Source organism: Tamandua tetradactyla, chromosome 15 (assembly GCF_023851605.1).
Source record: "Tamandua tetradactyla isolate mTamTet1 chromosome 15, mTamTet1.pri, whole genome shotgun sequence".
Taxonomy (NCBI): domain Eukaryota; kingdom Metazoa; phylum Chordata; class Mammalia; order Pilosa; family Myrmecophagidae; genus Tamandua; species Tamandua tetradactyla.
The window spans coordinates 19672567-19744655 of NC_135341.1; the positions used below are offsets into that span (position 1 = coordinate 19672567).

At 41.2% G+C, this 72089-nt stretch overlaps 1 long non-coding RNA gene across 2 annotated transcripts; it reads left to right on the forward strand.

The window, feature by feature from the left end:
* Positions 1 to 11772: 11772 nt before the first annotated feature.
* Positions 11773 to 16746, forward strand: LOC143656962 (uncharacterized). Of its 2 annotated transcripts, XR_013162655.1 has the most exons (3): positions 11773 to 12439; positions 15242 to 15955; positions 16607 to 16746. It is a non-coding gene; the product is annotated as an uncharacterized LOC143656962 (long non-coding RNA). The 2 variants fall into 2 exon arrangements; XR_013162654.1 differs by lacking the exon at positions 16607 to 16746 and having other exon boundaries at positions 15242 to 15998.
* Positions 16747 to 72089: the final 55343 nt, after the last annotated feature.

Below are 72089 nucleotides of genomic sequence, written 5' to 3' on the forward strand. Positions count from 1 at the left end.
ATGTCTGTTCAGGACCTTAAATATGTTCCTCTCCTTAGGGTCCCTGCTTTGCATACATCAGTCCAGTTTGAGTATAAATCTGAAAAGATTCCCTGGCAAGGGGGCGAACATATGCATGTAAAGATTACCGCATTGTCTACACTGTAAAAATGACTTGCTTGGTTCTAATATAGAAACTGACACACGAACTGGATTGGACTTTTCCTCCCCTTGTGCCAGAAGTGTCTGCGGATGTCAAACTTTCCTGTTGTGAATGGGTACAAGCTGTGATATTGCCATTCAAGGAATTTCAGTAGCGGTTGGGGGAAATTACGAATCGACTCCCCTCAGAGAGGAAGTGTCTTTTCAAACGGGTGGTGGTGAGTGGGATAGCTGCCTCCTTCCTACCAGGAATGGTCCCTTTTCTTAAACTGCTGACTCGCCCATCACAGGATGTGTGAATTTGCATCACAGGAGGAGGCTTGGCAGACACAGGATTTGGCGTATTCACACTTAACCCATGGGCACGTTGGGAGAGAATTAGCTGCATGCATTTTCCCAGAAGACAGACTTTCCCTTGTTCATTGATTGCATCTTTAATTTATAATTAATGCCTTAAACATTTGTGATACTGGAAGCCTTCTACAAATTCTAATAGGAAATGGCCCAAGGCTCTTATTCTGTATTTTTTCATTGCTTCAGAAATTGCTTATTGGAATGGATAAGATAATATAGAGAACCATAAAGCTGGAAGCGTCTTACCTCCCACCTAGCATATCCCTCTCCCATTTTGTAGACAGTAAAACAGAAGCCCAAGGCAGGTGACTTGCCAAAGATAAGATTTTAAAAATGCGAGTTGGATTTCAGGGTTTTTTTTGGTTTTTGTTTGGTTTTGTTTTAGTTCTTTATAGACTTTTGATGGAAATAGAATATACCCACAGAGGTGGCAGAAATTTTAACTGTACAGCCCAACAAATTTTCATAAACTCACATGATCAGTTCCCAGCTCAAGAAATAAAACATCTCTAATACTGTCTAATGTGGCCACCCCTTCCCCAAAGTTACCATTGTACGGCCTTTTAAGACCCTGTGTGGTTTTTCTTGCCTGTCATTGAACTTCATGTAAACGATGTCTTTGGTGTGCATTCTTGTACTAAGCCTTTTTCATTTAACAATGTGTTGGTGACATCCATCCACATTGCTGCATGTGATTTTATTGCACTGATTTTCATTACTATATAATATTCTTTTGCGTGAATATAGTATGCTATTTGTCTTTTCTTCCATTGACGGGCATTTGGGTAATTTCCAATTTGGGGCTGTTATTATGATAAAGCCACTAAGATAATTCCTGAACATGTCTTTTGGTGAATATATATACTCAGATTGGGTTTTACTTATGCTTTGTGCCTACTGATGCTCCTAGACTATGTTGATAGAAAGAATCATATCTGTATTTGTCAGAATTCTTTAGGGAAACAGAACCAATAGGAGATATCTGTGAATATGCGATTTTATAAATTGTCTCATGCAACTGTGGGAACATATGAGTTCAAATTCCATAGGGCAGGCCACGGGCTGACAGCTCCCATGGAAGTCTTCAATGAATCCCTCAGGAATGGCTGGCTGGCTGAAGTGGAGAGAGACAGATTCTCTGCTCTGATTCTCCTTTAAAGCCTTCAAATGATTAGATTAAATGCCACCAGTTGCAGAAGACACTCCCCTTGGCTATCTGCAGCTGTAATCAGCCATGGATGTGATCAACATGGGATGATTTGATAAGCTAGCCATCTGGTTTATTATCCAGCCACAAAATGTCCTTGCTTAATGGTTAGGCCAGTGCTTGCTTGACCAGACAACTGGGCACCATCACCTGGCCACATCGATACATGAACCTAACCATCACAGTCCAGTCCTACTACTCCATGGAATCATGGTGAGAAATAATTGATAAATAAAAGAAAGATGCAGACCCAGCAGGATCAACAGTTGGTTATGATTTTTATTGCCCTCACAAGAACTCCTCCTTCTAGGTTATGACTCAGGACCTCTACACTTCTGCATTGTGTTAAGGACAGAATAACCAGAGGCTTACTGAGTAGGATGCCCAAGGGGAGTGATTTTAAACCCAACTGACTTCTTTCCCAGCCTCCCCAAAGTTTGTGCTTTTTGGGATCCAGCCTTTCTTGGTTTGGGTGATGGGACTGACTGAATGCAAAGGCATATGCAGAGTACCACTTGAGAAACCCAGAGAAGATCCTTTGTCTGATCATCATTATGGAATTGCCCTACCGTGTTGGACTCCTTCCTCGTGAAAATCCTAACAAGGTTAAGACTCACCATTGATTAGAATTGTCTTTCAAACCTCAAGTATTCCTGAGAGGGATAACATATTAAACTATTGTTATTCCACTGATACTACATTTATTCATTATCCCATTAATTCCTACATATTTGCAAGGGCCTACCCGATACCTGATACTGTACCATGGTCCAGGAGTATAGTAGTGTACATGGCAAAACTCAGACAATTTGGAAGACGTGTTGGATAGACAAACACTTCAAAGTGCGATGAGCATCAGGGGATTACTGAGAAGGGCCTTAAAGAACTGAGGATTTGGCCTCCATTCTGAGCGACCTCAGTCATCTCTCCATCTGTGGGAACCTATACTGTCATGGGACACTGTCTTAGAAGCTGCTCCCAATGAGGATTTTGTCTTCTACAAGGTTCCAGGGCTCCAGTTTTCACTAAGGTCTCATAACAATATTCCTCTTGGGATCCCTGCTGTAGGATATTGTAGATAAGCCCCCAACTTATACTGAGTCTCTTCTGAATATTTCACCCAGGAGTAAATTTAAATCCAAGGAGAAGAGTGGAGAAAGGGAAAGGAAGAGAACACACCAGAGACTCCAAGCTAGACAGACACAGGAAGGGGGGCAGGGGTGGAAGAGCATGAACATATTGTATTTGTTTTGAGTAAATCTGATACTGAGCACCCTTTCCTTGTTGGGGGAAGACATAGGAGTTGACTCAGGACACCTGGGCCTGAGTTGCACACATTGCCATCACTTACCAGGCCTTGGACAAATCATTCTATCCCTGTGGGCTCAGTTTCCTCATTTGCAATTTGGGGAAATCATTCTATCTCTGTGGGCTGTTTCCTCATTTGCAATATAGGGATTTCAATCATAGCATCTTAACTGGATTATTGTGACAGTTGAATGAGATTAAACAAGTTGATGCCTATGAAAAGTGCTTTCAAAACTTAAGAGTTTTGAAATTCAACAAATACAAGCTATTGTTATATGTAAATAATAAATATATTTACATGTAGTGTGTGCAAGGGAATGTCATCTTTTGGGGCTGGCTTTGGGTCAAAGGAAAGACCAAAATTTTGAAACTCTGGTCTGTCCAGAAGATTCTGGCATCCCTCTCCCTCTCCTCTTCCACATTATCTCCAAAATGCATTTCTGTGGTACACCTAACTTTTCAAAACACACATCAGTCATTTCACTGTCACGCCTCGCTGTCTCGGTAGGTTTGTTTACAAGTGACCATATCTCCCAGGCTGCCAGCGGTCATCTCAAACATCCTATTGAGTCAGCACCCCCTTACACTCTCAAAAATGCCCAATTTGGACAATAAATTATGTGGGTCACATTCATTTGATATTATTATCTCCATTTTGCACATGGGGAAATGGAGGCAGTGTTTCTGGACTATCTGCACAGCCCACAGAAAGACAACAGATGGAACAACCAGCAGGGGTCAAAGTTAGCAGGGCTTCAAGTTAGATGCTGAAAACTTAGGAGAGGGATCTAGAATTGTGCCTGGTACATAGTATGCATGCAAGAAATATTTATTGATTATTTGGGTGAAAATAGATGAGAAGGGCCTCCCAGTCTGTTTGCTAAACTATTAGCCAACTTATGGCCCTCTCTTTGCTCTTGAAGTTCATCCATAAAATGCCCCTTTATCCTGAAAAATCTCCAGATGAGGATAAGTCCTTTCCTTTCCACAGGGCATCCTGACTAGAGATGCTGCAGCCGTGTCTCCTGCAGGCTACGGCTGAGTGAGGTACGCTTCCCGATCATTCTCTGGGGATGTAAGAAACTAGCAGGCAGACTCAATTTTTAATTTCCTACTAATCAAAGACTCATTTGATGAACTCTCAGCTGTTTGCACTGAAAATGAGAATTTTTCTTTAAAAGGGGTTGGCATGTGATTTTACAGACTTCTCCTCAGGAGGACTCATGATCAAGTTGCCGCAAGGATTCTTTTCAAGTTTTAATAGCTAAGAAAAATGGTGGCAGGTAGGTGACTAATATTTCACATTCCCTTAGAAAGGCTGAATACCTTGTTATGTATGAGAAAATAGGAAAACAACTTGGGAAGTAATATTTAGTGCCATTGGCTCAAAACTAATGATTGGCATTTGAAGTGAGAACAAAAACATCTTTCTCTGCTAGCAAGAAGTATCCCTGTAGCTATTGACCTGGGACATGTAAGTGTGTGAACATCATTCTCTGATGCTTTGTTTGATGACTCTGTTTCAGTTTTATTTTGACCTTGCTTTTATCCCCAGGGAGCTTATAATTATCAAGGCCAAGTCACTCAAGTGACCCAACTCATTCATTTGTAGCTTCCAAATGGATGTCATTTGACAAGAATGCATCACTTCCTTATGAGGCTGGAGGGAGATCTGCATTCTGCAAGTAAAATCCTCTTAGACCATGCAGGTCTTAATTTCCATGGGGAAGGGGGAAGTGAGGTTGTGGGGAATGAGGCCAGACTTGGGGAAGACCACTCAAGAGCGCCCCACTTACCAAGTCAAGAACAAGACTCCACCAAGTTAGTGGATGGTTCCATCAAAAGTACTCCAGAAAGATGCTTAGCCTTTTCCCTCTTCTGCCTGGGGTGCCACTGTTCCTCTGTGAAAGAGCAGCCCTCCTGGGGAGCTGAGGTCAAACAGACTTCCAGAGACCATGTGTTTTCTGACATTGTAAACGGTATAACTGCTTGTCCACATCTGTTTGCTCTAACTATAAAACCTAAAAATGTCAAAGCCATATAAAAAATGAGGACATATGAGGGAGATGGAACATGGAGAGAGTCCCGAGTGTTAGAGACACCACCCGCAGTTGTACACACCCAGCAGCACTAGAAAAAAACCCCAGCCTCGGAGGATCCCACCTTTGAGGGGAGCAATGCAGGGTGACTTCCTTAATCCAGGGCTCTGCTCCATAGTCCCAGCCTCCCCACACTCTTCATCCATCTAAGCATGGTAGTCAAAGAGCAAGGGCTTTGGAGAGAAGGGAGCTTGAGTTTGAGTCCCAGCCCCAGCCCCTGATTAATGGAATATGGACAACATTTTTCCCTTTTTCCTCTCTGTCTCAATTTCCTCCTCTGAAAAATGGGGATGCAATTATTCTCATAGGGCCATGGTGAGGATTCAGTGAGAAATTGTGAGTCAAGTACTTAGCAAAGCCCCTGACATATAGCAGGTGCTTAACTCGTCATGGTTTTTTTTTCCACTCAATCATTTTTAGGGAGGCAGTATGAACACAGCATAATTTATACCTTTTGAAGTCTTTCTGTCCTCAAATGTGACTCATCACTGAGGTCTGTCCTGACTACTGTTGTTTAAAATTGCAAACCCATATCACGGTTTACACATGCGTGCACACACACGCACACACACCCTCACTCCCAACTACCCACCACCTTCCTTAATTGGCATATTGTATTCCACATAGTTTAGGGTTTAGACCTCTTGTCTGGCAACTAGAAAGGACAAGGCACATAGTAGCTGTTCAACAAATACATATATGAGTTGAGGCTCTGGAGTTGTCAGGTCCATTTCAAAGCTGGCATTGCGTCATTTTGGTGTTTGGAAACTTTGGCAAATTATTTGAAGCCTTAATTTCCTCATTTGTAAGATACAATGATATAAATCCTTAGGGTTGAGAAAATTAAATAAGATAATGTCTGTAAAGCACTTGGCATAACATCAAGGGCACAGTAATGGCTAAATAAATGAAAGTTATTGAACTGAAAATTTATAAAGCTCTTTCCTTCCTACATAGTGTAGACAGTCACAAGAGCATTCCAAGTAATTCACAGAAACACCCGCCCCTGGTCTTTTTCTGAGCTTCCTTCCCCAGAGTGTGCATAAGCAGCCAAAATGTGAATTCCACCTTCTCTCTCCACCCCTTCCTGCCACCCATTTCCCCACAGTCACAGTATTGCGGCCAAGGAGGGAGCTGGGGGGTGGGGGGTGGGATTCAGAAATCATCACAGGTGTTTGGCTCCATCGTGTAGATGGTTTGGTTGGTACAGGGATCAAGATAGCGCTGCTGCCCACAGGCCTGTCTATGGCAAGTTGCAGAGTTCCTATGGCTCTGTATCGTGAGGGGGGCCATAGCCATGGGTGCTGTCCTCAAGCAGGTCATGAAACCAAAATTTCTTGAAAGAACTGAGGAGTTCTGTGGCAACAGCATTGTCTTCTGCAAATGTGTGTGTGTGCATGTGCATTATTACCTCCGTGGGTGTGCAAGGGCCGGGTAAGTTTCTAGCTCTTTCTAGTGGGCAAAAGCAGCCTGCTGCTGTTTTCTAGACCTCTCTCCCCGCCTGATGTGAGAACCTTTGGGAACATGGATATTCTGGATTAAAAATGAGGCCACAAGTCCAGAGGAGTGAGTTCAAGTCTGAACTCTGCTCTGTATTCTTACATGAGACATTTGCCCCCTCTAAAAGTAATTATTATACTGCTAACATTTGTTACATGTTTATTATGAGTCAGGTGCTCTATATACATTAGTCATTTAGTCATCCCTTTATTCAGTCATGTGTTTGTTCTAGCAGTATTTATTGTATGCTTGCTTCACACCAGCTAGATACATCACTGACCAAGAAGCCCTAACAGCTTATTCTCACTTAACTAAATACTGGTAGGGCAGACAGAGAGTGAACAAACCATAACACATGTGTATTACTTAATCATTCGTTAATTCAACAAATATGTTAAACCTCATACTCCCTTATAAGGGTATCTTGGTCAGTGTTACAAAGAAATATAGGGTGTTCTCTGGGAGGGCGTATCATGAAAGTGTGGGTAACTGCAGAATCTGAAAGTTAAGCTGAGATCTCCAAGAGAAAATGACATTTGAGTTACAAATTAAGGGATGAGTAAGAGCTGTGTAGCCCCATTTTCTGGAAGAAGAAACTGAGGTTCAGGGAAGTCACATAACATCAAAGGAACCACAGTTAGTATGGGATGGACCCTAAGTTTTTCTCGCTGTAACATTGTTGGTGTTTCTACCAAGCCAATGTTCTTAAACTGGGCTACATATCAAAAGCAACAATGAGAGTTTTCTCACTCTGTATATTGGGATTCCATGCAGTTTCTGATCTAGAAGGTCCCAGTGCAGCCAGGGGAATGAGTGTATGTGTAAAATAGTTCCCCAAGCCATTTGCATGTACAGCTCTGGTAATACCATAGTCTGCTGCTCTACCCCAAAATTCCGTGACAGCATGAAGGCGTGGAAGAAACCGTGACGGGGAGTGAGGGCTCTGCTGTAGCACAGACTCCCTGCGTGAACCACAGGGGCTCTCACATCCTCTGATCCTCTGTTGCTTCATGAGGACGTGACTCCATCAGTGCTTCCCAGCCCTGACTGCACATTAGAATCACCTGGAAAGAGTTCAGAAAATTTCATGTGCCTTATCTCCAACCAACTCAGAACCTCTGAGGGTGGGACTCAGGCATGGGTGTTTACTAGAAGTTTCCATTAGTTTTGGTACTAGGTGATCTCAAAAGGGCCGTCTGAATCCTTCATCAACTCCTTCCAGGCAAATGAATGAGAAAGCTGTATTACAGAAGGCATAGCTTAGGGGGGTGTGCTGAAGCGGAGGGGTGATAGGTTGCCAAGACCCGCTGCTCAGCTCTGGCAGTGTCTTTGTGAAAATAGTAACTTTTTTTTTCCTGACTGATTTATGTGACAGTTGGAAAGCAACCCCCAGAACAGCCTGTGCCTCCCCTCAGTACTATTAACATAAATATGTGCACGGGGCCTGCAGCTCCTGCTTCTCTCTGTGTACAAGAGGCTTAAGGGGCCGTGAAAGCCTGAGGCTGAAGAGAAACCAGAGAGGAAGTGTTATTAGAGGCACAAGAATGAAAAGGGGAAAAGGACAGGACGTTGCTAAGAGACAATGTCAAGCTGGGCCATGGGATTAACAGCCAGTATCAAAGCGAGTACTTAATGGTATGTTCTTCCAGAAGGGCCTTTTCCAAGTGCTAGCAAAGGGTGAGATTATCAAAGCAATTCCATTCCAAATCGGACGTAAAAAAAAAACTCTTTTCCTTCTTGGTAGGACCAAAATATTAAGTGAAAGTTAATTGTTAAGTAATTTTTTTTTTTTAAGTTCTATCTTGTAGCTTGGGGTAAAGTGAAACAGGATTCTTTACTGTGGAACTTCTCTGAGTCTTTAAAATGCTTGTGAACACTGGGACACGCTAAGAAGAAGCTGCAGTTTGTAGCACATGCTGAAGTTATTGGTGACCTTTTTATTTAGAGGGAAGGTATGGTTTTGAAACATATCTGGGAAACCCTGGTATAAAAAACAACTAGTATAATAATATCCAATACTACTGCACTAAGAGGTGTGCGTAAGTGATTCCATTTAATCCATATCTTATAAATGAGGTGCTTCTGTTTTCTTCTTTACACAAAGAGATTTAAGCACTGCGAAGTTAAATAACTTCCCCAAGATCACAGGGCTAGTGGGGAGTGGAAGGAACTCGGGTTCTGGTGTTAAAATTACCTGGACTCAAATCTTGGTTCTGCCAGTTAATTAACTTCGCTGAGCTTCAGTTTCCTTATGTTCAAAATGGGGAGAATAAAATATAGCTTGTATGTGTATATTAATATATATATATATAATAAAAGTATATAATACCTATCTTTAAAATCTATAAAAGCACACAGTTGGTCTTCCATAAATGGCTATAGATATCATCATTATCATCATTTTCTATTTAATGCTCCAAAGGAACATTAAGTTTATTAAGTGGTATAGGGAAAAGGATATACATTTTGGTTAAATCAAATGAAATAGGCAGTGGGATCTGCCATTGTGATCAGGTTAGTAAATGATAAACCTCTCCAAAGAAATGGAAAACCCTCCTGCCTATTCTTCAGGCCAAGCCTGCTTGTTCTCCGTCACCTGCTGGCAATGGAACAGCCCTCCTTTGGAGTTCATAGATGAGTAAGTGGCAAGCCTGAGACCTTGTGGGGTGAGACGATGCTAGGAAGCAGGGCCTTGAGAGGAAGTGGTGGTGGCACCATCTGTCTTGTCGTCGGAAACCTTGAGGAGCTTGTTGAATCAGATTGCTGAGTCCTGGCTCTGGAGGTTCAGGGTCCACGAGTCCATGGTGGTGCCTGGGAATCTGCATTTTGTGGGGCCCTCCAGCTGATTCTGATTATAAGTCTGCTGTTAAAATATTAGACTTGATGAAGGCTTGGAAAACCTCTTAAGGATGTTCAGTTGCCTCTTAAGTTCAGTTACCTCTTAAGGATGCAGAGACACCCAGAATAGTTATTTTCCAGGTTCAGAGAGTCTGTGGCCTTGAGTAAGTATTCGGCAGCTTTCAAACATCTTTGCATTTTAGAGACAAATTTTTTCCTATGCTTTGCAGTCAGTAAAGTGGACTGGAAGAGATGACACATGGGACTCTGTGGTGTTGGTTGGTGATCATAGCATGGGTTTGGGCAGCAGGCAGGCCTGGGTTCAAATCTCAGTGCTGCCTCTTTCTAGCTGTGTGAGCAGAGGCGATCTTCCGAAACTCCGTGAACCGTGGTTTCTTCATTTCTAATTTAGGGATAATGATAGTACGTACTTCAAAGGTTGCTCGGAGCAGTTAAGTAAGAGAACCACATCAAGTGCTGAAAAAGGGCTTGGTGCATAGTAAACGTTCAGTAATTAGTAGCTGTCACATCATCATTTTGTGCCCATACCCATGTGACTGTAGACAAGTAACAGTGCCTTCCTGAGCCTCATTTTTTCATCAATTAAGTAGGAATAATGATACATACCCACGGTGTTATTTTAAGTATTAAATGAGTGACTGCTACGTGTAAAATACCTAGCAGTGTTCTAGAAACATCATGAGCGTTTAATAAATATTGGCTAAGGTATCGGCAGGACTGATGGGCGTTCTTTGTGCTTGGATCTTCTCAGTTATTCATTCATTCAAAAACACATGACAGAGGCCTCCAGTATAGAAGCACTTGGTACAAATGCTTATTCGTGCACTTTTCAGTATTGGAAATGCAGTTCCAGCAGGGTATGATCTCACCTCTGAAGAAAGGCATCTGAATGGACTAGAACCCAAATGGCAGGTGTTGGGAAGCAAATCTTGCACCCAGCAAGTTCCACAGCCCCTTCGCCTTTAAGGTGACATTGTGGCAAACTGAACTTCTGCTACCATCTTCCATAAGGTATGCTTCACCTGTGTTTATTGGTTGCCACTGTGCACTTTGCTAGATACTAAGGATAGAGTGATGAACAACTGGGCATGAGCTCTGCCCTCATGGAGGCTCTGACTGAAAGAAGGGACCTCACATTTTCTTGGGGTGCAGAAGCTTAGAGTGAAGGGGTATATTTAGCATAAGGCCTGAAGAGGGAAGAGAAATGGCATCTTTAAAGAACAAAAAGTAACTGAAAGTGAAAGGAGGTAAGTATGGTAGAAACATAAGAGGAAAGGGGGAATGGAGAGACATGAGTTGGAGAGGTAAATTGGGATGTGGCATGCAGGGCCTCCAAAGCCATGTTAGAGGGGTAAGGACACTGGGGACTCACTGAAAAGTTTTAAGCAGAAGGTGACATGATCAGATTTGGGTTTTGGAAAGACCACCCTGGCTCCTTTTGCATACAGAATGGGGTGGGGAAGGGATGCTAAATTTCCTGTGTTTAAGGCTGTGATGATTGCTCTATCCTCTCAGAGTGAATCCAAGGCCAGTGGGAGAGGTAGGAGAGCTGGGAGAATTTAATGTTAAGTATCAGGGTCCACCCATCATTTAGTGGGCACCTGGGAATATCAGATAGGGCAATAGGGATGCTTCACTCGTTTTTTATAGTTGGAAGTTTTCTGAGATGGTTCTGATGATCCCCACCTCCTGGTATTCTCGTCCTGTGTGATTCCCTCCCCTTAAAGGTAGATGGGACTTTGTCACTCGCTTCTAACGAATCGAGTGCAGCAAATGTAATGTCACTTTCATGATTGCGTTACCAAAAACTGCGACATCGTCTTGCTGGCACGCGCTTCCTCTCTTGTGCCCTCGGTTGCTCGCTGGCATGATGTTCCTGTGGAAAGGCCCCTGTGGCTGGGAATCAAGGGCAGCCCCTGCAGAACAGCGTGTGGGGAACCAGAGGCTTCAGTCCAACAACCCGCAAGGAGCTGCATCCTGCCAGCAACCACTGAGTGGGTCTGGAAGCAGATCCAGCCCCGCTGGGGACAGCTCCAGCACCAGCCCCCACCTCCATGGCCGCCTGAGAGAGAACCTGAGGCAGAGGGCCCTGTCATGCTGTGCTCGGATTCCTGGCCCAGAGAAACAGAGAGAATGAAAGTGTGTGGTTTGAAGCTCCTAAATTTGTGGTAATTTGTTACACAGCAACACGTAACTAAAACACTATTATGTGATGTCACAGAAGGCAGGAGAGGACACAGTGTTGAAAAGGATGACGCGGTGAGGAGATGCAAAGCACTGAGTGTGACAAAGAGGCAGGTACCAGGGTCTGTGGGGAGGCAGTGTGAGTCCACTGGGGTGGCAAGTGTAGGTTCCCACGGGTGTATGCACAGACCCTATGTGATGCCCCCAAATTCAAACCCCGATGACAGCTGCAGGTAGAAAACATGACCTTTTGAGGAGAAATAACCCGATCTGTTTTTGCTTTTCATTTCTTTTTCAAACTCTTGCCTCAACCTTATGATCCTGTGCTTCTAAAACCTTTCCTGAAGATGTCTATTAATGAATTCAGCATCTGGCTGTGCAGTACTGATCCAAATTCTTCGTTGCCTTTCTCCGGATTCTTTTTCCGGTGATGTACTCCCTGCGCCCTTGAAGCACGTCTTTGTTACGGATCCTCGTTGTCTTTGGAGCAGACATGGGAACAGAATGGAAGATCCATACGTGGTGACCCAGGCATGTGACGTCTGAGTCTAAGTAGATAAAGAATTGAGTTCAAGTTCTCTCTTGCTTGAGCTTCTCACCTATGAAAGACTCATAGATTGCCTCATGACATTCTCTCCATGAATTTCCCCTCTCAGAAGCCCAAACTTTTCCCACTCAGCGCAGAGCAGGGGAACTATCAAAGGGTTTGCAGCCACCACTTAATCGCTGTGTGGCTTCAAGGAAATGACTTAAGCTTTCTGAGCTTCATTGTCCTCTACTGCTAAATGTGAGTAGTAATACCTCCCTGTTGGGGTTGTTTTGAGGACTTTAAAAAGAGTAGTACGGTGCAAAGATGTGAGTAAAGGCACAAACCCTTTTCTGAATCCCTTGTCGCTATGATGGAGCAGCAGATCTCGGGTTCTCTTACCTGCATGGCAAACCCAAAACCACTCTAGCGGCTGCCAGGCCAGCTGCCTGAGACATGTCATAAATAGCCTGAGGAGGCAATTTGCTTTCAAAGAGAAACAGGCAGAGGGAATAAAAACAAGACAGCAAGCAGTGGGCCCAGCCCCGAGCCAGGACAAATTTGGAGCTTGGCAGCAGGCACAGCAAAAGGCGTACCGCCCAGAGAGAGTCTCTCTGCAGGACCTCACAAGTTCAGGACCGCCCCGAAACCCCACGCTCGTTGGGGAGAGCTGTCAGGGTTATTCCATGGCACCTGCACCAGCCTATGCCAAAGCCAGAGGTGCCTGAAATTACCTTATTCTGATATATCCTTAATGCCATCGAGACCACACTTCTTCCTGTGAACAGAGTTCTTCTCTCTCAAGGGGGAGTAGAACAGATGCAGAGCTGCCTGAGAAAGATATGCAGGATGCTAAGCAGCTGCTGCCAGCATTTCATTGCACCAAAACTTACAGAATGACTTGATGCTAGCTGCTGGCATGCGACTTACAAGATAGGAGTCTTCTCTATGGCCTCTTAGGTTTCTTTCTGAAAGTTGGTAAAGACGGTCCTAGGACATAGCTCCTGCATGCCTCCTACCTTGGGTCACAATGTGTCTCCTTTTCCCTCTGGACCTCGCGGGTAGGTCATCACCTCCTCAGAGAGGCGCCCTCCTTGATAATCCTATTGAAACAGCCCCCTTCTGCCCATCACCGCAATGATTACATGTGCTCTCATTAGACTGTTCTATTGTCTTCCTGGACTGAGCACGATGTGAAATTATTCTGTTGGTCTCTTTTTATGCTGGTAAGTTGTCCATTACTGCCCACTAGAGTATAGCTCAGTGGGGGCAGCAATCTCTTCCAACCTGCTCATTTTCAATAGCTTCATTCACCCTATGCAGAAGGAATGATTATTATAGTCCCCATTTTATAGACAAGGAAAGAAAGAAATTAGGTAGTTTTTCTAAAACCAGAGAACTATTCATGGTGGAATCAAGATTAAGACCTGGGAATATGGTTGTGCATGCTCCAATTCGTCAATCACCAGTCGCATGTGGGAATTGAGCCCTTGAACTGTGGCTGGTCCAGGTTGAGATGTGCTGTAAGCGTAAAATATAAAATGGCTTTTGAAGACTTAATATGACCCAAAAATGCTAAAATATCCCATTAATGCTTTTTTTAAACCATTGCATATATTTTGAAAAGATAATTTTTGATATAGTGGGTTAAATAAATCTAAATAAATTTTACCTGTTTCTGTTTACCTTTTAAGAAGGGAGCTACCAGGAAATTTTTGATTATATAGTTATGGTTCAAGTTGTATTCTCTTGCATTGGTCTATTACTTTAATAATTTTACACAGTAAGACCTGAAATGTTAGTAGCCCTGAAATAATATCACAAATAGTGATGATGATAATAAAATTCAGGTAGTCATCCAATATAAAATTCCCCCTTCGGCTTTCAAAGATTTATTTGTCAAAAAAGAAAAGCACAATCATCCTTTGATTTACTCACTTACATTAGGGATCTACTTTGTTTTAAGAATTATACAGTATACTTCTTGATACAGTTAGAATCTGCATTAATCAGTAAAGTGCCAGAAACCCAGCCTAAACTATCAAGAACAAAGGGAACAAAGAGGGTGGGGCAATTAGTTGGAAGAAGCCGGGAGTAACAGTGTATTTGAAGGAGCAGCTGAAGGAACCATGCAGGCGTCAGGACTCAAACCCACCCTCTCCCACTCTAGGTTCTGTCTGAGTGTTGACCCCCACCCCCCCACCCCCCGCCCAGACCATCTTCCTCCCCAAATCCAGGGTCAGTTTGGGGGCAGCTTCCAGGCTCGCTTCTTCATAATTCCATCACCAGCATCGCAAGTGCACCTGGGCCTCAACTCCAATTCAGTCAGGACTCACCTGTACCCCCCCACCCCCCACCCCGAGCATGTGCCATCCCTCAGGCCAGTTACAGATGGGGCACTCCAATTGGCCGAGCTGGGTCACATGCTCATCCCCATGAGCAGGGAGCTGGGTTCAGCTGGTTGGCAACCCCCATGAGCCAAAGGATCGAGCTTCGGGATGAATATTCCCAAATCAGAGAGGATTCTTTTCTGAGGCAGAGTAGGTCTGCTTAGCAGATAGAATGGTCAATTCATAATACTTTTCTAATGCCATTGTCTTCTCAAGTGACTAGGAGACCAAGTCTAAGAAATGTTTGGTGAAAGTAAAGATGGAAGAGCTGGTACTGAAGCTCTAAGATCTTAGAGAAATTCAACTAAAAAATAAAATGAGAATGGAAGTCTTTTTGTGATTGGCACAAAAACATTAGCTAAGCAGTCTCCGGCATGAATGTCTGTTTAAACTGCCTGTCTTTGTCCATCATATTGATCTATGTTCAAGACAGTGACCACCCAGTGCAAGGACACTGAGGCAGTGACTACTTGATTTCTTATCACTGTTAGAATATTGCTGCTCATTGGTGGAATACTGACAGTGCAGACAGAATTGAAAGCAGTTCTGGTCTGCTAGACTAGCAATCTCATCTAAGTGATCTGTTTTTGTCAAATAGCACGGCCCCTGAAATATTCCTTCAAGGGAACTGGAATCTCTTGACTCAGAATCAAAATCTCTCCCTTTTTCTTAGAAAGAGACTTCTTGATTTCAATAGAAGAAAATGTGCCTCCTCTTTGATTGCGGTTCAGATCCCCACTCTTCAGCCTCATGCTGTCAGCCTTGTCATCTCACCACCTCCAAAATCCAAGAGCATATCCTTCCTTTGTCACTTATTCATGGAAGTCACATATGGACCTGTTTCATTAGAGCTGAGAAAACTGGGCTTCAGAACTTGAAACATAATTAGAGCTCAAATTGCAAACACTAAAGAGATCTTGGAGTAATTTATAAACCTATCTATCCTTGTCCTGGGAACCCGGTAACTATTTTGAAATGCATGTATATCTATATTAGCTTCATAGAAAGATATTTCTAAAAGTATGTGTTCCCATTCATTATTCATTCCTTTATTTTGAGAAAACTGTAGTGTGAGTATTTTCTTTCTGTCTACTCAGCTTTGCAAAGACAAAGAGGTGAAACTCTAACTTTTCAGCTCAGATAGAGGGGTCTTGTGTGAACTATAGGGGCAGAAAGAGCTGCTCTTTGTTATGCATGCCTGAAGCATTATGAAAATAAGGGTCAGGTTTCTTGGCTGCATATACCTTGTTTGGGGAAAAGGGCTGGGGAAGACTGGCAATCTTAGGAGGTATACTTGGGGCTGGTCTTCATCATCATCTTGGGAAGTCTCTGAGCTTCTGTTTCCACTTACCTCATCTTCCCTGTGCCCTCTAAAGGCCAAAGATAGGTGGGTACAAGAGACACCCTTTAAATAAATGAGTTCAAATAAGTTTCCTTTCGAGATGTTTCCTGATCAGACAAAATTTCATGCTTTTGTCTGTACCAGTCCTTATTACAGTTTTTCTGACTTGGACAAATTAATGCCTTATAGCAATCATTAAAAATTAGTTTTCTAATGTATGGAGTCTCCTTGGAATAAAGATCTGTAGAGACTTTTTTAAAAATGGGGAGTGGAGGATGGGGAGGCATGTTTCCTCCCTGGAAGCTTTCATGTTTAATTAAACCTGTAAATTAAACATTTTTACCTTTCTCATTGTAAATCCTTGCCAAATGGTACCTTGCCTTTCTGGCACAAGAGGTGAATCTACATGTCTAGCTTTGCAGGTAATGGTGACTCATTGCTGTAACCAAATGGGAGAGGAGAAAAAACACACACACACAAAAGCTCTCCGTCTTAGCTGCAGAACACAGAATGTCATTTCTGGAACATTCCCTAATTTCTAGTTAAACCCTGCCAGCTTTATCTTAAAGGGGCCATTACATGATTTTCTGTTCATTTACGATTTTTATATCTGAGGTTATTACAGAGTATAGTAAGAATGAAGCTGATCATTCCTAGAGATGGCTGAGTCTCCCCATTTTTTTTTATCTCCCACAGATTATTTGCCTGTGTAAATGATGGCCCTGATACCATTGATGGTGAGATTTAAATGCCCTTTTCTCAATGTTTCTTGAATTTTCTGTTTAATTTCAGACATTGAAAGGAGCAGAGATTTTAGCAATAAAATTCTAAGTTAAATTTTCTATTCTAATTCAGATGTTTTTTCCTATTCTGTAAAATGTAAGAAGTTTTCTTCCTGTAAGACATACCCCACGATATTGGGTATCTGGAATGCAGATAATTTGCAGGTCTTAATCCAGAACTGAAAGATAAAAATATAATTTTGTATTAAATGATTAAGATTTCTCTCAGTACTCGAGCACTGGACTGGATGAATCAAAGCTGTACGTAGCTTCCTAAGCGCAGGGCAGTCAGTTCAGGGTTCAGAGCACAGGGCCATCTTCCCACCTCCGAGCCTTTGCACAGGCTGTTCCTTTTCCCCACCACTCCCTCACAGCTCCGTTTCTCCACATGTGCCCCCACTCAGCATTTCTCAGTTAAATATCGCTTCCTTGACACTGCCTGTCCAATTTCAGTCCTTATAGCCCCTTATGATTTTCTAGGAAAAATCATAACTCATTATTCAAGTACGTGTTTATGGTAGTTATCTGGGTGGGTACTGCGAGAAGGGCAGCTCCGGTGCCTAGCATTCTGCCGGACGCATAGTAGGTATTCTATAAATGTTATAAATATTTTGTTGAAGGGATTAGTTGATTTACGTTCCATTGAGTCCTGGGGTAGAGGGTTCTGAGTTGAGGATTAACTGGGAAATAGGTCCAAACATGAGCCCAGGCATACTTTGGAGGTCAAATTGTCCACCCCGCGCTTCAAGACGAGGCTGTACTGGGTTTCGTGATTATTGCCAACTTCCAACCTATCATTCAGGCTTCGCTAACCTCTGTCAAAAATATCTTCTCTGTCTAACATTACCTCCAATATGTACTCTGAAAACTGCCCATATATGTTGGTGCTTATGGTAGCCAGCCTCCAAGGTGGCCCCCGCTGGTCCTCAGCACCTCTCACTCTCACCCTGTGTAGTTCTCTTCCACGTTGAATCAGGGCTAGCCTGTGCTGGCTCTTGAGGCCAGCATGTGACTTTGAGGCCAGCTCTATAAAAGGCATTGCAGCCTCTGCCTTAGTCTTGTGGAGGGCTTGCTTTGGCAAAGCCAGCGAGCATGCTGTGAGGACATAACACGCAGCCATGTGGAGAGGCCAACAAGAAAAGGATCTGAGGCCTCCAGCCGACTCCAACCTGGTAGCCATGTGAGCAGACCACTTTGCACCTGGCCCCTCCAGCTTCAGTCAAGCCTCTAGGAAAGTGTAGCCCCTGCCCACCGCTGAGTGCCATTCCATGAGAGACCCTGGCCAGGGCTGTCCAGCTGAGCCCTTCCCAAATTCCTGACCTAAAGATACCCAAGAAAGAACAGATGATTTTTGTTGTTATAAGCACTAAATTTTGAGCTGATTTTTCATGCAGCATTAGTTAAATTAAATAGTGTCCCAAATAACGTAAAGGTAGGTTATTTTTTTTTATTTATTTAAAGGTTATGCAATTAACCTATCTGGTATTCTAAGGTCTGCATCGAAACTGGTGAAGTGTGAAAGGGAGACAAGGTCAATTAGGAAGCAGGCGAAACAACATTATTCTTTGGTCACCAATCGCTAACAGTTATTAAGCACCTACTATGGTGCCATTCAGAATCGTACCTAATAAAAAATAGTCATTCTTTAAATCACATAGTGATTAATTGAACAATTATTTATTGAACACCGATCCCAGCTCGGCCTTACTGGAAATACAGCAGTAAATAAAGTCCCTGCCTTCATGAAGTGTATAATCTAGAGAAGGCAGGCAATCAACCAAACAGTACGATGTAAGGCAGAAAACCACTCTTAAAAGACCAGAAGAGCAGAGTCAGGCAATAGATGGTTGGAGACATTTTCTTAATAGGCAGTAGCCAGAGAGGGTCCTGCTGAGGGACTGACACCTGTCCAGTGTAGTGAGCAAGGTGAGAGGGAAGCCAGGTGAGTGCTGGGGGAGAGGTGCCTACCTGGTGGGAACAGCACAGGGCAAAGCTGTGCAAAACCCAGAGCATGCTGATCAGTGCCGAAGAGCTTGGCACTGTGTCCAGGGGTGCCAGGGAGCCTGCATAGGGTGCCGAGCGTGAGAGACACGGCTTCTGGGTGACCTCTCTACAGGCCCCTCCTGGCTGCTGGGGGTGAGGGATGCAAAAATGGACATGAAAGGAATTGTTTTTTGGTTGTTTGGATGAGGTAGCGGCGAAGGAGGTTAAAAATGTTGGTTGTGAGACATTTTGATGTCAGAGCTAATAAGAGTGGCTGTGGGATGTGAAGTAAAGCTAGGAAGCAAGGACACTTGCGAGGTTTGTGGACTGATCCAGAAATGTTCACAACAACTTACAATGATGATGATGACGAATTCCCATATTAAAGTTGAGGAAACTGAGAGTTACAAAAATTAAGATGGTGGTTGGACTTGAATCCAGTCTGCCTCATCAGAGTTCATCCTGCTCTCCAGAAAAATAACAGAAACAAACAAGCAAACAGAACCTTCCTGATTGTTTCTGATTCAGCTCCAGAGTTTCCTGGGAACACGAAGCCCTTAGTTTTCTTGACCCAGGCAGAAGCTGAGATACGATGGAGGAGGTTTCAGATGCATCCTCCCTTCTTAATGTCTTGTTCAGAAAATAAAAAGCAAGGAAATCTATTTTCTCTCATCAAATGGTTGAAAAAATCATACTTTGAATATGCCTTGCAATTAGACTGTGCAATAAATCCCTAATTACCTCTCTATTCAGTTATAATCAGCTTCTTGGATTAAATGCAGATTCAAAAACCCCAGTCCAATTAGCAAGCCCATCTTTATATTCTTCATTTATTTGCTGACTCTCAGAAAACTTGAGCCAAAGGCAGCCCTATGAATTCACCTTCACTTGGCAAATGGACTCCAGAATTTCCCCTTCAGAGAAATTTCTACTTTTGTAAACTGCAGCCAATCTGGAGTGCAGGTCAGATAGCCATGGGCAAAGGAATAACCATTACCTTTGTCGAAGACTGCACAGATCACTGGATTCCTAGAAAAAAATGGTAGAAAGTGTGTCACATTTACTCTTAGCAAGAAAATTATTAGGTGTTGTGACGACTAGATGCCGTCTCGCACATTTTGTCCCATTTCCATCCTCCTTTTCATTTTATTTTTCCTTTTTACCCAGTAGCCTCATTTTCCCCTTTCATTTAGGCTTGTCTCGGCGGGGATCTGCTCCTTTGTCAAGGATGTCATGGCCAGCCTCGTCCCCTTTAGACCCCATATTATGCCCAAGCTGCAGGGTCAGAAGTCATTTGATTTGTCCCTTTTATAATTCTGCCTTTATTTTCTTATAAAAAAATGGTACATAGTCATTGTGAAAATAAAAGTCAAACCTACACAAGCTAGATACATATATATCTAAGGTAGAAAAGATAAAATATTATGTTTTTTTTAAATCATTTCTGTTCCCTACGGCTAATAGTTTTTGCCCATGTCTTTCAAGGCTTTTATGTTTATTTTTTCTTTTGTGAGTATATATGTATATATGCATAAAGAAGCTGTTTTCTATAAATGAGATCATTCAATAAATAATATTCTGTAGTTCTTTTGTTTTAATCTCAGCAATATATTGTGGACTTATAGATAATAATAACAATAAGTTACATTTATTTAGTTAGGTGCCAGGCTCCGTGCTAAGCCCTCTACACAAATTGTCTTCACGTAATTCTCACACTCTAAGTCAGGTACTTTTAACAGCCCCATTTTAGAGATGGGGAAATTGAGCGTTAGAGAATTGAAGTGACTTTCCTGAGGTCACACAGCTAGTAGGAGGTGAGCTGGGGTTAGCTTCTGGCTGGAGTGTAAACTCTTAGTTACTCCCTCAGTCAGTGTGTATAAATCCAGCTCTCACTCTTTATGATTGTGCATTGCCACGCTCTTCAAACTCGTCCCATCCCTGCACTAGTCATCTCTGACCTGGACCCTTGACTGGCTTTCCTTTCTGCACCTTTGCACTCCCTTCAGTTTCCCATACCTTTTAACCACCTTCCCAGCCTTTTTTATTTTAATTTTTTTATCTTTAGTAGACCAGTTGTAGGTTTGCAAAATAAATCATGCCGAAAGCGCAGAGGTCCCCTATACCGCACTCTCTCACACCCTGTTTTTCCTGTTTTAACAAATTGCATTAGTGCAATACTTTTGTTACAATTGATGAAATATTATAATTAGCTATAGCCCATAGTTTACATTAGGGTCCTTGTACAGTTCTGTTGTCTTTCTACTTTTCTGGCACCTTTCCAGCCTTTTTACTTTCTCGTTTTATTTGTGGACTCGGAGTAGGATTTCCCTTCCCTCAAGGTATGTTTGTACCATTATCAACTGGTTCTCTGCTAGTTTTGGCAATGCTGAGCAGAGGCTGGGGGCTGTATACAATCTGGGGGTCCTATTGGTCCACAAGTCCTAGTCTATTAAGAATGGGCATATTTAAAGAATAATGTGTTTTCTTATTTTTCCTCCTGCTCTAATTTCAATTCTGCTCATTCCTAACCCAGTTCATGGTCTCCTCCTGAACTTTCACTAACAATGCTTTGGGTGTGTCCATACAGCTCTTAAATCCTTCCCTTAAGAAAGAGAAAAAAGAAAAGCATCATTATTTGTGGTCTGGGGTTGGTGGGAGGTAGATGGGGAACTGGGAGCACAAAGAGGGTAAGCCAACTGGCCCTGGTAACTGCCTGTTCCCCTCCTAAATCTACGCCATGTCATGAGTCGCGGGCGCTCCCAGCCTCCAGCCAGCCACGCTGCCTGGGAAAGGATGCTGCCTGAGCATGAAACTTAACCCTGCAGAGAGGAGATGGGATCTAGGTCTCGCCATGGGCATAGCAGGCAGTTTTCCTCCTGTGGGAAGCACTAGACCATCACAGCAGCATGAAGACTTTGGAAATTATGTCTTTGCAACTGGCTTAGTGGCCGAAAGCCCCAGGCTTTTCACACACCATGCTCTCTCTCTCTAAGTGGCAGTTGGGCTGCAGCCTCTGAACCATCAAATCCCAGATGATTTCCATTTTCTGGGAGCCACCAGAATAGTCCTTGTAAAGTAGCATTAATCACACAGCATGCAGAATTCAGTATTTTTAGTCTGTAGCCATTAAGCTGAAGGTGTTCAGGTGGAAGAGGTAATGTAGGGATAGCTAGTGGGTGTGACATTCAGTGCCAGCTGCAACGGACTAGTAGCAGCTGCCCAGAGTAAAGTGTGCGTATAGAAGGATCCTATGGTCTTTTCCAGGCTCAGTGTCTGCAACAGGCATGGGAGGGGAGCAGGGGGGTATGTGTGTCATGTATTTGTCAGAAGAATAGATTGTGGAAGGACAGAAGGCAATCTCAGCTCTTTCACTTTCTACATAGAAGTAGGATCTTGAGCAATTGACTTAATTTTCAGAGCTTCAATTTTCTCACACATATAATGGGAATTTTACCTCTTGCTAATTTTTGTGGAGTGGTCAAGTGTTTGCCAAAGTGTCTGGAATATTATAAAACGTCTCAATATATGGAAATTATACGAATACATTGTTGAGGTTTGTGGCACCATAGAAATATCAGTGGGGTGAGGGGAGAAGCAAGTAGTAACAATCCTGTTGCTAAATTTAATAGTGATTTTGAGAATATTTTTTCCTTCTGCCTGCTTTTTTGTGTGACTGATCAACTTTTATGCTTTGGGTGACTGTGCCTTGAGTTTCAGAATGTGTCTGCAATTAACACAGATTGGTGCCAGACTCCTTCCTATCTTGACTAATACTTTTCTTCATTATGCAACCAGTTATACAATAATAAGCTGTCATCATCCCCATGGGCAACAGTGGGATGTTCCACTTAGATTCTTTTTTAGTTGTGTGTCCTTGGATAAGTTATTTCATGGCTCTGATACTCAGTTTTCTCATTTACTAAATGAGCATAATAATTCTTTTCAAGGTTGTTGGGAAGTTCCATTTAAATCACCTCTGTAAAATAATTCCAGAAGCTTTGTTATTCTAAGGTGATATTGTTTGTCATAATTAATATCGTGCCCATGCATTTGGCTTGTGAATTTAATTGGGATAGAGGAACAACTGAAGACAGATGCCACAAAAACCTGACATTAACAGTAGTGGTTGGAGTTGCCATTTTCTGAGGATCCACTCAGCATCAGAAACTAGATTAGGTACAAAATAAACTCATATTATCAACAGAATTACCTTGGGTAGGGCTGCGAGATGAAATATAGGACGCTGGTTACATTCAAATTTCAGGTGGACAATGAATCATTTCTTAGAGTAAATATGTCCCAAATATTTCCTGGGACAGATTTAATATAAAAATGTATTCCTTGTTTGTCTGAAAGTCAAATGTAACTGGTATCCTATATTTTTATTCACTAGATCTGGTAACCCCATTCTAGGGTTGCTGAAAGAATTAAGAGTCAATAAATGTAAACCATTTAGAAAAGTGACTTTCATGTAGAAAGTGCTCACTAAACATTAGCTGTTAGCGAGGGCCCAGGGTAGAGGGTAAGAGGGCAGGCTCTGGAGCCAGACTGCCTGGGCCAAACTCTAACTCAGTCTCTTGTTAGTTGTCTGGCCTTGAGCATGGTACTTCCCCCTTCCATGCCTCAGTCTCCTCATCTGGAAAACTGTGAGAACAACAGCCCCTTCCTCATAGACTTGCTGTAAGCTTAACATATATTAATACATGTGAAGTTTCTAGGAGAGTGACAAAGACAGAGAAAATGCTCAAAAATGAGAGCTACTAGATTATTATTGTCGGTGTATTATTCATTTAACAGTCTACAGCTTGAGTATTATTGTTCATTGTAATAAAGGTATTGATATGGCCATCTACTAGAAAGGTTTCAGGTATTGCTAGATAGGTGTTCCCTCATCCCATCGCACAGAGGAGGTAGTCCAGACACCAGCCGATTGCTAACTTTGCCTAAGTCCCTGCAGCCGGAGCTGGGTTCAAATCCCCAACTGTCTAACTCAAAAATAGAAACATTTTCCATTTCCTTGAGCTCTGTGGCACATAGAGTGGGGAAGGTGGCTAGGAGCTACAACACTAATGCCATCTATTAGATGTGTGAGAAATTCCGTCAGTTCTAGAAAGTACTATCTAAATATAAAATATCATAGTTTACATATAGTATTATTTATGTTTATAATAAATTTGAAATATTCCAGAGCATATGATTTCAATTGCTCTTAGTAACCTCTGCGGAGGGCAGAGCAGGTATAAATATCATCCCTGGTCATAGAAGGAAAGTTAGAATCTAGGACTGTAAATCTGTTCAGTCTCCAAGCAGAAAAAGGAGTAGCAAGTATGACCACCACCCTCAGTTTCAAAGACACGTCTTGTTTTCTGACCTGTGACATTGTCTTCATTATAAACAAATTCTTCAGTTAGAATTTCCAACGTGGTCTGTTTTGGTTTTTATTAAATTAAATGTGGCGTCCCCATCCAAAGACAACTTGAGTGCTCTGTCTTATAAAAATTCTCCTGGTGTTGGATTTTTCTTCCTAGCTTAGCTTTAAAATAAAAAAAGCAAATAATTCACAAATCCAGGGGAGAGATTAACAAAACAAACTTTGCTGTTATTTTTTTAACTATAAGCAAAGCAGCACCACAATTTTTAGAAAATAGACTGTAGCCTCTATCATCTCATCCTGCTAATTATAAAAGAAAGGTCACTTCACCTCAGATCTTCTTTGGGAATCACAGGTATCATTCCTACCATGTTATTACAACATTTGAAATTTTCAAGTATACTCCAAAAATTTGTTTGGCATTACAGATGATCTGTGCATTATCTTTTTATTCCTAGAAACTATTGCCCGTGCTGCGTATCTCTAGACCATCATTAATATACAAATGCCCATGCTTGGATTTCTTTCCACTTAGAAAAGAAAAAAAAGTAGAAAGATGTTTATGGAACATGTCAGGCTTGGAGCCTTTAAAGGAAAGTACTTTCAAAGCTAGGCAGGATTCCAAGCTGCCCTCAGGCCAAAGTCTCTATCAAAGCTTCTACTGATGATCAGCAGCCCACTGATGGTGGAAGGAACTGACAATTAGTGGGTGCCTTGGAACAGTCCCTTGCCCTCTCAAATACCTTCCTGTGCGGCCAAAGGGCAGAGGGTGGGGACAGGGAGGTAAAGGCAGCAAAAGTTCCTCTTCCGTCTCTTAAAAAGACTTAGATGTGAATCACAGGCAGAAACATATTGTAACAGGATCAGGAAGGAAAAAAAGGGGTTAACATTTGTAGATTAAGACCCATTTTCATTTCTAAAAACAATGCAGAGAGAATAGGAGGAAAAGAAAAGCCTGGAAAGATATATATCCAAATGGAAATAGTATCTTTCTCTGGATAGTTACCCAAAATTATTTCACTTGCACGTAACCAAATCTCAACTCAAACTAGCTTAAGTGGGGAAATAAAGTAGAATATCGGCACAGATCACTTTTTGGCTCACAGATAGAGGTTACTAGTTCCAGGCACAACTGCATCCCAGGTCCTCAAACTGTCATCAGCATTCTTTCACTCCGCAGCCTTCTTTCTCTTCATCCAGAAAGATGGGCTCTGCTTTCTTCTTTCTTCTTTATCATCCAAAGCCTTATTAATCATGTTTCACGGGGCCCAGGAAACAGAGCATCTTTCAGGAGGCCCAAGCAGAAGGCCCTGGAGAGACTTGGCTGGCCATGTCCACCTGATCCCCTGGCCACACCTGCAGCAGGGTCAGCGCCACCAGACCACATGGGCTGAGCAGGATTGACTGTGCTTGGGGAAAGTTGCTCTCCCAAAGGGAGAGCTGCAGGCAGGTAAAAATCATGTTTTCTGTGTTTCTTTTTTTTCATTTGCTTTTTGCAGGACTGTTATTTTCTGAATAATCTTTAATGAGCCCATATTTTTTATGATACGTTTTTAAAGCTTTACAATTTATTTTGTAATATTTTGCAATGTTAGAAAGGGGTCTAGGAGATTCTATACTTCTAAGACCCACAGCTGCCTTCCAAGAAAATGGACACAGGTTTGCCTTTGGCAAAAATAAGCAGAGTTCCGTCATGAGCGCCTGCTGCCCTGGCCATAGCTAGCTGGTCCTAAGGTAATCATTCGAGCCTAACAGTATAATCAGTCCTGTTCTGCCTGTTCATAGTAACTCATTTTATCCTCACCAAATCTATTTAAGATAGGCAATATTAATACCTACCATTTACAGATGAGGAAACTGAGGCACACAAAGGGGAAGCAGCCTGCCAAGGCACATTTCTATTAGTAAGCGCCACTGTGAGAGTTGGCTTTCCACCCAAACAGAGGATCTATCTAGGTGCATTTTGCAAACAAGATCCTGAGAGAAGGACCCAGAAGTAGAGGAAAGAATAGAAGTGAACAGCGAAGGTACTGAGGATAAGAGAGAAGCTTCTTCTGTGAGGAGACCCTCACTGGCCTCAGCTGCTATTCTATCCCGAGGGACTGGGGCTATTGGGCCAGCTTGTCATGAGCAGTGTTCCTGTCCTGCTCACTTCCCTTTGTTTCTTTATAATAGAGCTCTGTCACCTGACAGTATGAATTTCTCTTCCTACAGCCTGAGAAAGCTGGACTCATGAGGGTGGTGAGGGAGATGTGTGGTCCTACATCTGGCAGGCCCATTGACTGTCTTTGAACCAGAGAAAGCCCTTTGCTCTCCTAATGTTCCCTGTCTGAATGTCTCATTTGATGCTGATTTCATTCTGCTTCATTTCATCGGGAGTAGCCAAGGGTTTCTTAACCTACACGAGACTGCCTCGAGGCAGGACCTGGACTTTACTCCCTTCTGTAGGAGCACAGTGCCTCGCACAGGGTAGGTGCCATTGTCCAGGCTCCCAGCTGATGTCCCGCTGGATGACAGAGCCCTCTGCTGCAATGTCTGTCTCCCCAGAGGCTGAGAGGTGGCCTCTTCTTTCCTCTCTTCTCCTGACTCTGATCTTGCCAGACAGTGAAAAATCAGCCTTCTCTTACAAGGCTCACTGAACTCCCAAGACAGACTCTTTGTCCTCATGGCTGGGCGTGGGAGACGCCTTGTGGTTATACTCCTGGGGATTCTGCGTCTCCAATCACTGACAGTCCAGTAGAGGGCCACCGTGGGGGATGCCACCTGAGGCTGGGTTGAGGCTGCCAGGAAGATCAGGTGGTGTAAACACAGCAGACTTCCCTCTAACGAGAAATGACCTAGGGGCACTGGGTTCTAACTCTTTAATCTGTTGCCTTTAGGGGCTGGGGCACCAGGCTTTCCAGAGCAATCTAACATGTAGCTTCCAGGTGGTGGGAGATGCTGAGGAGCAGGATGAGATCCCTGGGATGGCTACCTGAGACCACCCTCGGTTAGAGTCCTTCTAAAAGTTTCTCAGAAATCTAGGAATGCTGGCTCATCATTAGGTGCTTAGCAAATGTTCTGTGGTGCTTTTGAGGCTATTTCCTTAAGAACAAAAGGATAGAGAGGGAAATAGACCAAATTTCTACCCAACAGGTTCTGTGTGCAGCTCTCCTTGCCAACCTTTTCTAATTGTACTCAGTCTTCAATCATGATATTCCAGGCCCATTTCTCCACTTCTCAAATATTTCATTCTTGTTCCCATCTGAGAGCCTTTGCACTTGCTATTCCATCTTCCTGGCCTGTCCTTCATTCTGCCCTGTCACATCAAGAAAGATGCCTTTATACATCAACTGCACTCTCTCTGAGTTTCTGGAAAATGACTTTTGTGCATCGACATAGACACCAGTGCATTCCATCCAGGTGGATAATCAGGGGCTCTCAGTATCGTCACCCTGCTGTGGATTTAGGACTGTGATCCTTGGTAGAGTGTGAGAAAAAAAAAAAAAAGAAAGATGCCTTTCCAAATCACCCAACCTAAAGTAATTCTCCTCCAGCTGCTCTCTATGCCATTTTCCTCTTTAATGTCTTCATAGCCTTTACCACCATCTCCAGTTATTTCTTTCTTGGCTGCCTGGTATTATATTGCCTGACTTTACTAGAATGTAAGTCCATAAGAGCAGGGGCCTTGTCTATGTCTGTCTGTCTGTCTGTCTGTCTGTCTGTCTGTCTGTCTGTCTCTCTCTCTCTCTCTCTCTCTCTCTCTCTCTCTCTCCCTCTCTCCCCCTCCCTCCCTCCCTCTCTCTCTCTCTGTCTCTGTCTCTCTCTCTCTCTGTCTCTGTCTCTCTCTCTCTCTGTCTCTGTCTCCATATCTAGCTCTGTATCACAGCCTCTAGCCTGTTGTGGACCTGTCATCATCATCCATAGGACTCAGTTATGCCATCCCTTCTGCCCCTGGCTGTGGGAAACATGACTTTTCTCTTTCACAGAAAGACCAAGTTAGAACCTGACTCTAAGTTTAGATGCTCCAAAGACTCTCCGATGTAGCATCCCACAAGTTATGATTTTTCCAAGGCAATTTCTTCTGAGCCTTGAGATTTATGTTTGCTATCTGGTTGCATTTACAGGAATTCTCTATGGAGTCTTACCAGCTATACCATATCTTTGACTCTATGTGTCCATCTAAATTATAGCTTCTCGGGATTCGTGGAACTCTTCAGATGTCTTGTGCATCCTATTTTCCAAATTGTGTTCCTCAAGTACTACTTCCACCAGGTATCATTAGGCATCTGGCATGAAGGATAAAAAAGTAAATGTGGAACACATGTACAGTAGACATTATGTCCCTCCATGTCCCCTCTGTACACACAGTTTCCATGCACGTCCACTCAGCTGTTACTTCAAGCACCTGTTCGTCTTTGCTGATGCAGACCAGGCTGAAAGTGAAAAGGCATTTGTGCCCCTGGGAGCAACCCTTAGTTTATGAGCGAAGAGAGCTTCCTCCCACCCAGCGATCGTCAGCAAGAGGGAGTCCCAGTTGCCCACAGAGGTAAAATCTGCCCATTAATGCCCCTGTATTGGCTGCCTGCCCTTTCCGCTCTCACTTCCTGCCTCCCCTACTGGTGCTTTCTATAAATTCACTTCCCAAATAAAAGTGCTTACACTTAAATCCTTGTCAAGTTCTGCTTCTGCAGTAATCTAATCTAAGCATTCTATGGCTAAAGATGGCCAAATTAGCTTAGGAACTGAACAAAGTTAATTTTTTTTCTTCTTTTTCCCAGAGGACCTCTCAACTTTTCTAATGTGCTTATGCACATTGTGAATTTCCAAGACAGGGTTTGCTGCAGCATTTTCATTATTTATATGGCCATGCAGAACCAATGAGTGGTAGGACAGCATGCTTTAGGGATCACTCTTCCCACTCCTCCCCATGGTAGGAGAAGCTTGGTGGCCATGACCTCACATGTTAAAATTTGTATTTGGTGGCAGTTCTGTGGTCTTGAAGCTTTGTGTCATCAAAGAAGTGGTTTGAACGCAGTAACACTCCCTCAGCAGTCACCTCTGTACTCTCCTGGGAGAAATGGCGTGTGCATCATCTGTTCCAAAAGGAACATGGAATGGACAAGGTTTGCAAAGCCCCTCCTTTCCCAAGTAACTCACTCAAGTCCTGCAATTTACCAGAGCCATTCCATTTCTCTCTTGTTCTTCCTCTTTGTCATGCCAAGAGGCACAGGATCAGAAATGGGCTGATGGGAACTGATTATAGTGATGGTTGTAGAATTGAGAATGCAGTCACTAATGAAGCCATCATTCACATCTTTGGGACGAGGATTTAGACATGAGGTCATGGCGAAGCTGCAGTCTAGCTGCAATTAGACTAGACTAATTCGGGTAAAAACAGCTAATCTCTGTTCTGATGAGTGCCTTGAATGAAAAGTACAGATTGCATAAAAAGAGGGCATAGCAAGAGGTTCCAGGAAGGCTTCCTGAAGCAAGTGGCTTTTCAGGGGAGCTGTGAAGGGTGAGGAGAAGGGACTGAGTATTGGAGATGGTGCTAAGGTTGAAGTAGGGAAGAGCCACGATTTAGGGGGACTGAGCACTGGGATAATTTCCATAGCTGGACAGCAAAGGAGGGAACTCAGTCTGGTAAGGTGGCCAAAGACTAGATGGCCTTCATATACTTGCTGTTTGAGCTTAAGTAAGTTATAAGCATTCCTTAGCCTTCATATCTTCTTCTGCAAAGCAGGAATAATAATAGTACTAGTCCTATGAATTTGCAAGGAACAAGTGATATTAATACATGTAAGGCCTCTAGCAAAGTGCCCAGCAGCTAGTAGGTATTCCATAAAAATTTTCATATTTTAAATGTATGTATTGTTCATGCTAATACAGTTAGTTAGTGGGGGAACCAAAATTCAAGCTATGACAGTCTCTCTACTGGCGCCGTCCCTGTTAACCACCATGATGTATTGTCTAGTCTAATTTTACATAGTATTTCTCAAAGGAAAGTCCATGGAATATTAGGTGACCTTTGAAAATCGAGATTTTGAAAATACTTAGGAATTAAATATGTAGGAAAATGGGAACAAGATTTTTAGTAAGACAATGCATTCTGCAAAATTTTGTTTAACAGAATCCCAATTTTATTTTTTAAAAATATTTATTTGGAATAAGACTAGATTTTCAAAAAATGGTAAAGATATTGTTAGACAATGGAATTATGAGCGACTGGACAAAAATTATTTGAAAACTTCTATAATTGTTTCCCCAATAAGTGAAAGACCTGCTAACGTTCCAGATTTTCACCTGGTCCAATACATAGGAATTACTCATTTCCTTATTTCAGAAAAAAAAGAACAGTTATGTATGTAGAATCCACCTCTTACCAGGAATTGACTCAAAAGGCTATCAATCAAGCTCAAAAAAAAAAAAGAGTTAAAACTGGATGACTCTGCATCCGGGTCCACTTTAAAGAGGAAAGGGATGCTTTCCTGCTCTCAGGAGAAATCACTGCCAAAGTACAGGAGTGGCCTGTTCCCTGTCCAAGTAAGCAACCAGGGCTCACACCATCTATGGATTAATAGGCAAGGACACAAGAAAAAGAGCAGCTGAATTGGCTTCATTGCCTCCCTCAGTGGTTCGGCTCAAATGCTTATGGCATTTTCCAGAGTGTTTTGGACCCAGAACTAGACTTGGACAACACCCTGGAATTATTAAAGGAATCATTATGAGCACCCTTGTTGGTTCGTTTGGTCCCAGAGAGAAACGTAGGCTGCCAAGGTCCTGTTTTCCCCTCACAATATATTGGCCACAAACATGCCACCAGCAGGCTGTTGGATAGACCCAATAAAGCATTCCTTGGGCTTTTCAAGGAGTCCTGTAGCACATGCTTCTTTAAAGATGTGAAGTTCATTTTCAGACATCCATCCAATCTTTTTCTACACACATACATCACCAGATCAAAATGTGCCCCAGGGTTACAAATTATGAGCACTGAAAAGATGTTTGGCAAAGAAACTTCAGTGGTATTCAGTCAGAATATTGATGTAGCACATGCAGCTTTAATTCAGATTAGGTACTCCTGCTAAAAGAAAATCAGGTAATCTTGCCAGATTTCCACCCCTAAAATCCTTCCAGGTTAGCTGTAGTTTCCCAAAAATTTTTCCCCAACAGGTATCTTTTGCAGCACCCTGAAGATAATTCCAATGCGGAGTCATTAAGTGCCCGCTATGTGCCATATATTGCAAAGTCTTGCCTCACAGAGGGGAAACTGGTAATTTTTCCAGCTAGCAGACTCTTGGCAAACATTTCTGAGGTAAATCAGGATTTATTTGAAGCTTAAGACAGAGGATGTGGTTCCAGATGGTACTTGTATGCGTGAAAACTCTTAAGTAAATCAGGGCTGACCTCAGAGTGTAAGGAGCACGTTTTTGCAGATTATTAGATCATTCGTCACTTGAGCACACTTGAATAATGTCTTTCATAGGAAATTGGGAAAGTTATGAGCTCTTTTTGAAGGTCTTGGTTCTGAGAGAATATGCCCGTGAGGCGTTCACTGATTTCAGAAGGTGGACCCTTGGCGTATGTAAAAGGTGTGCTGAAATCCTCAAAAACTCATGATCCCCTTCAACAACCCTGATTAAGCACTGCATTAAAATAATAAATAAATAGAGGAATTTTTCCATATGTTGGTATAGAAAGCACATGTACAGTAGTTAGCTCAATCCCTGTAACTGTGGAGATCCAAGCAGGCCTACTGGAGTTTTATTTGGAAGATCCCAAGGCATTTTGGGGGGTGGGGTGTAAAAGGTACATAGCAAGGACTTTGACATCAACAGTCAGATCCCTGGAATGCCTGGATTTAAACTTGAAAGCACAATGTGAGGCGTATTCCTTCAGCGGAGTGCCCTTCCATCCCTTCCCTCCTGTCTGATTCTTTTCCACAATTCAGGATCACCTTAGGCAAAGTCCTTCCTTATTCACCCAAGCCATCACCTATGTCTGTCTCCCAGTGGCAGTCCCACTGTCATTATCAGGAAACTGTGATTACTCCAATGTTGAGAAGCAAGTCTTACTCATCTTTGTACCCCATAGCACCTATGACAGTGGCCAGCACAGAGAAGACCCTGAAATGGTTCTGGTGAAAAAGAATCAGAAATGGAGAGGAGGACTTCCCCAAGACCTTAACTCATCTTCATCCATTCATTCACAAGTTTGTATTTGATTTGACAAATACCTGCCTTATGGACCCAAAGAGGAGCAGTGAGAGATACTTGATGATTACCTGGGAAAGTTTTGGAGAACTCAGGAATCACCTGGAAAGGTTCTTGATGGATAGTAATGGACAGTAGTACAGTTATAGCAAAGTACTGTGAGATGAGAAAGTACTAATTTTACATTTTTTACATATTTTGCTCCACAAAAATAGAACTGTGGGAATTGGGAGTCAAAATACCTGGATTGGTTCCTGTGCCCTTGTACAAATCATTTCATCATTCTAAATCTCAATAACATTATATACAAGATGGGCATAATATACTCATCTCATGTGATTATTGTTTTGATTAACAAATTAATACATGTAAACTGCTTAGTTCAGTATGTGACAACAAGATATTATTTTGATAATAAATGTTAATTATACTAATCATCAACCAGTGACATATGTTTGACATCCAGTAATCAAATAGTAAATTAAAATTACTTACTTACATTTACTCTAACAAAACTTTAACTGGGTGCCCACTGGGCTCTGTTGTAGACTATGTGTGGGCTGCTAGGTTTAGAAAATGAACAGTGCTGTCACAAAATTCTCATAGTATAGCAGAGAAAACTATAAAGAAAACAAATATGAAAACATACTATAATATGTGCTATTAGCAGAGTCAAAAGCAAGCTGCTATGGCAGAAAAGTCAAGTTGACTTTAGTTTGAGTGCTAATTCTAGATCAATTGGTTCACAGACTACTTTGGAACACTGTGTTGAGAAGGATTCTGAGGCCAATTCCAGGTACATTGGAAAAGAGTCCTATGATTGATTAGCAATGTCTGCAAGATGTGAAAGTGAGAACTTGTGTTTTAAGTACCAGACAGTCTGGGTTTAAAGTTGAGCTTTGCCCCATTGCTTTATGCAAGTTACTCAGTGTTTTTAAGCCTTATTGGCTACAGAGGTAGAAATGGAGGTAATAAATAAACACTTACTGTGTGGTTTAATGTAAAAACGTCTAGCAAAGAGTCCAACAGACCTCAGTAGGTGCTTAACCAATGATGATAATTATTGTTGTAATAAATACGGACATTCTAAAGCTACTTCAGTGTAGTGCCAGCTTGGCTTGGCTTTCTGCTTATTAAATGGAAAGACTCAAACCAGTTCCAAAAGGGACTGTTTTTATCCCATTAAAACCACAAGCCCAGTAGATAAGACACAAAGAGGGGGATGAATGAGACTGCCTCCTTTCTGAAGCAAAGTTTAGCAACACAAATAATTCTTATTCCAAAAGACTCCCTTTTTAAGTACATCTTGTCTCTTCAGCAGGTAAACTCGCGGAGACTACAGAATTATGTCTCATATGGGTTCTGTAAATCCTTGAACACACAAGTGGGTGCTTAATAAGATAAACATATAAAAATAGCCCAAGGAAATAGGATGTGGAGCAAAATTATTTCATTGAGGGAAAAGGAGTTGTGAAAACATGAAAATTCAAATATTTGACACTGCCAATTCCCTATCGAGCTTTTTCCTGAGTGTAATCACTCTCTTAAACATCATACTTAATAGAACCAGCTCATATATTTGGCATAAATATCAACCACTGAGAAATAATTCATTATCTATGTCATTTGAATAAGCCTCATTTTACATACTAGTTGCAATATATAGTATAGTTGTATTTTTTTATTTTTTTTATTTTTTACATGGGCAGGCACCAGGAATTGAACAGGGTCCTCTGGCATGGCAGGCAAGTGTTCTTGCCGCTGAGCCACTGTGGCCCGCCCAGTATAGTTGTATTTATGGGAAGCTTACTGAGTGCTTGACTTTCAGCTAAGAACTTTACCTGCATTATTATCTTATGCATACTTGGCAACAGCTCTTTGACATCTTTCCACACTTACAGGTGATAAAATCAAGTTTAATTTCAAGGATTTGAAACAAGTTGTTTTTTTGACCCCAAAGCCCATGCCCCTAGCTCCTTACTCTTAGGGTCTACAGTCCCCGAAGTACATGTAGATTTAATGTTTATAAATGGAAACATTTTAAAGTTGATTATTTTAGGAACTCAATATTTTATCTTTGTATAGATCCCACTAAATCTGTTCTGTCAATTCAGACTTTTAAGGATAAGGTTTGATTAAAGCAGTGTACAAATGGTGAACATGAAAGTTTCTAGCAAAATGGTGACATATCATAGACACTTAAATGATGACCACAAGAATGAACAAATGATTGAATAAACACATTCTGTACAGTACATATTGCTATGCAAATGTCCACATTATCACTTCCAATAACTTTTATTTTCTAATGTTCTTACCACCAAATTATTTCACAACCATTTCTAGAATTTAGGTCATTTTTATCAGTGTTATCAGCTCTGAGCGAGCATCTGAGCACATACTGTGTCCAGAATAATGACTGACCCTCTAATGATTCTTTAGAGGTGTGGATCACTTCCTTTTCAGTAAAGTGCACAATACTTAGAGAAATTACTTGTCCCACGTAAATGGACGTACTCCTTAGCAATACACCCTTAATTATTTCATAGTCTATTGTCTACCATAAAAGGAAACATAGGGCTATTAGGAATGAAACTATAGATTCCAAATAAATAAAACCGTTATCAAGTTGGATGTACAAAAATGCAATCTGAAAACATAGAGGCAATATACATAGTCTAAACACACAGGTGACAGAGTCTATAATATGGGTTAATAGATGTTTAAACTATTCACCAAGAAAAACCCCAACCATTATTTTTAGTTCATTTCTGACTCAGAGGCAAGCGTTGAAATCCCTTTGTGTTCCGTCTCAATGTGGAAAGCAGAACAAGTGTGTGACTGTGAATATAATGGACGCTTGGCATGGTCTGGGAATACGATATTCTAATTACCCCAGTCTTAAATTTCTGCACGTAGCATTTGTAGATGGTGAAGTGTCATAGAGGTTGAATGCAACAAAACACACTGAAAATGTTTCCTCAGGGTTCTGGTTCTAGCTAAGGAGTCAACAGATTCCTTCCTGGTTCTCCCGCAAATGCAACCCAAAACTGGGGGAAGAATGAGGACTTTGAAAAGTAAATGGTCCCAGGTGGACTGGGGAAGGAAACCAGAACTGTAAGAATGACTGGTAAGGCAATGAGTTTCCTAAGTTTTTCTTTGCATGTCTCCCAGACTGGCCTGAAAAGACTGAACGCTGGAACAGCACATGGCACAGATAGGAAGAGCCCCCAAAAGAAGCCCCGCTCTCTGGTCTGAGCAGAGGGAAAGGGGCTCCTCTGGGACAGAGAGCGTGGGGGGCAATCCCCTGTGGACGATTTGTTGTTTTTACCTTCCTCTGCCACCCAAGCCCCTAGGCAAGCCCCAGTCTAGAAGCTGCAGTCCTGAGCAAAACTGTCTCCCTGGATGATGGCAGCCGCGGAGGGTTTGGGCAAGCATCTCACACTCTGAGGGAGGGGAAGCCTTCTCCCTGACCACGGGGTCTGCATGGAGAGAGCATGCAGGGTATTTTGCTTCTTTGCCTATTGACCCTGGAGACAGACCCAGTTGGAGGGGGGTGGGGGTAATACCAAAACCCTGGATTTCTAGTAGAAGGACCAGCAGGGTGAGCCTGAAAAGATAGAGGTCTCTCCTAAAAATACTTTTTATTTAGCCCAATATATCCACGTTGTCACCTGAGCATGTAATCGATATAAATATAAAATATATAATGAAATATTTTACCTTTTGGGGGAACTAAGTCTTCAAAATCCAACTAGCTACATGTGGCTATTTAGCACATGTGGGGAAAGCCAGGTGAGGAGAGAGTAGGGCAAGTCTTAAGGTTCTACCGGAATCTGCTTCCTAAAAGCTTCTGAGGCAAGTTCAAGAGTCCTGCTCCTGGGAGGGCTCCAAGGGACTGGGGACTGATGGAGGAAGCATCCCTTTACCAAGCTGCCAGCTCAGGAGCAAACTGCCAAGCAGTACCTGAAGAACTGGTAGGTGATTGCCAGCTACGTTTGCACATGAGCATAACGCAGAGGCCCTAGAGATAAAATCTCTTGCTATTCCAGGAGCAGTCAGGGCCTCACCTACCCCTATTTTCTCACAAGGAAACTATGTCCTTTTGGCTTCATGGAGGAAAACCTGTTTTAGGCAACTGCCCTTTGTTCCCCATCAATTGTGGTGAATTGAGTGGATAAAATTATCGCTCTGGCTCATACTTATTAAAGGCTGCTTATGTGCCTGAGACTGTACTGAGGGCTCTACATCTCACTGAACTCCCCTCGTGACTCTGTTCTGTAGGTGTGATTATTAGTTCCATTGTGCAGTTGGGAAAGAGAAGTTCGGAGAGGTAAAGAAACCCATTCAAAGTCAAACAGCAAGTAAATGGAGAGCCAAAGTCGGAATCCAGGGCTGACTGTCTCTTAACAAGTCCACTGTTGTAGTTGTGTGTTTAGCAAGGCTAGTTTGTAAAACCAAGTACTTGGTCTCTCAGTTGCTGCAACCTGGATAGCCATTCTAAGCCGAAACAGCCAAGTAGAAATGTGGTCAATTCCTCTTCAGTATGAGTATTAAGTTTAGTGTTAAGCCCCTGCCTAGGGCTGCTGCCTGAGTCTCCACCCAATTCATAAAGTTGGACCCATCATGATTATCTGAAACATTCTCTATCCTCAGGCAGATGGAGTCTTGTTTTATGAGTTAGGGAGCTTCAGCATAGGACATAAGTTTGATTTTATCACGCCATGCCTCTGGAGGCCAAGTGCTCCCTACCACACTCTGAATTCCCTTCTTAACAGCCCCCAAGCTTTGAACAATGTGTGGCACAGTACAGCTGCTCAGCCAGTTAGATTAGTCTGAGTAGATGCTTGTTTCCCTTCCCATCTGCTCCCACCTCCTGCCACCACAAATACATATTCAACTTCCCCTGGATGTAGAGTAATAAAGGAGCCTAGCAGGGGAAGGTAGGAAGGACACACCAATAGTGAGTGTATCCAAGGAAGCAAAAGGAAACTTGTGAATACGTGGTGAGGCACATCTGGGAATCCTAAAAGCCAAGAAAAATAAAGTGTGGGAACTGCCTCCATGGGGTGAGGCTGTTCCAGGAAGGCTTCCTGGAAGGACTTACATATGAGTTTTCTAACCCAGTGTTTCTCAAACCATGGGTTCTGACCTGAGGCTCAGAAAGTTACTTTAATGAGTCATGACCAGAAATTTAAAATAAAATAGGGTCCAATAGAATGGAAAATACTAGGTTACAATATCAGTTGTACAACTGAGTTTCTTTCTAAGGGTTGTGATCCAAAAAAGAGAGACACTGCCCTATCCTTTGACTTTTGAGAGGTGCTCTACCCCTGTGGTTCTGAGTCTACCAGCTCCTATAGAAAACAATCATCTTCTGTTCTACCAGGGGTTGAGATGGGGAACCTTTCCTATCTTCAGAAAAAATACGCTTCAGCATTCTGTCCTGCCTGCTTCTCTTGGGCAGTGTTTCATTAATGAAGGGAACTGCTAACATATGTGTGGGCCAGATTCCATGCTAGCAATTCATATGCCTGATCATTTTAATCCTCACCTTGCCTCAGGTGAGCCTCATAGTAATCCTACAAGACAGAATTCATCATTTTCACTGTACCAATGAGAAAACTGGGAGATCAGAGTGGAGGTCATTCTTACTAAGAAGTAACTAAGCTGGGATTTAAACCCAGTTCCTTTGGACTCTAATGCTAGCATAAACTCCCTTAGCTACTACTGCAAAAAGTTTTTAAGCTAAGTTTTTAATGGGGCAGAGTAGATTTCTTGCCATGTAAGACAGAATTACATCCTGTTTTCTATCTTTGGAGGCTTATATATCCCCATGTATATTTTCTTAAAAGTATGAAACTATCCATTTCCTAGTTTCAGATCTAAAGTGTTAGCTTCTCATCTCAGTCCCACCATCCCCTTCTCTTCACCTTCACTGGTCACCCCTCTAGTCAACACCCTCATCCTCTCTTGCCAGACCACCTGGTTTCTTCTTCACTCTAGTCTCATCTAATATTTTTTAAATGCAAATTTCATCAATCCACTAATTAGAATATTTCAGTGGCTTCCCATTGCTTTTACAATCAAGACCAACTTTATCAGGGTGGCTGTGTATTACTGTGATCTGGTCTTCCTCACGTCTGCAGCTTCAATTTATACCATACTCTGCTCTATAATCAAACTTTATTTTCAGTACCTCAAAATGCCTCCTCGCCTCCCACCACAGGGCCTTTGCAGATGCTGTTCCTTCTGCTGGCATCACTCTCCTAACCATTCCCCTGTCCTTTTATCTAGATAAGTCCTTCCCATTCATCCTATCTCCTCATGGAAGATTTCTCTGTGTTTCTCATAGACGATGGACTTGATGATTTCAAAGAATGCTGTCTCTTTGCTTCACAGCACTGTATGTTGTGATTTTACATCTATGTGATTCTTTGATTGATGTCTATCTCCTCCACTCAACTATGGGGCTCCATAAAGGCAACAATTGTTTATGTCTGTCTTTCAGCCCCAGGGCCTAGAACAGTGCTGGGCATATACAGTAGAGGCTTGGACGTTCAGCATTCAACGTATTTGACCTCTTAAGGAGCATGTATGATGAAAGCTCCAGATGCTTGCATTTGACCATAAGCCTCCATCAGAGGAAGGTAATCAAGGTCAAATCCCTGAAGGATTAAAGAGGCAGGTTTAGTAGTAGAAAGAGCCTTCTGAGTATAAATGTTGATGTCTTAGAGACCGGGTATTTATGGTTTCTCCTTTATTTGGTTTGGACACAAGACATCCTTCCATCTCCTTTGGGTACTCTCATTTCCCTGTTTAGGAGTTTAACTAAATCTGTGCCTAACATGATACAAACAGCTGGAGGTAGGGGAACGTCTGCTTTAGGGCATTGAGGGAAACATTAACGGTGCACAGCTTTAGCATAGCCATAAGATTTACTGTGTGTAACTCCAAGATGGAGTTGCATGGGGATCCATTAGCCTCGTCCTGAATTTCAAGCTGTTTCCCTGGCTGTGCATTTCCCAAGGAATCTAAGGGTAGGAAACAGAAAAAAATGAAACAAAACAGAGATAAACTTCTCCATGAGCAAAAAGATCTTTTCCAGGCAAGCTCCTCCTCCTACAACCACTGGGTCATGCTGAGGGGATACTATCGATAATGATAATTCTATTAATTATTATTATGAAGGCACATCAGTGACCTTTTTAAAATGTATTAACTGCTTTGAATGCATTATCTCATTTAGTGGTCACCACCACCCTAGGAGAGACTCCGTATTTCCGAGGAGTAAACTAACGCTTTAGAGAAGTCAAGTTCTTTGCCCAGGACCACACATGAAGCAACAGGTGGTAAAGGGATTTGAATCCAGCCAGATGATCTTCCCATCCCCTTGCTCTTAACTCCTGTTTTAACTGCCCTCTTTCATCATTTAATCATTCCTTTAGTAGATCTTTTATTTGGAAGCATTTATCATGTGGCAGGCGCAGGGGATTCAAAGGAAGATAAGTTATACATGTGGTCCCTTTCCTGGAGTTCACACCCAGTAGAAGATGCTTCTCCCCGATCCCTCCCTGCTGGCCCTGGTGGAGCAGCTACTGGGAAACAGGCTGGGAGTTAAGCCCTGTACCCAAGGTATCTTACTGAAGCCCTTGAACTCTCCCTCGATAGGTACTACCGTCATACACTTTCTACAAATAAGAAAATGGAGGCCTAAGGAAAAGGGACTTGCCTGCGGGTCTACAACCAGGAAGTGATGGCCTGAGATAGGCCTCGTTCTTATCTGGTTTTGTCACTTCTGTGCTTTTGACTGCAACCCCAAATTACAGAAATGTGGAGAATGCTCGTACAGGGGAGCCTCCAGTGCCCTGGGGGAGTGCAGGGCAGGATGTGCTTAACTCTGCCCGCAGAGGCCAGAGAAGGCATCCTGAGGGTTTCTAGAACTGGGGGAGAAAGGACAAAGGTTTTAAAAATGGTAACTTTGCTCTCTGTCTACCTGGTTATATATGCAGTCCACAGCTGGCGATCAGAGGGAGTAGAAGGAAGTAGAAGCCAGCAGGTCGATATTTTAGAGGGCATATTTGTGTTCAACACACACTTTCTGATCATTGGCACAGACTCAATGTAGAATGGGCTGTTTGGGAAGTTCTGAGTTCCCCACTTTTGAAGATAGGAAGGAAGAGGCTGAATGGATGATCACGCTAGGCATAATTGAAGATGGGTTTATGCATCGGGTTGGCAGTCAGATTAGATCAGGGAAATTCAGTTTAGCTGTCTTTAAGAATCAGTAGGTGATTTAATTACATACCAGGTCCTGAGCCTTCCCCTATGACATTCTGGTTGAGTGGGTGTGGAGAGGTTCCCAGGGATTTGCATTTTTAACAAGCTCCCCAGATGATTCTGAAGGATCTGATCATTGGAAAGTGACACAGCCACAAGAGTGCAAAAAAGCCTTTAAAAGCCTTTCCAACGTGGGGGTTCTCTAAGCCAGTGCTTCCCAGGTGTTTTCCACAGAACAGTCTGTCTATAAAAGGACTGGACAAACATTTTCTGTAAAGAGCCAGATAGTAAATATTTTAAACTTTGCAGGCTATCCATCACTGTCACAACTACTCAACTCTACCATTTCCATGTGAAAGCCGCCAGTAGTCAATGTATGGGTATGAGTGTGTTCCAATAAAATTTATTTACCAAAACAAGCAATGGGACAGTTTTGGCCCACAAGCCTTGGTTTGCTAACCCCTGGCCTAATAAGATGCCCTGAAAAAGCAGGTGCCGTGTAAAAACAAGTTTCTGAAAAGGTACAAACCATATCCCTCATAATGGTGTGTAGTAGCATCTTAAAGGCTTTGAGAAGGTCTGAAGTAAATAGACCTGTTTAACTTCGGTCAACCCCAAATCTCTCAAGTTTATTTAATCACAGAACTCTTTTACTCTGTAACACTTACACACAGACCCTTGGAGCTAGTGTTCCAGGCAACACATTTTGGGAACTACTAGTCAGCCAGTATAAAGTGGGGAGCATGCCTAAGTATGTGCAAAGGGTGTCTTCTGAGAGGTTAGGGAAGAAACTTCATTAAGATCCCTGCCTCTTCCAGGCCACTGGGACCTCAACTTAACTTATGAGAGATGGTGACCTTGGCTTAGGGTATTGTACCTAGCTTAAAAAGACAGCACCTCCAATGTAAATGTGTTTGTCAGCTTCCTTCCTGAGAGGTAGAAAGGGGGGTGAATGGTAATGAGACTTATTAATATTTGCTGTATGCCAATGACTGTCCTAAGGCCTTTATCTTGATCTGTAGTTCTCAAGTGCAGACAATTTCATGGGCCAGGGACCATTTGGCACTGTCTGGAGACACTTTTAGTTGTCGCAACTGAGGGAGGTTCTACTGTCATCCCGAGGGAAGAGATCAGGTTTGCTGCTATACATCCTAATGCACAGGACAGCTGCCATCCCCCCCGCCCCAACAGCACAGAGTTACCTGGCCCAAAATGTCAATAGCGCCACTTTGATAAACTCTAATTTCTTTCATAGAACATATCCTGTGAGGCAGATGGTGTTATCTGTAATGTTAAGAAACGAGGATAGTAGGGCAAAGAGAAATGTTAAGTATCTTTACCCACACGGCCACTATAGTTAGTGACAGCGTGCAGATTTGGATCAAGTATTGAAAAGCCCACACTTTTAAGTACCCACATTCAACTACCTTTGGCAAAGACAGTCTTTAGTTCCTTAGCCATTTATAGTTCATGGCACTGAGAGGCCCTCCCTAGAGTCCCTTCCCACCACCATCTCCTCTTGCCGCTCCACCCCCACCCCCCATCAGTTTCTGTTCCTGATTCTTTAGGTGCCTAGGTACCTAGAATCCACCTTTATCAATCCCCCTAAAATGTATTTCAGATGGCTACTGAAGCACTCCTTATTTAAGTCTTGAATTTCATATGATGCCAGCCTGACCATTTCTCTTCAGTGAGCTGCACCATCCCGCTAAGCTATCAGCCTTGGTTTCACCATCTGTCCAACGAGAATAACAATATGTGCTCTTCCTGCCTCGCTCCAAACAGAAACTAGGCTTAGTATTAGGCTTGGAGAATGTCATCCCGAGGATCCAAAGCTTTCCAGGGAGAGCATGTTGAGGTATGAGATCTTTAGGAAAGAGGTAGATTCCCTGTGTTTATAAGACTGCCCAGCTCCAATCTGTCCCCGCAGCCTACAACAATGATGCAGAGTGACAGTGTGCTTAAGAGGCTCTGGACAACATCACCAGAGGACAGTCTCTTTAGCCTGGTATTTGGCTTGGGGATAGGTGGGGCTGAAAGAACAAGCCCAACAATGCATTAGAATGTATGAAGTTCCTATGGTGGAAACATCCCTCCAAGAGGTCAGTGGGACAAACGTCATTGAGACTCATTAGGAGATATCACTGGGGCCTGACTCAGTGCCTAGAACTATGAGTTATCCTCCTCTCTGCTAAGTAGGAAACGTGAAGTCCTTGTACTTTATTTTTATCACTGTTAAATTGAGCCATCAATTTCAGAAGTCCATGAATAGGAGGTTGTTTCTGGGAAGATGATGCTCCATGGATCCTTATTAAGCGTCGAAACCAATGTTCAGAAAATAAAAAGCAACATGATGGCAGGAAATTTGAGATTGGTGAATCTGGCAACCAGGTCTGTGTATGTCAGAGAGTAACAAAGTTCCTGGCCATGCAAGACTGGTCCTTTTCCTACTCTCCCTTCTTGTTGTCCCAAATCTCTAATAGTCTTTTTCTTTTGAGATGTCAGCACTTTTGTTCTCCCTCCATCTCTGCTGATTTTGTTTACACAGTATTTCATAATGAGAGAAAATACTCCTGGAAGACAAGCAAGAACTCACAATCATAATGAAATTTTCTTTTTGGATCCTCATGAATTATTTTCAAAAGAAATCTTGTAAACATAGGGTTAATAGCCTTAAGGGAGTAGCTGATCTGCTTCACATTATCATTTCTAAGTTTCTTAAACCCAGTGACTCAAACTGGGCTGCCCTCTTAGCATGGGAAATCCCTAAAGCGGAAACTAGGGGGGAAAGAGGTCCTTTGTGATTTTCTCAAAATGAATCACCAGTGATCAGAGCCAATTTCAATCTTGGATTCGTTCAACTATGTTACCTTGAAAAGTGGAAGCACCCCTGCCTTACCCTTTTCCTTTCTTTGTTTGCCTCCCAGCCACTGAATCCACCACACCCCCTCACCTCTCACACACAAAGACCTTCAGAATGTAGAAGTTCAGCAATTCCCTTGGGGAAGAGCCCTGCTGGAACCCCCTCCGTCCCCATCCCCGTCTTTTGTGGCAGGTGTCGGTTTGACTGTTTTCCCTGTGCGCAGTTACTTTAACTTTTTATTCTGAAATAATTTCACACTTACAGGGGCACTGCACAGATAATACAAGCTCTATACAGAGAACTCCAGGTACTCAGATCCACCAGTTAGAGCATTTTCCCACCTTTGCCATGTCATTCTTTCTCTCTCTTTCTCTTTGTCTATCTGTCCATCTCTCTATCTATCCATCATCTGAGCATTTGAGAGTGGATTGCTCATGTTATATGCCTTGAGCACATAATACTTCCATGTTCCCTTCCTGTGAATAAAGACATTCACTTACATAATCACCTTAGGTTTGTTACCAAGTTCAAGAAATGTAACACGGATATAAAACTTACATTCTATATTCTAATTTTTTCTTATGTCCCAACAGTGTCATTTTGAGCCTTTTCTCCTCCATTCATAGGTCCCTTCCAGTATCATGCATTACATTTAAAATTGTCATTATTTCTTTGTTTCCCCAATGTATATTAAAAGAAAGAGAAGCTATATATACAACGTAAGTCTTTCCATCCCAACCCATCCCACGGATACCATCCAGCGGGATCAAGCACATTCACGGTGTGGCAGAATCCTCCTCATCATCCTTCCCTAGAACTTCCCCTTTCCCTCAAACAGAAACCCTACACTCATTTTGCATTAATTTCCCATTATCCCTACCTCACACCCCTGGTAACCTGTACTCTACCTTCTTTCTGTATGACTTGGCATATTCTCTGATATTTTCTTTGTAATTACCATGGGGCTTAAATTTACCATCCTAAATCTATAAAAATCTCATCTGCCTTGATGCCAGCTTAGCTTTAATGATGTACAGAAACCATATTCCTATACCGCCCCCCAACCTTTCTGTAGTTCTTGCCACAAATGACATATTTCTACATTATGAGTCCAAAACAACTTATTTGTCATTAAGTTTTGTGTATTTGCCCTTTAGATCCTATAGGTAGTAAAAAGTGGAGTTACAAATAAAACTATAATAGTATGGGTATTCATATTTACCCATATCATTATGTGTGGCTTAGATCAATTGTCTGGCGTCCTTTCTTTTCAACCTGCAAAAGCCCCTTTAAGCATTTCTTGTAAAGCCAGTCTAGTGGTGAGGAACTCCCTCAGCTTTTGATTATCTGGGAATATCTTAGTCCCTCCTTCTTTTTTTTTTTTCACATGGGCGGGCACTGAGAATCAAACCCAGGTCTCCAGCATGGCAGACGAGAATTCTGCCACTGAGCCACCCCCACCTTCATTTTTGAAAGACAGTTTTGTCAGATGTAGAATATTTGATTGGCAGTGTTTTGCTTTCAGCATTTTAAATATTTCTTACCGCTACTTCTTGCCTCCAAGGTTCCTGATGAGAAATCAGCATTTAATTCTGTTGAAGCTCCCTAGTGTGTGCTTCTCTCTTGCAGCTTTCAAAATTCCATCTTTACCTTTGGTACTTGACAGTTTGATTATAATATGGTGTGGCATGGGTCTGTTTGTGTTTATCCTGCTTGCAGTTCATTGAGCATCTTGAATGCATATATTTGTGCCTTTCATTAAATTTGGGAAGTTTTCAGCCATTATGTCTTTAGTCTCTCTGTATATTTTCTCTCTTTCTTCTCCTTCTGGGATTCCTGCAGCATGTATATTGGCATGCCTGATGGTGTACCACAGGTTCCTCAGGCTCTGCTCAATTTTCTTCACTCTATCTTCTGATCCCCTGACTGTATGACTTCAGATATCTTCATGTTTTCTAGTTCTTTCTTCTGTCAGGTCCAATCTATTTTTGAACCACTTGAGGGAATTTTTAATTTCTGTTATTGTAGTCTTCGGCTCTGTTCAGTTCCTTTTCATAATTTCCATCTCTGTATTGATAATTCTCTTTGTGTTCATCTGTCATTTTTCTGACTTCTTTGTTCATATTTTCCTTTAGCTCTTTGAGCATTTGTAAGGCCACTTTTTATGTCTTGTCTGGAATGTCCAGGTCTAAGCCTCCTTATTGATGATTTCTAAATGTTTTCATCTTCTCCTTTGTCTGGGCCATTGCTTCCTGCTTCCTGGTATGTTTTGTAATCTTCTGTTGAAACATGGATATTTTGATATTTTAACATACTGTCCCAGGAATTTAAACTCTAAGACATTTGTTCCTTAAGCTTGTATCTAGCTAGTATAATGATAGAGCTTTCCTTGAATGTCAGTAGTTAGCACCAAAAGAAAAAGCAAAAAAGAAAACACATTTCCTTTTCTTTGCAGATTGACCTGTACAAGTGCTCCCTTCACAGTTTATCCATATAGTAAGTTTAAAGAATAGTTGTAGGTTAAATCATAGGGATCTCCCTGATCTTTCCTGCACTTTCATCTTGCCTTGAAGATGTACATTTAACTGTAGGTACTCCTCCATTTACAGGGCTCCAATATCCCATATTCTGTAGGAAATAGTTTCATCAGTCCCAGGCTCTGCTCTGTAAGTTCTACAGCCAGCAAACCCTTGCCTCAGACAGCACAACTTGACCACTTTCCCACAGCATTCTGTAGGAGAGCTCTGTGAGCCACCTTCTATACACAGGGCATGTTCTGGGACATCAAGTCCCTCAAAACACCACTAGACAGACCTGGCTAGGATGCAGGCTCCCAGTGTGTTCCTGAAGGTCACTCTACTCCCTCTGGAACCAGGAGCAGGAATCCCCATTAAGAGCACATGCCATTCCCACCCTGAGTGGAGAAGGGGTGAAGAAAGGGACAGCCAGTGCACCATGAGATTCTACAGCTTTTAAGTGGCCTTTTTCTCGATTTGGTGCTTGCCCTGTTACTCTAGTCCGTTAACTGATTTCTGGAGCTTTGAGAAAGATATTTCTGCAAATTCTTGCAGGGTGGTCAAAGCTTCTTTTTGGGTGCTGAGACATCCCTTCTGTGCAGTTTTGATGGTTGGCTTTTCCTCTCTTTCAATAACACCCATCAGCTTGGTAATCTTCATTTTTCCTAGTATTTAGCACACACCTGGGTAGGTGAAACTAGTGTCTCTGTTTAGGAGATTTTCAGAGTCCTTGGTTAATTGTAAAAAAGGCTAAGAGAGCACTTTGCATATCCTTAAGTAGGTTTTTATGCTGAGTAAAAAAAAACTGGAAGAGACTTAGCAAAACAAAGGCATCAGCAGCAAATCATGTTAGAAGGAATTCCTGTAATGGGCTCTCTGGATCACTTCAGGGTGTGCAGAGGAGGAAGAGGAGCTGAAGGGGACCTGTAATCTTCCTTTCCTTCTTGCTTTCCCTCCATTCTAAGGAACAGGTGTGGTAGTGCTATGAGGAGAGCAAATCTAGTGCTAGGACAGAATTTCTTAATTCAATCCAATATGTTTCAATTCAACTAACTCCTTGAGCAGCAGCTCTCTGAGTTGCAGAATTGGGTGAGGTCCATCCCTGCCCTCCTGGAGCTGCCTCCTAGAAGGGGAGATGGAAGTAAAGACACCTTCTCCAAATGTCAGAACACACTGATTAAATGAACACACTCCACTTTCATAAATTTTGCCATAAAAGTATAGCAGCTGGTCTAATATTTACTAACTACTTATCTTTAAACCCCCTCTTCCCCCTCTTTTTTTATTAACCTCATCCTATCACTATACTCTACAAAATAATGGGGCTGATACATTAGTTAGTTGTTTCATTGAGATAAATTCATAAGCAAGTAAACTTGATCATCTGTGAAACACATACGAGCACCTCACACCCTCCTAGCAGTGTGTGCCCATATAGATGGGGAAGCTTCACCACATTGTGTGCCATATGGGGTACATGACAGAGGTACTCCAGAGGCTGATGTTACAAAACCAGGGAGGAGGAGGGAGGCAGGGAAGGCTTTCCTGAGGACTCTGAGCTGAGACTCAACCTATATAGGAGTTTCCTAGTAAGTCCTGGGAGAAAGGGGCTCCAGACAAAAGGCAGAGTTTGCTAGGCTTCAAGTACTAGGGAAATAAATGAGAAAGAGACTAATAGATTCACTAATTCATTCAATGAGTATTTCGTGAGCAACTACCTTCAAGCCACATATCTGTTTATGTGTTAAAGTTTTCTGCTTGGTGCTGAAGGAAAATACCCAGGTATGATAAATGGTCTTGCTCTTAAATTGCTTGCAATCTAGATCATTAGGCAATATACACATGTGTACTTTACATGCATACATATGCACATGTGTGTGCCCACAGGTATCAAAAAACAAGTGTCCAAAGAGAGGGTATGTTTAAAGACAAAAATGGCAGCATTGATGATAGTTACTGTGAGTTCACAAGAGAAATTTCTATAGATAACACTGGCTGAGAAACACTTCCTGAAGGAAGAGACTTTGAAGAATGGCCTCGAATTTGGAGGGTACGAGAAATACTTCATTTGGAGAAATAGATCAGGAGGGACAGGAATATATTTAAGCAGTCTCCATACTTTGGCTTTTGGCAGCCTCTAATCCAAGGATTCTTAATCCAGAGCCCTGGATTAATCTTCAGTGGTCTGTGAACTCCCAAAAATTTCATGTAAAATTTTAAAATTCATATATGCATTTTTATGGAGAGAACATTTATAGTTTTTATCAGATTGTCCAATGAATGACTCAAAATTGTTTAGGAACTTCTGCAAATTCTGTTCTGTCCTGTGCCTTTATTACCATAGACACCCATTTTGTTGTTTCTTTAAATCTCACTTTTTCATGACAAGGAGAATCCTAGTTTTCACAAACTTGAGGGGGAAAAAAAGTTTCTCAGAGTGATCAGATTAACTTGCCCAGAGTTACTCGCTGGCATCAGGTCAAAGCACCCACCTGTGCTCATAGCCACCAAGATTCTTGCTCAGTCAGGTTTTGTGCTGTGAATGGATGTGCAGCCTGGGCTTGCAGTCTCACTTTCCCTGTTAGGGCTTCTTATAGTCTCAATTCTGGCAAACATTGCTCTGAGCATTTCCTCTTGGTTACTGGCCTTGCGTGGAGTGTTAATTTTCATCTTTTGACACCTGATTTTACTAATCATCATATTCTACTCGTAAGAGCCAGTCCTTTGGGACCTGTAGAAGAGCAATCCTGTTTTAAATACCCCTGTACATCCCATATTTTTAGCATGATATTTCATTGCAATAGCTGCACCTATTTTTGAAAACAATAGGATCGCCATTTTAAAATCAGCACTTATATGAACTACATACAAAGTGTGCTATTTATACATGATTTTTTTATTGATTATTTTTATTTATTTTCTTACTGTACAAAATAAGGAGAAGAGTGTATCAACCCACTAGTTTTCACTGATCATCTCATGGCCAATCTTGTTTTTTCCCAACCCCACTAACTCACTGTTCCTGTCCAGATTATTTTGAAACAAATACTACCCATCATATAATTTCACTCTTAAATATTTCAGTGTTATTCAGGATATTAAATAGACTTTGTTATACACAGGATGGGCCATTTGCCAAATCATGGAAAACTCCTGTGCTGTACAATATGAAAGAGTTTTATTTAAACAGGGCCTACTCGTTTCTCTAGATCATTTTTGTTTGGTAATTTCTATGGGTTAAAGGTCTCCTTGATAATGAAGTCTCTTGTGCTTTCAAGAATCATTTCTGTGAATTATCATTTAATTTAAGTTAGTTCAGTGCAATTAAATACGTGCAGTCAATGCTACTAAAATGCTTGTTTTGAGGACATGAATTTGTTCCAGTGGCATTGATATATTAGGGAATAATTTGAGCATAACCAAACTTCATCTTTGCTTATGTGTAGTTTCTTCCATGAGAAACACTAGGTGAATGCAGAAAACAGCACCCAGCTGAACCAAACTGAATAGGAATACACAAAACACTCACACCTCAAACATCTAGCCACTATCTCAATTTACTCTGTGTATATGAGCCCCTTCCACCCAATTTCGGTGTTAAACTTTATGCCCAATTTCAGATCACCTTCCTTCTCCCATTTCAAAATAACTCACAAGTTGCAACTCTTCTGAAACCCACTTCTACAAGCAAACTAACGTCTTTTTTAAGGCAGAGCACAAGATTGATCGTAGCATTTACATGTTTCTTAACCATTTGTCATAAGTAAGATTGCACTGCCATTTTTCTTAAATTTCTAACTTTAAAAAATGTTTCTGGCAAAGTTTTTAAATGCTGTACCCAATACACAGGGTTTCTCAACCTTGGCACTATTGGACCAGACAACTCTATGTCATGGGGGCTGTCCTATGCACGGTAGGGTATGTAGTAGCATTACCTATTACACACCAATAGCCCCCTCATCCCAACCAATTTGTGACAACCAAAAATGTCTCTAAATATAACCAAACATCCTCCAGAGGGACGGGCAAAATCACCTCCTTCTGAGAGCAGCTGCCATAACAACATTTTCCCATAAGCCTATGGTTTTTCTTGCACTACTTTGCACAATGTGATGATTTTTAGGAACGTATACCTGGCATTAGAGCAGAAAAGACTAGTACATATTAAATGAATGCCTCAATTAATCTTCATGTTAATTTATCCACAGTGAACCATTGGTGTCCACTCACTTTGCATTGAGTTCAAAATGTAAATCCCTGAGTTATAGGAATCACTGATCTCTAACAATGTCTTTATTTTCAAAGTACATAGACTTTGAACCATACAGGGTTGTAAAACACAAATAGTAGTAACAAAAATAGTTATCATTTATTGGACACTTCGTAGGAGCCAGGCACTTTGCTACAAGCATCCTATCCAGTGCACATTTGATCTTCACAACTGTCTGTTACAGGACCTACTGTCTGCCACCCCACTTTTTTTTTTTCAATAACAAATATACAAAACAAAGAAAAAAGAAAGCAATAGTTTTTAACAAGTACTTACAGGACAGATCCCAGAGTTTGTCCCATCATCTCAGATTTTTCCTTCTAACTGCTCCTGAACATGAGGATTCTGTCACACCACTTAAAAGAGAATTCTCAAAAGGAAAACTGAGTCCCTAAAGAGTGGCATGATTAGCCTGAGGTCAGCTCTCTAGCATTGGCATGAGAGCCCATGTGCTATAGCACCTCTAACTCGGTCATCTACATTCTCATGCCTCTGGAGCCTCTTTCCTGAAGCATATCAGCGACTATTTACTGAGCACCACCTCTTTTTCACAGGATAATGACTGCAGAGTTGATAATAGCAAATGGCTCAAAAGCCCAAATGCTCAACTAAAAGGGCTGAGCTCAGTAAAGATGATCTCACATCGCTACACTGAAATGCTCTCCTAACATTAAAAGTAGGTATTGTAGAAAAAGCATTGATTATATGAAAATGTGTGCATGCTTTATTTATCTAATAGTGTGGTTATGTATGTATATCTTTCTATACACAGAAAATTACTAAAACGTGTTATCTTGAATCAGGAAGCATAGTATCTCTGCATCCTAGGGATATTAACGGATTTTTTACCTCCTCATTTTGTTTAGCCATATTTTCTAAAATTTCAGGCAGGAACATGTATTATTTTAAGGTCTTTGTAAAAAGAAACATGTTCTCTAAAGAGAGCATTGGAGCCCAAGATAGCACAAGAGATAATAAAAGGGGAACTAGACTCCTAATGAGTTCAAGTTGGATTAAATTCTAGAATACAGAAAGAACTTGCAGATGTGATTACAAAACCACTGTCAGCAATCTTACAGAAATCAGAGACTGGGAATAAGGCCAAGGAACTGGAGACAAGAATATGTTATCCGAGTTTTCAAAAATGAGAAAAATGTGGAATCCAGAAACTAAAGGCAATGACATTCTAAAACCAATTATTAAACGCACCCTTTATGAACATTTAGGAAAGTAAACTCAGCTCGAGACAGTTGGGAGCTGGCAGAGGTTCAAGTCATGCCGACCTAACTTGATTTCCTCTTTGAATAGTTTATTTTTTGATGGATCAATAAAATATTCCAGACATCATTCACTTTAATTCCAGCCAGAGCATTTGATAAACAGATGTGTGCCTTTCCCTGTGGAAAGAATGAGCTAGATGATAATTTGATGAGTTGGATTAACAGCTGACTGAATTATTAATAACATCTACCATTAAGTACACACTAAATGGGCAAGGCACTGTGCTAAGCCTTTGGCACACACAACTTTGCCCAGTGGGTGCCATCATTATTAATATTTTCAGAGATGGAGAAATTCAAAGATTTAGAGAGATTGAATCCATTGTTGAAGACACACAATGTGTAAATAGCAGAATTTAGATTCGGGCTTCTAAGTATTACTCTAAACTATCTTTCTACTAATTAAGTAGGGATTGATCGTTAGATAGCCCATGAAAAGAAAACTCTAGATGCAGGCCATGGGACTTTATCCTATGCAATATAATCAATGACTCAGAAGAAGATGTAGCACTAATACTTATCAGATTGGCACATGACATAAAGCTGGGAGTTTAGCCACCCCAGTCTTCAATCAACTTCCCTTCCTTGGATTCAAGAATTAGAACACCCATCTGATGCGGATGGAGCAGAGCACCCGTGAAACATGGGTAGAAACCAAACGCCATTCCTCTTTTCCCCAAAATATGTTTGCCAAGGTCATCATGAGGTTTGGCTCTTTCAGTACTTCCATAGAGATTTTGCCTGAATAAGAGAGGCTTTTGGCCCATATATTTCACTAGTTCTTTCAGCAGCAAATAAATCTTTGGCCAAGAAAAAAAAAATCCTTCTAGTTCTGAAACTGAGGGATTTTATCTCCACATTAAAATTCCCCTCCAAAGTGCTTTGTTATAGAAATTGGAAAGAAGTAAGAGAGAGAAGCAAGAAAGGAGGAAGAAGTGTGTGTGTCTGAAAAACAGAGACTGAATATGAAAGACAGAGAAGAGGAGTAAAGAAAGAAAAAGACAGGGAAAAAAAGAAAAAGTAAAAGCCTTCCTTGGTATAATCAATTTTCTCTTTAAGGCAGCAGGGCAAAATTAAAGGGTTTACAGCTTCCCCAGCTGTTTGGTCTGGGATGCAGTGTAAACAGCTCTCTCTCCTTTCCTGGACCCCAGGAGGCTGAGAGAAGCTCCCCAGAGCCCTGGTGCTGCGCCTGCCCTGCCAAACCGCTGTGAACTCTCACTGAGTCCCCTGCTTGCTGAGTCAGCAGAAACAACCAGGGGAATTTGTTTCCCATTTTAATTCTTCTGAATGCCAAGAGCAGAGTGATATCCTGGAACAATCAAGGTCAGCTCCGTTACGGAAATTGGGACACAGTTCTTAGATCCTTCCCTGCTCTAGGGAGTTGAGTTTGTGATGAAATTATTCTTAGCTGTCACTAGGAAATGTGCATGATGAGAACATGCCAAGCATATAACTCAGGACTAGTTCTGCTGGGCTCAACTTTATTTCTTCTCCCTTAGTTATATATTCTAACGTACGTGTCCCAGTGGAATGTTCTGCAGCCATTAGGAAGATGATATGGACTAGAGAGCTATGTTAATCAAGGTGAAAAGATGCCCACAATATATTAGTTACAGGAGCACTTGTTTAATATGACACAATTAACATCAACTATCTCTGAGTGATAGGATTGCAGGTGATTTTTCAATATTGTGTTTTCCTGTATTATTTGTATTTCTTACATTAATAATTATCGCCAATGTGTAGGGAAGGTTTCCTGTGTGCTGGTTCCATGCCACGTGCTTCACATGAATCATCTTGCTGAATCCCTGCAAGAGAACCGAAGATGTATACCATTATTCTCCTCATTTTACTGATGTGGGCATGTGATGAAGTCTCTTGCCCAAGGTTATACTTCCAGAAAGTGCCAGAGCTGAGACTTGAACCTAGAACTCACATTACAGCCTAAACTCTCTTCACCACCGTGATCAATATTTTTTCCAAAAACAATACAACTATATAAAAATTAACATATCTTGGGCTGGTTACAGTGGCTCAGCAGGCAGAGTTCTTGCTGCCACCCTGGAGACCTGGGTTCAATCCCTGGTACCTGCCCATGGAAGACAGACAAAAAAAAAAATTAATGTATCTTGACATATAGTTGATTTTTAACAAGACTTAGATATTTGAGATAAATGAGTAGAAAAATACCTGATATGCAAAATGTTCCTGATATTTCATTATGAGAATAAAGCAGACTGCATGTGTCATTCTATTGCATATATCTGTGTGCCTTTATGCAGCTATAAAATATAAAAGTATTTATTCTGATATAACTGTTTCTCTTTCAGTGGTGAGAGTGGGATAATTTTATATTCTTCCTTTGGCTTATAGTGTTTTCAAATTTTCTATATTAACAAGTATTATTTTTATAGTAAGAACAACAGCCCCTCCACCTGCCTTCTTGTCACCCCAGTGTACGTGTCTGAACCCCCTTGTTGCATAAGCCTCTTAAACAATAGTTTGACCTTCCTCTTCCTTTCCCCTGAGACATGCCACTTCTTGGGCTTTGAGACTTCTATGGTCAAAACCTGAGCTGGTGCCTTAGAAAAAAGCAACAAAATTCATGACATCCAAGGAGTTGGTAGAACACTGGAAGATAAGCCAGCCTTCAAAGTTTTCACATCTCCTTTTTGTCTGTTTATGCATCAGCACAGCTCACAGAGACCAAGGCCTGGCTCACCAACTGGGCCTTGTGAAAAGATAAAGACCCTTGACTCCCAAGGCTCAGGGTAGAGGGTGTGATCACTGGGCAGCTGGAAATGTAAAAATTATATCAACATTTCTGCAAAGACCTCCACTAAAAAGCAGCTGGCAAAAGTCTCCCACAACTGAAGGAGAGGCCGTGTACCAGGAATGGGAACTTAATGCTCGCCAACCAGGCACCCTGTCCTTACATGTGCTCTCACTTGGCCTGAAATCCATTAATTCATTCTGAAAATATTTATTGAGTGCCTACACAGTGAACAGCAAACTGACATTCACTGGCCCCATGGCACTTACATTCTAGCCCTTCCACCACCTTGTCTTCTTAGAGAATTATCTGCTCATTTAGACACAGAATTTTGGACCCTCCTTGTAGACTCCCATGATCACCTGGGAGGGGAAAGATTTAGGCACACTCTCCTCAGATTCCACTGTACTTTGTTGGAAGTAAAAAAAAAAATCCACAACTTACTGTAAAGTCACTTAAACATTTGTTTATGTGTCTTTTTCTCAAAGACCATGGGCTTAAGACACCTGGAGTGTTTACCACTCAACTAGTTGTGTGACACTGGGTCAAACGCTGCACTTCCCTGAGATCCATTTTTTCATCTGTATTATAGGGATATTAATACCTACCTCAAAGATTGGTATGGGGGTTACAAGAGAAATGAAAACCTGTTCTCACAAAAATATGTATTTGATTGTCAATAGCAGCTTTATTCATATATGACCAAACCTAGAAAAAGCCAAATGTCCTTCAACTGTGAATGGATCTACAGGCTGTGCTGTATGCATACTGTGAAATACCACTCAGCAATAAAAAGGAACAAATTGATACTCATAATTCCTGGGTGAATATCAAAGGCTTTTTTGTTAAGTGAAAGAAGCTAGAATCAAAAGGTTCTTTACTGTGTATTTCATTCATGACATTTTAAAATGACAAAACATAGGGATAGAAAACAGACCAATGGTTTCTAGGAGCTGCAGTAAGAGCTGTAGTAAGTTGGCAAGAAATGGGCAAAAGGAACTTTTTGAGATGATGGAACTGTTTCTTATCTTGACTTTGGTGATGTTTACACAACTGTCTATATTTGTCAAAACTCATAGAACCGTACACTTAGACTATGCTCTTTAATCATTGGATGGATGGAAGAAAGGAAGGAAGAAAAGATGTCCTTGGAGTCTCAGGGGATTTAATACCTCTGAACATTTTTTCAATAGGAAATAGAAACCAGTGAAAAAATCCCTCTCCCTTTTCCCAGAGAGACTATATCAGGATTCAGTAGTTCACATGGTTTTTTAGAAGGTAGCTGCACAAGACTGAGCAATCAATAGCACCTGACACCAAGAGTTGGCCGGCTCATGTTTGAGCTTCCTTCCCTGTTGCATTCTAGTTTTCCTTAACTTCTGTTTCCTAGCATTGTGCTTCCTAATAAAGTAGTTGTGTTCGTTTGCAAGCTGCTGGAATGCAATGCACCAGAACTGGAATGGCTTTTATAAAGGGAAATTTCATAAGTTACAAATTTACAGTTTTAAGGAAGTGAAAGTGTCCAACAAGAGGTTACCTTCACTCAAGAAAGACTGATGGGTCAGAAACACCCATGTCAGCTGGGTAGTCACGTGGCTGGCACCTGTTGGTCCCTTGCTCCTGGGCTCCATTGCTTTCAGCCTCTGTTCCTGTGGGGGTTCCTCACTTCCCTCACTTTGCTTCTCCAGGGTTAATTTTCATCTCTTGGCTTCCCTTGGCTGTCTCCAGGTCCTGGCTTGGTTAACATCTCATGGCAACGTCTGCTGGGCTCCAAGCTTCTCCAGACATCTGTGTCTCTGTTTCCCACATGTCTGCATTTGTGTCAGCTCTGTTGTGAAGTTTATGTCAGCAGTGAGGCTTCTGTCCTTTCTGGCTCTCTCAGAAATGTTTCCTCTTTTAAAGGATTCCAGTAAACTAATCAAGACCCACCTGAAATGGGTAGAGTCACATCTCCATCTAATCAAAAGGTCACACCCACAATTGGGCACACCACATCTCTGTGGAGATAATCTAATCAAAAGTTTCCGACATACGTGATTGAATCAGGATTAAAAGAAATGGCTTTTCTCATAAGATTAGATCAGGATTAAAATATGCCTTTTCTGGGGTACATAATACTTTCACACCAGCACAGTAGTACATAAGTTTTTGCTCCAGGCTCTGCTTCCAAAGGAACTTTAGGTTCAAGTAGTTCATGTGGTCATTTAAGTAGTCTATTTCCAACAGAAATGTAAGCATAAATGATGTGTGTTCTTTCTGGCTCTGGGGCCTTCAGCTTTGGGTATTTTCTCCTTCATATGCTCTATTCCTCTTCCTGTGGCCCAAACTACAATCCATACTCAAACCTGTAGACAAATTCACCCTGAAAAAAGTAATGAAGGAACAATATGGAAGGGATTTTGGTACCTGGATGGTTGTGTGGAGAAGGGGCCCTGCCAAATTGGACAGTTCATTTCAGATCTATTACATGAGCAAGAAATAACTCTCTGTATTATTTAAGCCACAGTATCTTGGTATCTTGGAGTCTCTTTGTTATGGCAAAATAATCTTTGCCTAACCAAATTTGAGAGGATAATATGGTTTCTAAAATATTTCCAAGGTGGTGATGCTTCTAAAAACATAGCGAGCACATATTTTATTACTGATAATGGGATACTTTTGAGACCAAAAAGGGTACTATTAATGATATTAGTCATGTTGAGTGAGTAGGCCAGACACCAAAGGACAACTATTGTGTGATCTCACTGATTTGAAACGATTAGAATAAGCAAACCAATAGAATCAGAATCTAAACTGTAGGTTACCAAGGGACGGGGTGGGGATAGAGGATGAGAGGTTAAGGTTTTAAATGTACAGCGTTTCTATTTGGAATGATGGAAATATTTTATAATGGATGGCAGTGATGGTAGCACAACACTGTGAATGCAGTTAACAGCACTGTAATATATTTTTGAATCAAATTAAAACGGGAAATGTTAGATTATATGTATGGTAACAGAAGAAAAGTTTTGAAAAATCCCTAAGTTAAACCATAGATTTTAATTAATAGTACAATTTATCTGCTACCATCAATTGTAAGAAATGTTCCACACAAATGAGAGGTGTGGGAGGTGGGATGGTGCATGGGATTCCTGTATTTTATGCATAATTGTTCTGTAAACCTACAACTTCTCTAATAAAGGAAAAAAAATAATAATTCTGGGACAATAGTAGCAAAACTATCTCCCAGTTTACTGTAAGTAACTTCAAACTGCTTCCGAGAAGATACTTTACATTCATCTAGTTTGGTACGTTCATTACTAGAATTGGGAGGAAGGAGGGAGAGTGAAGTTGCTGGTGACTGAGGCTACAACTTATGGCCAGGGTTGGCATTAACCTTAATAGAAATTGACCAAGTGGGGCTGTTGACTTGATGTTTGCTGCTCTTTGCATATTCAGGAACACAGTGGTATATATTCCCATGGGATTTAGGTCTGGTAATTAGCAATCCATGAGCTCCATGTACATCAGAATCCTGGATGAGCTTAAAGGAATGTCTAACATGTCTAGAAAGAGTCAACGGTTTCTACTTTTGGATTTGAGTGGAGAGAAGGAACCTATAAGGTGGATCTGGAAAGAACCCTCACAGGTAGATGTATATGAGGACATAAAATGGATATGAGGCTGCCCATGTCTCAGCCTTACACCCAGGATCTGGAGTACCTAGAGCCATTTTCACAAATTTCTAAGACATGGCAGCCCCAGGATGTTATGTTAGGCATAGCACTTGACAAAGTACTACATTGAGCTTAAAAGAAGGGCATTGTCCCACCGAGCATGACTAGATTAAGCTGGTGGGAAATTCAAAGAACACAAAATCTCATTGATAATTGGCAGTCTTCAATTTGGTGAGCATCAGGGTACATACAGTTCTACACTTCTTTCTCCTCTCTCCATACTTCCTCCATAAATGATTTCATTCAATTTTAGGACAAAACACACATTACTTGTTTAATGATGTAAGTTTTCTTATTTTCAGATGCTAAACATAACCACCAGAAAATCAAGCCATCACGTAGATAAACAAAGAAAATATGCTTCTGAAATTATCTTGCCACTTAAAAGAAGTGAAATGGCATTTGAGTTTATTCCCATGAGGACTCAATTCTTAGCTATGCCATTTTCCTTCCATTGCAAACCATGCTGGTGAGTGTGGTAGATTGAATTTTGTTCCCCCCAAAGACATGCTGAAGTCCTAATCCCAGTCCTGTGGTTGTGAACTCATTTCCCCAGTCCTGTGGTTGTAAACTCATTTGTAGATGCAATCTTCAAAGATCCCATAAGATGAGGCCAGAAAGGGTGAGCCTTAATCCGGTATAACAGATGCTCTTATAAGCAAAGGAAACTTAGATACAGAAGAACAAGACACAGAAGGAGCCAGTTCACCATGTGATAGACGCAGAGACTGGCCACCTGCAAGCTGCTACCAGACATGCTGCAGATTCTAGAGAAGGCATGGTCTGAGAATACCTTGATTTGGACTTCTAATCTCCAAACTGTGAGCCAATAAATTTCTGTTGTTTAAGCCAACCACTTTGTGGTGTTTTGTTATAGCAATGTTGACAAACTAAGACAGTGAGCAAACCAGAGACATCATGAAATTATGCCTGAATTTGACCCAAAATCCACTATTTGGGGTTTTGCTTTTTTTTTTTTTTTTTAACAGTACCTTTGCTGACTACTGTCCCATCTCTCTATGATGCAAAGAAGTATGCCTATAGGGGGCTAGTTAATTCCAGGTAGGCTGGTAGCTACAGAAAATGCTATCTACAAGGACATATTAAAAAGTTACAAAGCAAGCAGTTGAAGAGAAGAAATATTAGCATCCAGATGAAGAAATCTAAAATCATGATCTACTAAATAAAACCGTTTCCATGGAGCTAAGTAAATATTCTCCCAGGGACGGACCTGAGGAATCACACAGCTGCATCTATTTATGGTTTCCCCTGTGTTTTCTTCTCAACTCTGAATCAAATCAACCCTACAGAATGCAATGACGGTTCCTTTATAAAGCCTCCCTTTTCCCAACAAGGGACAGAATTAGCGAAAGAACAAAATAGAGAGTCAGCTGTCATTGAAATGTTCTAACCATCTGCTTCCTCTTTATTTTTTCTTTCTCTGTGCACATGTAAATGTTCTTCCTTATTTATTTGTAAGAAGCAGATGGAATCATCATTATCATTATCAATGTAATATTATACTTATTGAACACCTATGGTGTTCTAAGCACCATTGTTAGGAACTTGATATAAATTATCTCATGTAATCCTTGCAAATTTTAATAAAGTAAGTATTATTGCCCCATTTTATTGATGGTTAAATTGAGGCGTAAAAGGTTTAAGATACTTGTCAAAGATGAAAATATTATTAGCTAATAAGTAATATTTTCTAAGCCTCAAGCCTCTCTCTTTTGAAAGAAATTTGAACCACATGGATAAAACTTCACAAAAATTTGAAGTAGGTTGAAGTATTTTTAGCACCTTTTCAACTGTCTCTTTTCAAGCCATAAGAAGCCTCTACTGTCCTCTCCCCAAACTGCCAAGGATCCCAACAGTTTCAAAAGCATCTTTGGTCAGTGGTATTTGAACTTGAATATGGGTCTCTTGGAAAGCAAGAAACCTGAAAGACCCAAAGGAGTAAATCTCTAAAGGCTGGATTTCAGACAACACAGATAAGAAACAGGGAAAATCTTTATAGGTGGTGGGCCTCTCCAAGCTTCTTCCATTTCTCTAGGTAGATAGCTGTTACTCTCAATATTTTAACAACCGTGAACTCTCGGTAATGTCTAGTTCATACAGAAGACTTCACAAAAAATAGGCTAATATAAATTCTTCCCGTCCATTAAAATCAGAAAAACAACACAAATTCTTCAAGGTAATTTCTATAATTCCATAATTTGGGGATGGGGGCAGAGGTGAATGGTCCAGGAATTGGACCCGGTCTCCCACATGGAAGGTAAGCATTCTACTACTGAACCACCCATGCATCCTCCATAATACATACATACATATATATATATATATTTGTTTGTTTGTTTTGTTTTGTTTTGTTTTTGCATGGGCAGGCCCCAGGAATCAAACCCAGGTCTCCAGTATGGCAGGCGAGAACTCTGCCTGCTGAGCCACCGTGGCCCACCCTTCATAATATTTTGATGGGGGCAGTGAGCCCAATTTTAATCAGACCAATATAATGGAAAGATTCAGATCCCTAACTTTGTTATGATTAAGTGAGCAAAGTGGTTATTTTCTAACAAATAAAAATATATTCTTTGGATTCTCTTCTTCCTTGGGTCCTTGGGACATGTCTTCAGTCTGTTGTTGAAAACCCAAAGCATTCCAGTTGGCAGAACAAGAGATTTTTCTCTTGGTGGACTACTGTGACTTGAGTGTGGGCAATGATTGTTCTGCTTCCAAAAAGTCCCTGGGGGGTTGGAGTGGGGCCTTGGAAATTCAGCCAGGTGTTAGACCCCTCCTCAGGGGGTCCTCCTCTGCCAGGCCCCAACATCCCAGGCCTGGAGCAGATTCTGTTGACCTTTTCCAAGGTTTGGCCTTTATTAAAGAGCCACACACAGGTCTTCAGCTCTGGAATTCTGGATCTGACCTCCTCATCCAAGAGAATTTGCTTACACCAACCTCTGAGACACAACATGACTATAAAGCATCCAGTTGTTTTTCTTTCCACAGCCATTCCTCATTTCCAGGAAGAGAGGTTGCACAAGAAAGGGTATTTGGGATGCTGTGTGGCTTAGAAGCAGGTTTGTGGAAAAGAATATCACCCTAGGTAGGTAAATTTTCCCCCTTTCTAAATAATTAAGTAATGCTTTAATGTGGAACTGGCCCTTAATGTGGACAATTTATATGCATTAATGCTCCCCTTTATCCCAAAGCAAATGGGTTCTTTTGGAACCTACTAGGAGGACAGGCTGAAATAAGTCAACATTTGGGTGGTCTGTTGATATTCACAGAGCACATTTGAAATGAACTAACTTGTCTTCTATGGAAACAGACTTTAATGCTGTGCAAAGATGAGAGCTTTGAAATTCAGTAGCATACGTTGTTGTTGCATACCCTGTGACAGGGTTAGGTTGTTGTTTCAATGGCAGCATGTGCTAATGAAGGGAAGTAGGTTGCCAAAACTAGGGACTAAAGGACATGATGGGTCTACTATATACAGAGAATTTGAACCATCAGCAGGGAATAAGCAAATTAACATCAATTTGACCCAAGGTTTAAAACTGATTATTCTGTTTCTCTTCCTCCAGAGCGTTTGTCCCCCCCCTTCTCTGTACCCCAGGAAGCTGGCTCTATAGAGCACATCACTGGGGCTCCTTGGTCAGCTGCTGTTAGTCAGGTTCGGCTAGAGAACAACACTGACAAGGAAGTCTGAGGGTGGGACAAACAGAAGGCAGATATTTCTAGCGCCCTCCCTCTATGTTTTGTCATCTCCCCTCTGGCAGGGACTAAGGTCACCCCTGGGTTCAAGGTTCCCCATAACAATATTTCCTCTACTTATCTAAGTCACAGCTACTTGGGTTTGCTGGTCTGTGGGTGCCTCACCAGCTCTCGTATGTCTCATCTTTCTGTGCAGTTTAAAACCTTATCATTTCAATTTGTGGATGGTGGTGATCCTGTTTGCTATCAGGATCCAGAAGATAAAACTGGATTTTCTTCAATAAGCCTAAAATTAGCCTTCTTCTGGTGACCCTAGAGTTTGATCAGTAATAATAACAATTGCATTCAGCACTTACTGACTGCCTTCCATGTTACCATGTACTATGCTGAGACTGTATGTGAAGAATCTGGAGGTGGACACTAAATGTATTTTTCCAAAGTAATGGGCTGCAGGTGGCAGAAACCATTTATAGGCCACTTACAGCTGAAGGCTATATAATCAAAACGGAGGGATCTTTTAAGGATATTGGACAAATTAAATAAGGGAACTATTTTAGCAAAAACACTTTTTCACTTAATGCTTACTATAGATTCCTTTGCCATTAACTGTCAGTATACCAAGAAGGCAATCCAGCTAGTGATAATGCCAGCCTTGTTCATCCCTATCACATAAAACTATGAAGATGTTAGTGATGTAGCAACCATATATTCTTCTTTTATTGAGATATAATTCACATACCATAAAATTAACTCCTTAAACACATAATTCAAGATAGGCATAGATAGAATCTTCTAGCTGAACAAGATAGCAGCATAAGATGCTCTAGGATGCAATGCCTCCACAGAATATTAGAACAATAAGGGAAAATGAGAAAGCCATCTTCCTCAAAACTCCAGACAACAGTTAAAGGGACAAATTTTAAATATGAAACTTTAAATATGGTAGGAGAAGCTTGTGGTATCCTTCCCTGGTGTGGTATGGAGTCAGCCTGCATTCCCTTTGTGGGTCGCTGGTTTGAGAGGGAACAAAGTACCCCTATGTGTGTACTTGGTTGACTGTATGTCCTTGCCAGTGTATTGGTTGGCAGCCTGAAAGACTGAACAGGAAGCTTGTCTTGGGCTTAACTCTCACCAGAACTTGCTCTGCAGTCAGAAGTAGCTTGCAGACACAAGCAGAAATGCTGGCGTTGATGACTACAGTAACTGAAATGAAAAGAGGGTTTCAAAAGAAGATTGGAGCTGGCAGAAGAAAGAATTAGTGAACTCAAAGAAAAGACAATTGAAAGACTTCAGACTGAAGAGAATAAAGGGGAAAAAATATTAATAAAGCAAACAAAGCCTAAAAGACCTGTGGGACACCAATGAATCATATCAACATATAATTTATAGGAGTCTCAGGAGGAAAAGAGAGTGACGCAGGCAGAAGGAATATCCAGAGAATTAAGGACATAAAATTACCCAAATTTAGCAAAAAATGTGACTATGCATATTCAAGAAGCTCAAAAAAAACCCAAACAGAATAAACTCCCAGAGAACCAGAGAACCATGCCCAGACAAATAGTAGTCATACTGTTGAATGCCAAGGATAAGAAGAGAGCTATTAAACTTGCAAGAGAAAAACAACGGGTTATGTACAAGGAAGTCCCAATATGATTAAGTTCCAGTTTCTCACCAGAAACCATTAAGTCAAGAATGCAGTGGAGTACAATGTTAAAAGCTCTGAAAAAAATAATTGCCAACCAAGAATACAAATGTATAACGACATAATTTGTAACAAATACACCAAAAGGTGGGAGGAAGGAGGCATATAAGAACAATGATTGTGCATGCTATTAAACTTGAAGTTGGGGGTGGTGCAATGGTGACTTGGTGGCAGAATTCTCGCCTGCCATGCCAGAGAACTGGGCTCGGTTCCCGGTGCCTGCCCATACAAAAAATAAATAAAAATAAACTTGAAGTTGGTATCAAAGCAAATATGATTGCTACAGATATAGGATATTAAATTAAAACCCCATGTTAACCATAAAGAAATTATCTGAAAAATACATACTGAAGGAAATAAGGGATTCAGAATGATACACTAAAAACAAATAAATATGAAAGGAGGCAGTAATGGATGAATAGAGGGACAAAAAGAATATAGGACTTACAAGGAACAAATAGCAAAATGACATTATCAATATTTACTTTAAAAGTAAACTTATCAAACTCTCCAGTCAAAAGGCAGAGATTGGTAGAATGGGTAAAAAAGCATGGCCCAAATATATACTATTTAAAAGACTCACCTTAAATTCAAAGACACAAAGACATTGAAAGTGAAAGTATGGAAAAATATACAATGCAAATAATAACCAAAAGAGAATCAGAGTAGCTATATTAATATCAGAAAAACTAGACTTTCAATAAAAAATTGTTCAGAGGCACAAAAAAAAGTCACTATATACTGATAAAGGTTCAATCACAAGAAGACATAACAATTACAACATAAATGAAACTAATGTCAGAGCCTGAAAATATACAAGGCAAATATTGGCAGATTTGAAGGGACAAATATACAGTTCTATCATAGATGGAGATTTCAATACAGTAATTTCAGCATATACCATCTAGACAGAAGGTTGATCAGGAAATTGAAGACCTGAACTATATTACAAACCAACTAGATCTAACAGAATAGGTCACCCAACAGTGACAGATACACACTGAAATTGTACAATGCATCTTCTCTGACCATAATGGGATGAACTTAGAAATCAATAAGAGAGAGAACTGGAAAATTCACAAATATGTGGAAATTAAATACACTTGTAAACAACCAATGGGTCAAAGAAGTAATCACAAGGGCCAGATGGCTTCACACTTGTGAAATTTATCAAACATTCCAATCCTGCTCAAACTGTTCCAAAAATTGAAGAGGCAGAAACACTCTAATTTATTCTGTAAGGCTAGTTTCACCCTAATAATGAAGCGAGATAAAGATTCCACAAGAAAAGAAAATTACAGACCAGTAGTCTTACTGGACATAGATATAAAACACTCAACAAAATACTAGCAAACTGAATTTAACAGCATATTTTTTAAATGATATACCATGATCAGGTGTACTATTCCAGGTATACAAGGGTGGTTCAACATAAGAAAATAAGTAATGTAATACACCACATTAATAGAATGAAAGACAAAAACCACATGATCCTCTCAATCAATGCAGAAAAGGCATTTGACAAGATCCAGCCCCCTTTTTGATAAGATCACTCCCAAAATGAGGAATAGATACAAGGCATATGTGAAAATCCCACAGCTAATACTGTACTAAGTGGTCCAAGTCTGAAAGCTTTCCCTCTAATATTAGGAAGAAGACAAGGTTACCTACTGTCACCACTGTTATTCAACATTGTATTGGGAGTTCTAGCCAGAGCAATTAGGCAAGAAACAGAAATAAAAGGCATCCAAATTGGAAAGGAAGAAGAAATATATTCTGTATTTTCAGATAACATAATACTATGTATAGAAAATTATGAAAAATCCACAACAAAACTGCTAGAGCTAATAAATGAATTCAACAAAGTGGCATGGTACAAGATCAACATGCAAAAGTCAGAAGTGTTTCTATATATTAGTAATGACAAATATGAATAGGAAATCAAGGGAAAAAATTCCATTTATAATAGCAACTAGGAATAGCTTTAACCAAAGATATAACCCAAAGAAAACTATAAAATATTGCAAAAGTAAATCAAAGAAGACCTAAATAAGTGGAAGGACAATCCTTCATTCATGGATTCGAAGACTAAATATTGTGTGTATTGGTTTGCTAATGCTACCAGAATGCAATACACCAGGAATGGAACAACTTTTAAAAAGGGAATTTATTAAGTTGCATGTTCACTGTTCTAAAGTCATTAAAATATCCAAACTAATGCATACAGAAAAGATAGCTTGATTCAAGAAAGGCCAATGGGTCCAGAGCACCTCTACCAGCTGGGAAGCACATGGTGGTCTGCTAGCTTTCTCTCCAGAACTCTTCTTTCAAAGGACTTCTCCAGGGGCATTTTCCTTCTGTATCTCTAAAGTCTCTATTTATATAGGTTCTAAAGCTTTTCCCAAAATGGTCCCCTCTTAAAGGACTCCAGTAAGCAACCCCATCTTGAATAGGTGGAGACCCATCTGCATGGACACCACCTAATCAAAAGGGCCCACCCACAATTGGGTGGGTCCAATCTCCATGGGAACAACTTAATCATAAAGATCGTACCTGACAATATTGAATGACAGTTAAAGAACATGGGCTTTTCTGGGGTATACGATAGTTTCAAATTGGCACATTGTTAAGATGTCAGTTCAACCCAAAGCAATTTATAGATTCCACACAATTCAAATCAAACTTCCAATAGCCTTCTTTGCAGAAATGAAAAAGCCAATTATCAAATTTATACAAAAGGGTAAGGGATTCCAAACAGCCAAAAATATATTGAAAAAGAACAAAGTTGAAGGATTCATACGTCCCAGTTTTAAGACGTACTTCAAATTTACAGTAAAAAAAAACAAATGGAAATGTGGATTAAAAAAATAATAGGAGGAACAAAGGGTAAAATAAACTGGGTAGATGGAAATACTAGTGGTCAATGAGAGGGAGAGGTAAGGTGTGTGGTATGTATAGGTTTTTTCTTTTTATTTCTTTTTTCTGGAGTGAGACAAATGTTCTAAAAAATGATCATGGTGATGAATGTACACCTATGTGATGATATCATGAGCCATTGATTGCACAGCATGTATGGAATGTATGTGTGTGAAGATTTCTCAGTACAAATATTTTTTAAAAAACAGCATGGTGGGAAGATGGCTGAATAGACTAGCTCAAGCTTAGCCCTGCTCCACGGAAAAGTTAGAGAAGGGACAGGAGGGTGACTGAGGTGGCAATATGGGAGTATGGCTAACCTGGGAGACCCTTCTGCATCATATGTGGCAGCCCTGGTTGCAGAGGTCAAGGAACTGAGACAGAAAGCTGGAGAATGGCAAGGAGGCATGGAGACATGGAGCCACGGAGCCCATGGGAGAGCACAGATGGGACCCCGGGACTAGGAAATAAGCCGGGCCACATTCCTTGGACATGCTACCCTCACCAGTGCAGCCCTGTGACCGGTGACTCACCCCACATTCCAAGCACCCGACCCCATCACCCATTCCCACACCCTACACTCCAGGCACCCCCATCCCACCAGCCCCCAGTGGACATACCTGCCCCCCACACCCACCCCAAGTGCAGCCCAACCCACCTCTCCTGCATTCCTCCCGAGCACTACCTTCCCCTCACTGTTACCTGCACACTGTTGCCAGCAAATAAAGGTTGCAGACACTAACCTCCATATCTAGGCTACCCCTGACAACCCCCCACCCCCAGTCCCCTTCCCATAGTGTCGTATAGCCTCGCTCCACCTACCTAAGCTCTGCACATCTGTTTACGGCACTCCTAGGCCCATGCATGTGCGCAGGCCTCAACCACATCATTCAGCTTTGGGAACCGCACTTTACAGCAGTTCTAGACTACACATGCACACAGTCCTCAGCCATACTTCCCAGCTCTGGGAAAGTGCTGACCTGCGCAGCTGGGTCACATCTGCCCCCAATCCACGAAGGCATAATGCTGACCACTGCCACAGCTCTACACATGTGCACAAAGGGCACCATGCCTTAGACCGGCACATACCAGGATCATGCCCCCCAGACTGGTGCACCCTCACAGCTACATCCTCCCTGGCCACTGGGTGCCCACATTTACATGCATCAGCATAACATCCCCAATCTGCGCCTTTATCTGCCCTGAAACAAATCACCACACTGAGTGCCCACTGTGTGCCCTGTTCCCTGCTGTACAACCATCCCACAAACACAAGGCCTTAGACTACTGAAAGAAATCTACTCCCCAAGTAAATCAATCAAGATATTTACATGCGACGAAGACAGCAGAAGATCACTAAGCATATCACAATGCAGACAGATATAGCCCTGCCTAATGACCAAATTAAAACACCAGAGAAGACACAGATGCTGGAACAACTAATCAAAGATGTTCATACAACTCTGCTTAATAAAATAAGTGGGACAGCAAATAACATAAAGGAGATCAAGAATACAGTAGAAGTACATAAAGAGGAATTTGAAAGAATAAATAGCAGGTATCACAGATTAAAGACTGTTGACCAAATAAAAAGCATACTAGAGGCAGACAACACCAGATCTGAAGGGACAGAAAAAAGAATAAGTGATATGGAGGATAGGATAACCAACTTCAAAGACTCAAAACAGCAAATGGCAAAAATGATGGAAAAAACTGAATGTGAACTCAGAGAAATAGACAAAACAAAGCACACAAATATAAGAATCACTGGTGTCCCAGAAGAAGAAGAGAGGAGTAAAGGGCTAGGAAGAGTAGTTGGGGATATAATGGGGGAAAACTTCCCAACCCTTATAAAGGACATCAATATACAAGTCAAAGAAGCCCAAAGAACTCCAAACAGAATAAATCCAAATAGACCTTCCCCAAGGCACATACTAATCAGTCTGCCAAATGTTGAAGAGAAGCAGAAAATCCTGAAAGCAGCAAGAGCAAAACAATCTACTACATACGTGGGAAATAAAATAAAATTGAGTTCAGACTATTCAACTGGCACCCTGGAGGTGAGAAGGCAGTGGTATGATAAATTCAAAATCCTAAAGAGAAAGATTTCCAGCCAAAAATTCTGTACCCAGCCAAATTGTTCTTCAAAACTGAGGGGGAGATTAAAGTTTTCACATGCAAAGAAGTCCTGAAAGAATTTGTCAGCAAGAGACCAACCCTACAAGAAATACTAAAAGAAATTCCGGCAACTGGAAAAAAAAAAAAACCAAAAAAAAAAAACAGAAGAGGGAGTTCTGGAGGAGGGCACAGAATTGAAGAGTACCACTAAGGATAATTTAAAGAATACAAAGAGAAAGAAGGAAAAGAATATATAGATCTGACAAGTAAAATAAAAAAGATAAGATGGTGGAATCAAGAAATGCATTTTCAGTAATGGTATATACATACGATGGAATATTTTGCAGCAGTAAAACAAAATGATGTCCTGAAGCACATGACAAGATGGATGAGCCTTGAGGACATAATACTGTGTGATCCACTCATCTGTTGGTGGGCGTTTGGTTTGTTTCCATCTTTTGGCGATTGTGAATAATGCTGCTATGAACATTAGTGTGGAAATGGCTGTTTGTGTCTGCTTTCAGCTCTTCTGGGTATATACCAAGTACTGCTACTGCTGGGTCATAGGGCAACTCGATATCTAGTTTCCTAAGGAATCACCCAACAGTCTTCCATAGGGGTTGCACCACTATATAGTCCCACCAGCAGTGCATAAGTGTCCCAGTTTCTCCTTATCCTCTCCGACATTTAGAGTTTCCTGTTTGTTTAATAGCAGCATTCTTATAGGTGTGAGGTGGTATCTCATTGTAGTCTTAGTCTGCATTTCCCTTATAGTCAATGAAAATGAGCATCTCTTCATGTGCTTTTGAGCCATCTGTATTTGCTCTTCAGAAAAATGCCTATTCATATCTTTAGCCCATTTTATAATTGGATTGTTTGTTCTTTTGTTGTTGAGTTGTGTGATTTCTTTGTATGTACTGGAAATCAAATCTTTATCTGATATGTGATTTCCAAATATCTTCTCCCATTGAGTTGCCTGCCTCTTTACCTTTTTGACAAAGTTTTTTTGAGGTGCAGAACTATTTGATTTTGAGGATTTCTCATTTATCTCTTTTTCTGTGTGATAGATATCAGGATAGATACTGTATGATTCCACTTTTATGACCAGCATAAAGGTATAATAATAATATAGTATTAGAAATTAGAGATGGGTGAAATGTTAGCTAATGAGGTTGAACTCCAATATAAGGGAATAGATAGGAGCAAAGGTGATTTTCTAGTGGGTCAAGAAGTAATATTACTATATTGAAGATGAACAAGATTGAAAGGGGTTGTATAGACCTACGTGTCCCACTGATTCACCCTAGAAATATGAATTAGTTCTCATAAGAATTACCTCAAAGATATGATTCTTGTATAAAGAGTGTTTAAGTCCAGGGTACAGGGGGAAAACTTCTATTGCATGCTATGAGTTATATTCAGAAGGAAACCATCAGCACTACCACAGCAACAGCAGAGGTAAATAATGGGGTGAGGGACAAGAGTTAAGAGAAGGTTTAGATTTCCTATTTGGCGAGGGTGTGTTTATTGGTTATCTGACTCTTGGGTACTATGAAATTATCTAAAATTGAGAATGTTGATGGACTGTGGATTTAGGGCCCTCTACATGATGCCCGATGAATGCATGTGGCTGAAGTATGCACTGATGGAGAAGTAAACTGGTGAACAATGGTGTGTACTTACGAACAAAGTTGTGCTGCTACAAAAAGGAACAAAGTCATGAGGCATGCAACGATGTGAATGAACATGGGGGACATTTGGTGAGACAAAATAAGCCAGAAACAAAAGAGCAACAATGGTATGGTCCCCTTTAGAAAATGCTTATAAGAAAACAGGGGCCTAGATTGTAAGGTTTTAGTGCAGACACATTAAGTCTGGAGTGGTGATTAATATTTCTGGATTTTGAGAGGCTGTTTTATATATATAATCTGATATTTATAGATAAGAATGAAGGTGATCAGGTTGGGGTTAAAGTAATTCAGAACATAGGGGTAAGGAAGACAGTGTCTATATTTTAGAACCACACATACTCTTTGAGACCAATGGGAGAAAGGTATATTTGATCTGGAACTGAAATTATCTGTAGTGCATAATCTAATTCAACCTATCTATATAGCTCATTTGAACAATTGAAACACAAGGAGCACAGAATAAGAAAGAGGTCCTTTAATCCTATACAGATTATTGTAATGCCTGGAAACATCCTAGAATATATTAAGAAGTTGGTCAAGAAGTATTGGCAAAGTCCCCTGAGGGAGGGGAGAGAGAATATCGAATTATTAAACCTCACCATCAGGGAATCCCCTGATGCTGTGTCAAGCTTTGGGGACACCCAAATCATTAGGACATGCCCTCGATCATGAGGCTTGCTCTTGTGGGGCTTGTATGGGTGGTGGAGAATCTTAGACTACCTATAGGCATGCCTAAGAGTTACTTCTGGAGGACCTATGTTGTTGCTCAGATGTGGCCTCAGTTCCTCTAAGCCGACCTCTGCAAGTGAAATCATTGCCCTCTCCTCTACATGGGACATGACACCCAGGGGTGAAAGTCTCCCTGGAGACATTGGAGATGACTCCCAGGTTTGAATCCAGACCTGGCACTGTGGGATCAACAATTCCATACTGACCAAAGGGTGAAAAGAAGTGTATATAGCTTTTTATTTCTGTATGTTATTTTTCACAGAAAAGAAAGGGGAAAAAGTCGATTAGTGATGATAAAAAAATATTTAAGCCCCCTAGCTTCCTATATTCTGAAGCAGCTAGAAGGAAAAATATATGAGGATCATATGGTAGCCCATGACAAACTCTAGGATCTGTCCTATAACCACTTTTTGAAGAGTGCTTTGAAAACTATTGCTTTTTAATTCTTTGCTTTGTATATATGTTATACTATACAATAAAAAAAAGTTAAAAAAAAACTGGTACAAGGGCAGGCATATAGCCAATGGAATCACATTGAGAGTTTAGAAATAAACACTTACGTCTGTGGCCGACTGAATTTTGGCAGGAGTTCTAAGTTCACTCAATGGGAAAGATGTTCTTTTCAATAATTGGTGCTGGGAAAACTGGACATCTGCATGCAAAATAATGAAGGTGGGCCCCTACCTCACACCATTGCAAAAATTAATTCAAAATGGATGACAGACTAAATATAGGAGCTGAAACTATAAAACTTTGAGAAGAAAACATAGGGAAGCATCTTCAGGACCTTGTATTAGGCAATGATTTCTTAGACTATATACTAAAAGCATGAACAACAAAAGAAAAAGAAGAGAAATTGGACTTCTTCAAAATTTAAGTTTTGTCCATCAAAAGACTCATCATGACAATGAAAAGATAACCTACAGAATGGAGAAAATATTTGGAAATCACATATCTAATAAGGGTTTAACATGCAGAATATATAAAGAAATCCTACATTCAACAACAAAAAGACATACAATCCACATTTAAAAGATGGACAAAAGACTTGAATAGATACTTCTACAAAGAAGATATTCAAATGCCCAATTATCACATAAGAAGTTGCTCAACATCATTAGCCATTAGGAAAATGCAAATCAAAACCACAATTGAGATACCATTTCATACCCACTAGTATGGCTATTATTTTAAAAGTGGAAAATAAATATTAAAGAGGAGGAAATAATGAAAATAACTGTACCTTGTTGGTAGGATTGTAAAATGGTGCAGCCACAGTGGGA